We start from the raw sequence: 70,427 nt of genomic DNA, 5'->3' as shown, positions 1-70,427 counted from the left end.
GAATATTCTTAATCATTTTTTTAACTTTCTTTTTTGGTATATGTAGCAATGGCTGAGGCGGTTTCGGTAATTCCAAATCAGTACCGAAAGCTACACACAACTAGATCATGGGACTTTATAGGGTTACCTTTGACTGCTAAGAGAAAACTGAAATCAGAAAGTGACATGATTTTGGCTCTTTTGGATACAGGTTCATCATACCTTGCTCTCCATTTTCATTTTCTTCATACTTCATTGTTCTTGATATTCCACACACACACACGCATATATATATAATGGCACTTCATGATTTAACTATCATTGTATCTCTCCATATTGGTGAGGTAGGGATCACGTACTCCTGAATTTCAAAGCTTCAAGGATGATGGATTTGGTCCTCCACCAGCTAAATGGAAAGGAACTCGTGATCAATATGCTAATTTTTCAGGCTGCAATAAGTAACATACCTATTCTTGTGTACATTGTGTCACTATATTTTGAATTTGTGGACTTAAACATTAGTAGTTCTATGTTCTAATTAAATTTTACGTGTAAGTAATTGAAACTAATTTATTTCAAACTCTTAATATAAGTGGTAAGAGAAAATTAATCATTTAAATGCACTTCAAATTTTGTGACACATCATTTAAATGCGCGATGAGTTGTGATGGGTTCCATGGTAGGAACCCGACGAGTTTAATCACTTGAGGCACGATGAGTCAAAATAATTTTGGAAAATAATTGAGATTTTGTAAACAATTGAGTAGTTGTGTGTATTGCATAATTTATAGGTAGAGTTTGTGTGTTAAAATATTTTCTGGGTTGGACCTGAATCAGGAAGGAGAGACCCTGATGGACTCTTCGGAGTCTAGGCCTTAGGGATAAATACACTCGGGTTGAGTGCTTCTTTAAGCTTGTGTTGATCTCACATGGTTGAAGCATTCTCGCAAAACAGAGTAACCCTGACTGGTCTCCCTATGATTTCACTTAGTGAGAGTGACCTGACTTACTCATTGTGAGGCATGTCCCGTCATGTACGCCTAGGCGCCCGACGAGGTTTTTCATTGAAAAATGATACCACATTGCATGTAGGCTTGAGTCTAGTGTATTTGTTGCATAACACTTGTGTTTGACTTTCATTGAGTTAACAATTACGATTTGATGTTATTTTCTGAAGTGTGTGAACTTGAGTGAGTGTGATTTTGTGAAGTGATGTTGTTTATATAAATTCAGCTTTAAGAATTATATGTTTCACATGCTCTAGTGTTTTATTATATACGAATGTGATAACTCATTCTCGGTGTGTGTTTGTGTTTGGGCTGAATGCCATTTTATTTCAGGTGAGCCAACATATGTTAAGTTCCATGTCGAAGATGGAGAGGTTTAGTCTATGCTAGGGAAATGCTTTTATAAATGTGACATCGAGACATATAATTTTATTTCATATTTATAATTCCAAGAATAATATAGTTATTTCATGTTTTGCGCTTTAGTGTATCTTCTTTTCATTCAGAATGAGCGGTCTTGTTTCGAGTCAGGATGATTTTATTAATATTTGAACAAGTTTTTTTATGATTTCACTATGCGAATGTGAATATTTTACTTCTTTTGAAATGTTTTTATTTAAAATGTGTTTTAAAATTTTCAATTAATTCTACATTCTTATCCTTTTATTATATATGTGTGTGTGGGATAGAGGATGTCACATTATACTCATTGGAAATGATTGAGACTCAACCCTATAACAATTAACAATGTTTAAGGTTGAAAGTGGTTTATTTGCCTTTGAGCACATGTATGTCTCAGTTTTATAGATCCGAATGACCAACTTATGAGTTGATTAAGTCTAACTCAGTGTCATTAAATGGCAGATTTTTTGCCAACAACCATAGGCAATTTGTGAAGGGAGACTTTTGCTATGGCAGAGCCAAAGGCCACAATCGCATATTAATATGGAGGAATTTTGGCGTTCTGCCTTATTCCGCCATTGTTAACACTGGTCTAACCTGATCTTTTGGTATCTTTGAGGTCCAAGAAATCTAAGCACCACATCCACCAATTTGCAACACGACTTATAGTGTGTTTGATTCCACGTTTTGGATGTGATTTTTGCTAACATGATTCCTTCCTATTCTACAGGTTTCCAAAATACACTATAAATTGGTTAGGTTATTGTCCAACAAAGTTGGAAATTCCGGTGGAGAAAGAATACAAATTATAAGATTGGAAGTATTTTTTTAATTCTGAACTTTCTTGTGGTACAAATCACATGTTAGTGAAAAGTAAAAACAAGCACAGCGGACATCATATTATTAAAATTCTACTAATTCAATATTAAAATTTGATCTCTCTAATACACTAGAACCCATAACACTAACCATGTTGTTGTTGATAATTAACTAAGAAACAAACAAACATTTGATATCATACAAAATTTGTTGCTTTTTTGACAATTTGAAATTCTATTATGTGACCGTCTTTTAATGTTTTCTTTTTCAGTCAAAATTGGCATGGTTTAGTTAGCCGCCAACAAAATTTGTTGCTTGTTGATCCCTAATACAGTTACCAGTTTAATGTTCATTATAAATAGGTGGTTACTATTTTCTGCAACATTGATACGATACAGCACATCCTATGCACAAGTGTGTCCAAAGAAAGAGTCAAAAACCTTTGTTTTCTTGAGGGAGTCATCTTCAGTGTTGTTTTCATGAGTGCAATCTTTCTTGGGGAACAGGGGATTGTGAGGCTGGATGTTGGTTCAACTCATTTGTCCTAACTTCTTAGGGGTAAATAATTGCCACAAATTAAGGTTCCGAGGATTGGAAAATCTTAAGAATATGAAAGTAATTTTTCAAACTGATTCAAATCTTAAATGTCTCAAACAAAATTTTTATTAGAAGGATTAATTAAGTGAGTTGTTGCATAATGTAGTAGCTTTATAGATGTTTAAGGGCTTTCGAATTGATTAGAGAGGACTGCCTTGTTAAATCGCATATTTACAAATTGCTAATCACACATTGGTTTTGGATAAGCCTAATTGGTAAATAGTTGGCGTTTTATATGCTTTTACACCTGTATAGTGCAAATACCTTACTACTAACATCTTTTATTTTTCTATCCTTTTTCTTTTCTCACCATATTGATTATTTATCTACTCTTCTCTTTCTTTTTCTTTCTGATTGTCTGCTAAGTGCCAGCAAAAGGTATCCATGTATCATTTTCTGATGTTTTAATTTAAAGCAAATTTTGAGGTTGCCTTAAAAATTAAAAGTACAATCTCGAGATGTTTTCAACTCATTAAATTGCTTTATTTAATTAAAGTAGGTCTTGGTAATTGTTCTCTTTTAAGGTTTAATAGATATTGTCTTTCTTTTTTTAATTGGTATATTAATCCTAGTGTTTAAAATGTTTCTAATTTGGAGTGTTTAAGATTGGATTGGATCAGTTGGATCAGTTTTGAAGAAAAAAAACTCATAAGATCTAATCACTTTGATTTTTTTTTCTTAATTCTCCATGCAGTCAATTTATTCAAAAGTTAATCTGATCCAATTTAAAACGAATTGAATTTGATCAATTTTAGTTTTAATTTTAATTGTATTTTTTAAAAAAATATTGAATAAATTTTAAGATACATAATAAATATAGAGAAATTAGGTTATTCAATCACAACCAATTATATATGATAAGTTTGTTTAATTTTGAGGAATGTTAACAACACACTCTTTAATACATACTTCATTATTGGTTGAAATTTATTCAAAAGTGAAAACTATAAAATAATGAAAGAATGATTAAATAAGATATGTGTCATTATATAAAATAATATATAAATTTTTAAATATATACTATATAAAATATAAATTTAGACAGCTTAATAATTATATTTATGCATATTAACTCATAGAACTCATACATAGTAACAAATTATGTTCAATTAAATATTTTTTATAAATAGATATAAGTTATTATAATTATTTAAGAAATAAAAATATAAACATGAGTGATATTATAAATTTATGAATAAAAGATATACCGACCAAAATTCGAAGTTGACACACATTAGGGTTGGCTTAAGTGGACTCCTGGACTTTGCATGTCGGCTGAGAGTAACCTTAGAAGGACAAGAGGGGGACCTGCAAACTAAAGGACTTTAACACTCAAGTAAGTATATGAGTTAAAAAAAAATAAGTAAGAGTATGAATACATGAGTATGCAGTAAGTGTACATGTGTGTTCAGATGTTTTAAGAGTTTGATGAAACCTGATATTTATAAGAGCGAAATGAAGCTATAGATCTTTATCTGTAAGAATTGTTATAACCTTTATAAATAATTATCAAATAGAAAAAATTATTAATTATTAATTGATTCAATCAACTCATCCTTTTCTATTAATAATGTCATATGTACTTGCCATATGAATGAATAGGAATGTCTTAAATTAGACTCAAAGGAAGGTTTGAGATGTCCCTAGATCACCATATAATGATCACATACATACAGTAAGTGCAGAAGTAACAGCTGGTCTCAAAATATCAAAGTGGAGAGATTCTTAGGGTACTCTGGAAGCACTTACTCTAGATCTATGTTAATGAATATGTACCTTTCTAAAGTGGACCAATATATATATGTACCATAGCTACATTTATAACGTTACAAAGATTATTTAAGGTGATCGTGATACACATTAAATAACACAAACTAAGGAAAATCCCTTACATGGGTTGGTCTTAAAATTCTTCAATCAATGAGTGCAGAACATTTCATAAACACACTACATATACATGGCTTATCCAACACTAAAGTGGTGGTCCCGGAAGAGTCTTTGGGGTTTGCTTAGCTGACACGTACTATAATTCCCTTATTTAGAAATCTAGAACTTTTGTAATCATAGTAAAGAGTAGTAGCATGTGAGCGTGATGATCAAAAATATTGTAACCCACTTAGAAATCTCCTAATAGGATTTCGGACCCACAATCCTTCTGGGTCTGAAAAGATTACAATGACTCCACTAAATTGAACTAAATGGGCGAGGTCATCGTGTCATCAAATGAAGCCCTTGTGGTAGCTTCATACACTGAATAAAGGATGACTTTTAATTTTATGCACACTACTATTAGTATATATGGCTTTAGGCGTGCAAGTGTATGAAGACATGTAGGATTAAAGTAAAATTACTCTTAGTATATGGCTTTAGGTGTGCAAGTATATGAAGACATGTAAGATTAAAATACAAGACAAAATTATCAATATGCCGTTGTTCTGATTAAAATTGAACTTAGTATCCTTAGACTTATTAGAAATTTTTTTATGAATAACCAATATCATAGTGACTCAATACACGATAAAATTTAAATACTTTTCCTTGAGTACTTTTAGTACTATTTTTGCATAATGTTAGAAGCATATTTGACCCAAAACTTCAAGACAATAAGTTGATTATGATACAAAGACATTGAGAGATCTCCACCATTGAACCATGAACAAGTCATATTAGTGAATTTGATACCACATTCAATCTAAAACCTTAAAACATTAAATTTATTGATTATCTTTTACTTATATGTTACTCAACTTATCCATTCTTACTTAATGTGAAACTTGATATTCACACATATATTCCCATACATAGATTTTAAATCACAGAATATCTATCCATTAAAAATGCCATCTGTAGCAAAAGATAAAGAGATGAAAAAGTTATATGAATCTTCCACAGTAATGCAATCTGAGGTGTATCTGGTTAGTCCATATGGTGTAAATTAATAGTTAGAACTTAATTAACCGGTGGAGTTTGTGTCAACATCCTCCCATGGCAAGAACCTGGTGGGGTAGAGTCATTTCCAATTACAGTGCTTATTAATTGACTTGAGTAAAATAAGATGTGCCTTTACTATGTGTTGTAGCTTTTGGCCCACATGAACATTGTTATAACTGTCTCTAAGGATACCTCAATACTCTATAATTAAAAAATGATGTTATAATTATAAATGTGAATTTGGAATTAAAAAGGCTCTCATGAGAGGATAAAAGAATGCTAAAATTAAAATTAGAAACAACTATATATCGGGGTCAGTGATATAACTTGGTACAGAATGGAGAAAGATATTTGTACCATTTTTAATATACAATGACACATGATTGGGCCTGTTACCCATCACAATAAGTATATAATGACTTGTTATCATCTAATATAAAACGTGCAGTCGTAAAGTAGAAGATAAGAATACAAAAAGGTAGAGTCATTGCCATTGCTGAACTTCAATGAGCACACAGAAAATTAATGCCTTTAACTTTTTCAGGCTTAGCTTCTTCATGTTCTTTTTAAAGAGTCAATCTTAGCAGTTATTGGCATCCTTCATCCACCATATTTTTTTTCTCTAGTGTTCTTGTGTTAAATCCAGCATAGGTTTGGACCTCTCTACCTCCATTCTCTATGTCACTTTTTATTCGTAGCCACTAACTAGTCTTGGAGTAAACGATTTTGCTAGGTACCATTTACTTGCATATTAGTATTATTTACAATGTTCCTTGCATAGTATTATTTACTCCGTGAAAATTTGCCTTTTAAGTTATACATGTTTCTAGAATACAAAATAATGTCATAAAGAAATATTAGAGATAGCCAAGAATCATGTCTCTGTTAAAACTAAACAAACAAAATGTATTAAGGAAAAAAAGAGTGCATGCAATTTTGTTTAAATGGTATACTATTTTTATATTTTTAGATCAAATATCATATGAAGTGTTTACTTATTTAATTTTTTGTCCTATTTGTGACTTCTCTGTAGGCATCATGATCTTCAGGACACTCCTATTCCTCCTGGCCTATATGGTGACAAATTCAGTAGCTGTCATGAACAAGCAGACATACATAATACACATGGACAAGACCAAGATCAAAGCCACAGTTCATTCCCAAGACAAGACAAAACCTTGGTTCAAATCAGTCATTGATTTCATCTCTGAAGCTTCATCATCATCAGAAGAAGAAGAGGCCCCTCAGCTTCTTTATGTTTATGAAACCAGCATGTTTGGTTTTGCTGCTCAACTTTCAAATAAACAGCTTGAGTACTTGAACCAAATAGATGGTTTCCTTTCAGCCATACCAGATGAACTATTAACCCTTCACACAACATACAGCCCCCATTTTCTTGGCCTACAGAATGGAAAAGGACTTTGGAGTGCTTCTAACTTGGCCTCAGATGTGATCATCGGAGTCCTTGATACAGGAATATGGCCTGAACACATCAGTTTCCAAGACACAGGTTTGTCCAAAGTACCCTCTCGTTGGAAAGGTGCCTGTGAAGTAGGCACCAACTTCTCTTCCTCATGTTGTAACAAGAAGCTTGTTGGTGCAAGAGTTTTTCTCCAAGGGTATGAAAAATCTGCTGGTAGAATCAATGAAACATTGGACTATCGTTCCGCGAGAGATGCGCAAGGACATGGAACACACACAGCCTCAACTGCAGCTGGTAACATGGTGAGCAATGCAAGCTTTTTTGGCCTGGCAGGCGGTTCAGCCAGTGGAATGAGGTACACCTCAAGAATAGCTGCTTACAAAGTATGCTGGCGATTAGGCTGTGCTAACTCTGACATATTGGCTGCTATCGATCAAGCTGTTGCTGATGGTGTTGATGTGTTGTCACTCTCATTAGGTGGCATTGCAAAACCTTATTACAATGACAGCATCGCCATAGCCTCGTTCGGAGCAACGCAAAAAGGAGTTTTTGTTTCTTGCTCAGCAGGCAATTCAGGCCCCTCTAGTTCAACTGCTGGAAATGTTGCTCCATGGATCATGACTGTTGCTGCTAGCTACACAGACAGAAGCTTTCCAACACAAGTGAAGCTTGGGAATGGAAAGGTTTTCAAAGGGTCATCATTATACAAGGGCAAGAAAACAAGCCAATTGCCTCTAGTTTATAGAAACTCCTCAAGAGCACAAAGGACAGCACAGTATTGCACCAAAGGTTCACTTGATCCAAAGCTTGTGAAAGGAAAAATAGTGGCCTGCGAACGAGGAATAAATAGTAGAACTGGAAAGGGAGAGGAAGTGAAGATGGCAGGTGGGGCAGGAATGATACTACTCAACTCAGAAAACCAAGGAGAAGAGCTTTTTGCTGACCCTCATGTTTTCCCAGCCACATCCTTAGGTTCCTCAGCAAGTAAAACAATCAGAAGCTATATTTTTCACTCAGCAAAAGCACCAACAGCTTCAATTTCCTTCCTGGGGACAACATATGGAGACACTGCACCAGTTATGGCAGCATTTTCTTCTAGAGGACCAAGTTCTGTGGGCCCTGATGTGATCAAGCCAGATGTAACTGCACCTGGTGTGAACATCTTGGCTGCTTGGCCTCCCACAACTAGTCCAAGCATGCTCAAGAGTGACAAAAGAAGTGTACTATTTAACAGTCTCAGGTACCTCAATGTCTTGTCCTCATGTTAGTGGCATAGCTGCACTCATTAAATCTGTGCACAAGGATTGGTCACCTGCGGCTATCAAATCTGCTCTCATGACTACTGCTTCCACATCAAACAACAAAGGTGCTCCGATTTCCGACAACGGTTCAAATAATTCGGCATTTGCTGACCCTTTTGCATTTGGTTCAGGCCATGTTAACCCTGAAAGAGCTTCTGATCCAGGGTTGGTCTATGATATCACCACCAAAGATTACTTAAACTACTTGTGCAGTTTGAAATACACATCCTCTCAGATTGCTATACTGTCAAAAGGTAATTTTAAATGTGCCAAAAAATCAGCTCTTCATGCTGGTGGCTTGAACTACCCTTCATTTGCTGTGCTATTTGACACAAGTACTAGAAATGCTAGTGTGACATACAAGAGGGTAGTCACAAATGTAGGGAACCCCTCAAGTTCTTATGCAGTGAAAGTGGAAGAACCAAAGGGAGTATCTGTCATTGTTGAACCAAGGAATATTAGTTTCAGAAAAATTGGTGACAAATTGAGTTATAAAGTTTCTTTTGTTTCATATGGAAGAACAGCAGTTGCTGGCAGTTCATCATTTGGGTCACTTACTTGGGTATCAGGTAAATATCATGTTAGAAGTCCTATAGCAGTAACATGGCAATAACAGGAAAGGTCTTTGTAACGGTAGTAGCATTTGAGACTTGAGAGAAGCATAAAACTATTTTTTAAGCTCTTAACTAGCAGGGGAACTTTATTTGATGAATGATGATCCATCACACTATTGTTGTAACCTTGTAACCATCTTTAAACTTCATTGAATAAAAGAACGCACTTTGTTGTGCAATTATTACTCATAGTCATAATTAAACAATATCATATAAAACTTGTTTTGCCTAATAAAAAAGATTCTTTATGAGATAAAAATAGGAAGAAAAGGTACTTCATAAAAAAAAGGAAAAAATATTGCCGAATTAAAAACAGTGGTTATCAAATTAGTAAGTATTATATAAGTTTTTTTTTTTTTACAAATAAGTATTATATAAGTTATATAATATGATTATTTTGTTTTTGGTTTCCGAAAAATGACAGAATTTTGTTTTTTTCTCTAATAAAAAAAATTGTTGGTCTCTAATAACTTTGTAAAATATGTATAAAAAACATTCAAATAAGACATTGAAAAATATAAGAAATTACCTTTTTAAAAAAATAAAACAAAAATCATGAGACTAGTGTTTCTTTCTTCTATTTATCCCTCCATTGAAATTAAATAACACAAATAAGAGAAAGTTTACAAATAACAATGATGTATTGAGAATATTAATGACAATGTCGAAAGTTCCCCTTAAATTTTTTTTTATGATTGATTAGAATTTATTAGAAATCATTCATTTTCATAGGTTTTATTTCTCATTTAATATTAAATGGGAAATAAAACCTATCAAAAATGGTAATTTCCAATCAATTTTAACAAATTATAAAAAGTCTTTGAGTGAAAGTATTAAAAAGAATACTATTAGCATTTCTCATTAATATTTATAGAAAGAGTATTTGCTTAAAGTATTTATTAAGGTAATAGTATTATTTGACATTTAAAGAAATATAATAATTGAAAGCACACATTATTCTATTAAGTATATTAAGAGGATCTCTAATTGGTAAAATTTAAATAACTTACTTTTGAGTTCTTTATTTTATGTTAATTGATTTCTACAATGTCACGTCATAATTAAACAACTAATATATAGTTTGCTTTAATGATATAATTTTAAGAAACTCTTAAATTATTTCCTTAAATGATCCTAAAATGGTAAGAAAATATTTTTTTACTCATAAGTAATTGTTACTTATATAAACAACTAAAACTTAATTTTAATTAACTTAATATTATATATAGATCATCTTTAATGATAAAAAAAGTTAAGTAACAGTGTCTAAAAGTAATCAACTCATTAAACAACCAACTTTAAAAATGTTGTTTTATATGTTTATAATTCTATTATATTAAATATCAAAAGAATTAAATACTAATAGAACAGTTACATTAAATACTAATTGATAATATATCGTAAACACACATAAATTATAAAAAAAAATGTTATTATAATTATAATGATTATATTTTTATTTAGATCATACATAATTTTTACTAAAGATAATCCTAACTTTAAACTCGAGAGTTCTGGTTAAGATGAATAAAATTATTTACGATGATTCATTATAAAATGAATATTTGTGATAAATAATTATAAAATTGTGATAATAAATAAAAAATTTCATAATCATAAAAATATTTCCATAAAATCTTACCATATTATAGAAAATGAAAATCAATTTAAGGTTTAAAGATTTAATTGATTAATTTTATCAGAGTTGTTATAATCATCTTAATTACTATAATTAAATATAATAATATATTTTTATGAATTAAAAATTAAAAAATAAACTCAAAAATTTTACACATAAAAACAATGAATATGGTGATTTGCCATAACATCTATCTATTTGATAAAACCTTCTTTTATAATTGATAATTGATTGATTGTATAATAAGATACATTTTAGTCTCAACTAATTAACCTGCCGTGTCCAGTCCTAAACTTGGAATAAAACACGTCTAAGAAGAATCCAATTGAATTTTTTGCCTTGTTGCTTGATAATGGTAAACAAAATTCCATAATTATAAAAATCTTTCCATAAAATTTTACCATATTATAGAAAATGAAAATCAATTTAAGGTTTAACGATTTAATTGATTAATTTTATCAGAATATATGGTTGTTATAATCATCTTAATTACTACACTTAAATATAATAATTGTAACATCTCTAATTGACGATTTCTTATAATTCTTTTTTAGACCTCAACGACAATGATTAAGTTTCACCTGTTTTTAAAATTTTCACCGACATATTTTTTGAAAAAAAATTTAGAAGATTGTTCATCTTATAGTTGTTAAGTCAAACATGTTCAATTATTTAAGTTCTTAAGTGATGTGTTACAAAAAATAAATACATTTATTGGTTGGTATAAGTCGTATCAAAAATTAATTTATTAAGTCACAACTTTACATTCTATGAATCTTTCTCTTTCTAATGTAATTTGTCAAAGTATTACAATAATAATATTTTTATGAATTAAAAATTAAAAAATAAAATCAATAAATTTAGACAGAAAAATAATAAATATGATGATGTCCCATAACATCTATCTATTTAATAAAACCTTCTTTTATAATTGATAATTGATTAATTGTATAATAAGATAATTTTAGTCTCCACTAATTAACCTGTAACCTGTAGTCCAGTCCTAAACTTGCATTGTAATGCATCTCATGCGCTGCAACGCAAATTGCAATGCATCTTCACCTTTTTCGTTGAACCTTCCAAATCATAAACCTTTTCCCTCTCTCACCTCTCACAAAAATCTTCTCTTTCACATAAGTTCCTTCTTTCCGTGTATTGGTATTACCATCATCAATCTCAAAAGTTTTCCATCAAATTTTCACGCGATTAGTTTCAATTCAGCACAATTTTTTTTTCTCTATCTATGTTTCATTCTGCCGTGTGCAATCAATATCCTTTGTGTTAATTCCATCTGGGGTGTGACCCTTTTGCATGAAAGATCAAACCTTGAAGTTCAACTGATAAATAATTCAATTCAATTCTGAGTTGTTATTGTTGTTGTTTTGATCAATGGACAATTATGGTTCTTTACAACATCCATATGGGTATCCAAACCCTCCTCATGATCTATATGCACAACCACCATATCCATATCCATATCCACCAAACCCTCCTTATACTAACAACTTTAACTACTCATACCCCCCACCTCCTCCACCACCACACTCCTCATCTCCTTATTCTAGCCACATAGACTATTCCTCATACCCTCCTCCTCCATCTACCTCATCACATGGCTCCTTTGACTATCCTATGCCTCAACCACCCCACACTTATCTTTACCCTAGTGATAGTTATGACCTTCCTCACTCTTCTTCTGCTTACCCTACTTTGGATGATCGCATGAACAATGTTAGCTTGACACATTCCCCTTGACCTTCCTCCCAAGTGCACCTCCCTTGACATATTCCCCTCCAATTCTATATCCTGATAGGAGAGATGAGTTTTATAGTTATTCTAGCAACTCCTCCTCAAGTTTGGACCAGGAGGATCCTTCTAGAGTTTCAGATAATTCTGATGACTCAGTGCATAGTCAGAGTTTGCAGATTGTGCCGGCTCAGCTCAAAGGGTCTCTGAGAGTTATGCTCCTCCATGGGAATTTAGATATTTGGGTTCATGGAGCCACAAACCTTCCTAACATGGACATGTTCCACAAGACGTTGGAAGACATGTTCGGTAGGTTGCCCGGTAATGTTGTGAGCAACAAAATTGAAGAAACGATGAGCCGGAAGATTACTAGCGATCCTTACGTGACGATTTCTGTGTCGAATGCTGTAATTGGTAGGACTTTTGTGATTAGCAATAGTGAGAATCCTGTGTGGTAGCAACATTTCTATAATGTTCCTGTTGCACATCATGCAGCTGAAGTTCATTTTGTTGTCAAGGACAGTGATGTGGTGGGTTCACAGCTCATTGGCGTTGTGGCAATTCCTGTGGAACAAATATACTCGGGGAAGAAGCTACATGGGACCTACCCTATCCTGAACAGCAATGGTAAGCCTTGTAAGCCAGGTGCTGTTTTGACAGTATCCATTCAGTATATTCCAATGGAGAAACTTACCATGTATCATCAAGGAGTTGACTACATTGGGCACATGTATTTTTCCGTTGAGTAAAGGTGGAACGGTTACTCTATATCAAGATGCTCATGTTCCAAATGGTTGCCTCCCTAATGTTGTGCTTGAAAATGGTATGTATTGTGCTCATGGACAGTGTTGGCTTCATATCTTTGACGCCATAAATGGAGCTCAGGGATTCTGAGGTCTAAATCATCAGAGGAGGGAGTAAGAGTGCTTCTCCTTGTTTGGGACGACCCTACATCAAGAAACATTCTAGGTTACAAAGTGGTTAGTAAATCAATTTTTTTTTTATATTTTATTTTACCTATTAGTATTACTGCATTTCTGTTTTGGGAAGGATTAGTTGTGTGTTTGGTAATTTATTCTTTTTTGGGAAGGATTAGGAATGTGTTGGATTAACTTGAATGTCAATTTGAGCTCTACCCATGGATATCCAAACACACTGTAGGGCTTGAGTGGCAATTGTCTGCACGTGGACATTTTTGCTGTGTGTTGTTATCATAACTATGTCATTCTATTTCTTTTGAAGGATGGTGTGATGGCAACTCGTGATGAGGAAACTAGACGATTTTTCAAGCACTCTTCTATGCAGGTGCTGCTTTGTCCTCGCATTGCTGGAAAACGAAATAGCTGGGTCAAACAACAGGTTTGGTTTGACAATGATTCTACTCATTGAAATATTTTTATTTATTGCCTCTCTTGATTCATTGCATTATAAGAATTTAAAAGATGTTCTCCTTTTCCCAGTTCGGTATACTTTATGATGCACATATTACTACTGATAGGGTGATCCCATTTGGTAGTTTGCCTTCTTTTTTTCTCTCATAAATGTCAGAATTTATGACAAGGTTCAGTTTTAGTAGCTTTTATTATATTTACATGATTACATTGAATCTCTAAATATGTTTTTGCATAGTTCTACAATTTCAGCTCTGGAACAATATATACACATCATCAGAAAACTGTAATTGTGGATGCTGATGCTGGAAATAACAAAAGAAAAATAGTAGCATTTGTTGGCGGACTTGATTTGTGTGATGGGAGATATGATACTCCCCACCTTCCTATGTTTAGGACACTTCAGACACTGCATAAGGATGACTATCACAACCCTACTTTCACGGTAATATATATTACTGTTTGGTTGCATGATCACTATTCAATCATTTGATAAGAAATGAATGAACAAAAGTTAGTGTGTGTAGAATAAAGCCACAAACAACAAAGGTATATAACTTCAATTTTTAGTAGTTCTAGAAGAAACCAAATTACAACAAAGAAATATTTCTGTATTCTTGTACAGGGAAGATTAAAGAGATTATTTTGAAATGCATGCCTTGATCAGTTCAACACACTTTGAACAGTAAAACTAGCATTGCCAGTGATATGTATAACCTATTATGTAAGGTGTTGGTGGCTTGGTGCTACCTAGCTGGCATTTGAATGTGTAAATTTATTTCATATTTGTTGCACAACTAGAATTCTCCTGCTAATTTAGGACAGAGATAATATCCTATTTAGCTTTAGAATGTTGCAACTTAAGTACAATGGAATTATGTAGCTAGGAACCAATAAGTTTCAATTTTAAAACAAAGTTCAAAGCAAGAAGAACAATTTATTCTGATGATGACAGGGTAATACCGGTGGTTGTCCACGGGAGCCATGGCATGACTTGCATTCTAAAATTGATGGTCCAGCAGCTTACGATATTTTGAAAAACTTTGAGGAGCGCTGGTTAAGAGCCGCAAAACCAAAAGGGATTCAAAAGTTGAGGAGTTCATACGATGATGCATTGCTTAAGCTCGACAGAATCCGAGGTACTATTAGTGCATCTAATGCTCCTAGCGTCGGTGATGATAATCCTGAGTCATGGCATGTTCAGGTATTTATTCAATTAGTACTGAATAGATATTTAGAATTTCTAGAAGCAATTTATTTTCTCATTTACAATAGTTAAAGGTAACCATTAAATATACATGCTTTGGGATACAGATATTCCGTTCAATTGATTCAAATTCTGTCAAGGGGTTTCCAAAGGAGCCAAAAAATGCATCTAGCATGGTGAGTGAAAGATTTTTATGTTTCTAAGTTTTCGTACACATGCTAGATTTCAATTCATCATACTTGAACCATCTTAGGTGTGATGATGGGATATTTAAACATTAATGTGTTTTTGCAGAATCTTGTATGTGGGAAGAATGTGCTGATTGACATGAGCATACATACAGCATATGTAAAGGCCATTCGTGTTGCACAACATTACATTTATATAGAGAATCAATATTTCATTGGGTCTTCATATAATTGGAGTCAGCATAAAGACCTTGGTATGGAACTCCTCTTTCTGAACACATGTTGCTTTTTGCTTCAAGAATTCCTTCTTTTAGTGTGCTGAAGATTTTGTAGAACATAAATAGATTATCCCAATATCCCGGTATATCAGCTTTTGTATGGATAAAGCATCCAATGCTAAAATATCTCCTTTCAATGTTAAAATTGCATGTTTTTGCAGGTGCTAATAATTTAATTCCTATGGAAATTGCACTGAAGATTGCTGCAAAGATAAGGGCAAACGAGAGATTTGCAGTGTACATTGTCATTCCAATGTGGCGCCAGAGGGTGTTCCAACTGGTGCTGCCACTCAAAGAATTCTATTTTGGCAGGTATGCTACAACTCACAAGATAAAGGCCAACTTTCTTTCATATTATGCTACTTGAATTCCTGCTAATAAATTGAGATTTTGAATGCCCAGTTGACCTGTTGATTTGTCTACTCATCAGAATATAAGAAATTACTTAAACTTGTGTGAAGCTGGAACAACTTATGAGTGGGTTATAGTTATCTGAATTCTGGCCCCAGAATATACACTAAAAGTATCGTGTCTTCCTCACTTCTCTGACCATTTTAGTCAAAGATGTAATATTGTTTCCAAAAAAATGCAAGTATAATTTTCTATTTTATAGTTTCATACTTCTTACTATGAATTTTATCTTAAAAAAATTCAGCATAAAACAATGCAAATGATGTATGAGACAATTTACAAGGCTTTGGTTGAAGTTGGCCTCGAAGCAGCATTCTCTCCACAAGACTATTTGATCTTTTTCTGTCTTGGCAATAGGGAGGCCATAGATATGTATGAGAATATCACTGTGTCTGGAACTCCTCCGCCAGCAAATAGTCCACAGATATGAATTCTATTCTCTCCATTCCCTTTTCAGTTTCATTTTTCTGCTTGCATAGTGCCATGAAACAGTGTGTTCTTACAAAGTTATAGATATCTGGAACCCATGAATAAAAAAAGAGTTGCTTCCAAATTGCTTGTTATAAACTGTTGTTTTGTTGTGTAAACGGCGAAAAGCAGTTTATATTCTCTATCCAAATGTCTTAATTTTCTTCTTAATTTGTGAAATGTGTGTTTTACAAGTAAAACAAATATTCTAGCAGTCATTATAAGCATCTTAATCGTCTGTTTTGTGGCATGCAATCTCCCTTTATGAATGCAATTGTAAACTTGTGTGCTGGTGCTCTTTATCCAGGCATTTAGTAGAACCAATCCACGTTTCATGATTTATGTTCGTTCAAAAGGCATGATAGTTGATGATGAATATGTCATATTGGGGTCTGCAAACATCAACCAGCGCTCTATCGAAGGAACAAGAGACACCGAGATTGCAATGGGTGCCTACCAACCTCATCATACCTGGGCAAGAAGGCAGTATTATCCTCGTGGGCAGGTAAGCATATTTTAAGTTAGTAGTACTCATGGCTTCTCACGTTTACTTTAAGCCTTTATGACAACAGTTGATTCAAAAATGAATAGTTGAAGTTTAGATAAATTACATGTATAACAAATTAAAATTCCACACTCTGGCTTCTAAAATGCATGTTTCACCTTTAGAGGAGTTAAATCCAAGCAACCAGCCAACCTAGCCTTTATGATCATCAGGCCACAAAACCACCAACTTTGGCTTTATTTTGGTTTCTCTAGTTCTCTCATTCCCTCGAATACCAATACCAATATTCATTTGTCAATGTAACTTTGAAGGAACTAAAGTCTAAAATTTCTTAATTTAATTAGCTTCTGGTTTACTAATATGTTTTTGGTATAGTGAAAGAATATGGGTTGTGAATAGCTACAATAGTGTTTTGCACTGTTATTTTTACATTTTAGTAATATTAATGCATTTCCTTTCCTATACCATGCGGTACTATTCAAGAGTGCTTCTTACAACCACAGAGCCTTGAATGCATGTGTTGGGTTACAAGTGTGAGGTGAAGTCTCACATCGGATAGAAGTGGAAAGGTTGAACACCATATAAGTGAGCAGAAGACCCATAGGTGTACCCCTCGAATCTCCCCAACATTAGAAGGGTTAGAATAATGGGTGAGCTGAACTGGTGTCGAAGTCGATCAAAAGGATAAGGTAAGATCCCTTCCAGGCCATGAAGAGTTCCCGGATGTGGGAGGAAAGATAGTAGGATCATTCATTGCCATTCAGGAGAATCTAACCATTTGATTGTTTCTTTTACATTCACATTGCTGGCCATTAGGATAGGAATAGGATGAATGAATGTAAATTACAAACAATTTTGAAAGGCAATATATATAGTTGAAGAAACACTAAGTCCTGTGTACATTAATAAAAGCTTTTTCATTCTTTTTTCCTTTCTTGTATACATACAAAACCAGTTGCTACTCTGTCAAAAGAAAAAAAAATACAATTGCTACACATTATCACTCACTCCTGGTCTATCAGGCTACATTACGACCGGGAACACCATGTTATGCAAAGTTGTAATTTAAAGAGCTACTAAGTTTGGTATGAAATCAAATCATGATCTGGATTGTGTTCCATTTTCTGATTTCAGCACTTATATGTGGATCTGTTATTTTATTTATCTCTTAACACTTTTTTTTTTCTCTCTGAACAGATGTTTTTACATTATTTAATTCATTTACCTTTTTCTTGATCAATTGCATAATTTCGCAAAACTATAATATGAATTCCACTTAGTTTCTAATAACTAACATCAATGTTTCTGTTTGAAAGGGATAAAGTGAGAGACTTGATTAGAGACACTCAAATGAAAGAGGTAAATTTTCTACCTAAATTTCTTTGATTGATTGATATTTCGCTCCACCTAATAATAAGGAAGCCCTTTTGTTATCTTACCACCAAATTAATAATAACATGTGGCGTGGCGTATTAATGCCTACTTATCCTTATGAATGTGACATTGGCATATATTATTAAGATTTGAGAGCAACTTTATTGCTCAAGCACTTTTTCTTATTGAACATACACATCTTCTCGCAAAATATCATTAAAGAAAGCTAATGACGGGTTCTTAATAAGGACAGATTCCTCATTTAAGGAACCGTTCCTTACATTGAAGAAGGAAGTTGCACTTTTGAGTCTCACTAGTTGTTTATATGTTGAACTTTTATTATCAAAGTAGGAGTTGATATAACACATGCCACCAAAAAAAGGTAAGAGGCAACAACGTTACATTAATGGAAAAAAGGTTGCTAAAATTATATATATACTGTAAGAAAATGATGCTCACAAAAAAGTTACAAAAAATTAAGTTAAGCAACGCATTAATCTTGCATCGTGAAAGATACTCTAAGTCCATCCTCTTGCAATACAATGTTGTCTAACTTTCAATCTTCATTTAGATACAAACATGGTTTTGCTTTGACTTCTCTGACCCCTTCCTACTAATTTACTATCATATGAATTTTTAATTGTGAAAACAAAAATAACTAAAATCCCAGCAGTTCAATCTAATTGGGATTGGAGTGTGTTAACTCTTTGGTCTGTTTGAGGTTCCATTTTGTTTTGTGTCTGGACTTCGTTTAATATTTTATTCAATACTCTATTACCTTTAGAAGGGTGCTACTATTAGTGAAGATTTCATTAAATTCAATTGAGCTGAAAGCTTTGAATGAATTGAATTGAAAACACAATAAAATAAATGCAATTGGGTTGAGAACAGCATTTCAAAGTCAAAAGGTGAAATGAAACTATGAACAAGTTGTAAGAGAAAAGAAAAAAAAAATCCACTGCCCTTTCTTCCATCTCTTTATAGTTTTTTTGGTATGTAAGCATTAGATTTTTTCTATATAAAAAAAAAAAACAGTTAAGCATTTCGTTATTTTGTTACATAGTTAAAATTTTCCTTTATAACATTATTCAAGATAAAGCAAAATATCTTGTTAGCTATTTTTCACTTCACAATTTTTTTCCTTCATGTTGTAGAGTTTAAAGTATTGGACTAAAGGTTATAGAAATATTTTTTTATAAATAAATATTAATTATTAGTTTTTGTTAATAGGAGGGATCAAACCAATCATCTTTATTTTTTTTTTTAATCATCCAACTAAACTTAAATCTTGTATGTTATATAGAAATTAGTACCATTAGCATCCGGATGGACCCAAAGTTCATCCACTAAGTTGGGCCACACTAGCTTCTTTAGATTTATGGTCAGTAAAATGACTGCCAGAAAAACCAAAATAAAAAATGGCCTACAGAAAGACACAGCAAAGTTAACAAGCCAAGCTCCAACTCTAAACTATTGCAACTTTATGAGGAAGATAACTAGACCCGTCTAGTGGCAGCAAATTTTCCAGCATATTCTCTGCTACCACATGGGCCATTTTGTTTAATTTTTTGAGAAACAACCCAATTGCAAGACCAATCTTCAAATGCAAGAGTTCTCATTTGATATTGAATAATTGCCTCTATATTCCTGAAGGATTTGTTGTGACACCTTTAGCGTGTGGCAGAGGTTTGCATTATCTTGAATGTTTAGAAAAATAACTTTCTAAAATTGCAAGGACTGTCTGTGTCAGAAGGGTGGGCATCTCATGCCACAAAAATTTGAGTTAGCTAAATATTTTCCTGTGTGTTCCACTAATAAAAGGATCATTCATGTGGTCTCTTGTCACCACCGTTATTGCACCCTGACAATGTTTGCTATAGAAAGACATCACAGTTGAGCTTATATGCTCAGTGCTTAAGTGGAGATCAACTTTCTGGTCATACTATAGTTATGAGTGAAAGGATACTATGGTGTCTGCATGTGATATGTTAACCACTAGCCTTACATGGTATTCTGAAAATGGTTGGTATAACTATATATGAGTACTTAGACTATACTTATGTATGAATACCTATCAACATTGTATAGGATGGTTGGCAAATAATCATGCCCTTTAACTATGTGATTAAAGGTTCAATCCTCAAATTTGTGTGTATGAAATAAGTTAAGAAAAGTCAACTTCTTAAATGTATATTAGTATCTCAAATACAAATTATTACCTACCCCGTACTCAATAAATCACTTCATGCAAAACATAAATTTGTTGAGGAATTGTTTACTTTGCTACCAAACGAAACAAAATGTTCTTTCACTCTTTTTCATCTTAGGTGTTTTCTTAAAAAAAAAAATACTTTTGTTTACTGAAATTAAAATGTTAATAAAATTTATATTTTGCCATGTGTCCATGTCATATCCATACTGTAGTTTTAAATTTGTTTGTTATACTCCATTCTTGTACATGCATAATGCATTCATGCAATTTAAGTCATTGACCCAACAAACAGAAATTTTGTATTGTTTGCTTTAAGCTCTTCTAGCCAATCAAACGTTTAGGCGCCAAATTCATTTGTGTTCTGGCCCTTTGGTAGCAATTGCAGATCAGAACCGTACTAAAACGGTTCAGTGTAACAACATGTAAGAGTGTGTTCTATTATTCCTAACTCTTTGGTGACAAAATGGTCAACTAGCAAGGACTTTAAAGTTTTAACAACTCTTTAGTTCTTTTTTACAAAGGATAACAATCATAACATCATGACAATGAGAGGGAATTTTCTCATGGTATAATCTAATTCAAGTCAGATTAGTCAAATATTCAATAATATGTGTGGTTATAAACTAATACACACCCACATATATATCGAGAGAGAATTTGGATTAGATTACGTAATTATAACTTAAATCAAATACTACGTCGTTAAATATAGGAAATTATTAACGTATACACTTATTTATTTTAATATGAATGTGTTATCTAATTATAATTTATTAACACAATCACTCTAAAATAAAATATGTGTAGTATAGTTAGTCAATCCCATAAACATTTGTTAACATATTTTAGTATGAGTGTCTTAGAAATTACACCATTAAAATATGTGTGTGTAGATTAACAAATTTCATATAAATCCACCCATAAAGAAAAAAGTGATAAAGCACAACAATGGATTTGACAATGTTGAGCTTTTAGATCAACCTGGTGCATAAAGCTCATACACTGACTAGAATATTTTATATATTTTAAAACCATATAAATATATAGAGTACTATACAATTTTATGTTAATATAATTTTTTGCAAAATATAACTTAAATTATAAGAACATTTAATCTAACAGAAGATTTTGAGATAGAATTATTTTGTAGAAAAAATTAAATAAAACAATTGATGAAATGTATTCTTTATTGGAAGAAGATAAATAAATTATCAATTAAATTAACAATAAATTTTGAAAAATATTATAATTATAGATAAATTTAATGTTAATAACCAAATGGATTAATTTTTTTCATTAACAAATATTAATTATTAATTATTTTTTTTTGTTGGCATTAGGATTTGAAGTCACAATGTTTTCTTTCCTTTTCTCCTTTAATATAAAATCAATCTTATAAATACTAAAATTAACTAACTTTTTAACAAACATAAATTAATCAATTATACGTTACAATTAAGGATGAAAAGAGTATAACAGTGAAATTTGATTCCTATTCCATGACTATAGGAGTTGAGTAAAGATACATGACATCTCAAAATGATAAAAAAAAAAAAAATTATTTTTTTTTTTTTTTTACCTTTAGAATTCTGTTTTGGGTCCACAAGAAACTAGTAGAGGAGAGGAACATGATATGAGGTTGAATGTATTGGACCCTTCTGTCTGCCAGAATAGATTCCTAACACATAATTAACATCCTCAATGAAATGTCAATCATTTCTGTCGAAACTGAAGAGTTGGAGATGATCCAGTCCGTTCATTATCTGCGGCTAACCGAGAGAGAGATGGGGTCCGTCCAGTGGATTGTCTCTCTGAGTTTGCGGGCCCCACCACTTGTTTATTTCCTTTCCTTGTAGGATACTAATTGTATTTTTAACTTTTCAATTTTTCATAACAGAAAATATAGCTTGTGAATAAATATTCGAAAACTATAAAATATTTATTTTATATTATCATTCCATATAATAAGTTAATTTAATTTTAAAATATTATTTTAAAAATTACATTAATAATAACTTATAATTTTAATAAGATAAACATATTATGTTAATATGTAACACCTTACCTTTTAATTTTATTTTCAAAAAAATCAAAATGTGATAAATTTTGTTACTGGCATTTGGACCATTTTAAAAAAAACTGTCATAATAAAGTTCAACTTAACTTATATATTAACTTAATATATATTTTTCATTATAAAAAAATAATTAAAATAAATACTTCAAATACATTAAATTTTATATTTAATTTTTTTACTGAATAACAATATAAAAAAAAACTTTATACTAATAATACGTAAAAATTAAACTAAAAATAAATAAATTGATTAACCTTACTGAGTCGTCATTATTGTTTTGTGTCTTCATATTGGGTTATTTTTCGGAATCTAAGGATTGGGTTGTTAATGGTGGCAGATTAATTTAGTCATTGCATGTCGTGGGGCATGGGTAGAGGATTTTCATTGCTTCACCTCCACGAGAAGAAGACTAGAGTTACCCTAAGGAAAAACTAACGAACAAACTTTGGAGCTTTTCATGAGAAATTCCATGCATGCATGCTAAGTTAAAGTGAGGTTAAGAAAGTAAGACCACAATGATTCTCCCATAATAAGTGGAGAAGGGAAAGACTTATTTCTCTAGGATGGAAATATTGATTTGATATAGTATATCAAATTTATATTCAAATTCAAAGTGATTGAATTTAAATTATAGTATTTAAAAGAAATAAAAAAATATAATATGGTTAATATATAAAATATGTGAAAATTAATTTACTAAAAAAGCAAAATGATCTTAAAAATATTTTTATTTGAGAATGGATAATTAAATTTATGTATAATATGAAAATGAACGTGATGTTAAATTAAATTATTTAGTGCACTATAATATCAACGTTGTATTTACTGCATCTAAATCCATCATGAGTGGTGCTTATTCATGCTTATCACTACTTGATTATTATGCTATTTCCTGTCACTGTGAATGAATTTCTTTTTAAAATAAATACTTGGTGTAAAAGAAATCTACTTTTTGAACTTTTTTGAAAGCACTGCAAAAGACCATCCCTTTCTGTGGGTCTAAAGAAAAAGTGTCGATTAGGAAAGGTTTGATGCATAGTTAATCATCCTTATATAGAAATTAATTATTTTTAGGGTAAAAATGGACAAGAGATATATATGACATCAAGTTAGAATGCTAAGATCGATATGTGTAGAAGAATGAAAATGTTAATAATGTGGAGAATCAGGGGGCGCAATTCCGAGCTTCTTCACCTTATTGTTGTTGTTATTTTTATGCCTGTTGGCTGTTGCTTAGTGCACAAGCCGTCTTTCCCACTCAAATTGATGAAATAAACAAATGACACTAAAGCTGATACTATGGTATATCTGCGTTAAATATTTAGGAAAATAAATGTTCAGAGTTATTTTACTTTACACATGCACTTGATACTATTTTCTGCATGTAGATAATATTTGGGGTCTCCTATTAAAAAAAATTGAAATTATGATCCATTTACTTGTGAAAAAAACAATTTCAATACTCATATGTTAATTTGTTGTTTTCATAGAAATTAAAGGCAACAAGGAATGTATATCTTCAGATCTTACTCATCTGAAATTAAATATTTTTAGTTTAGTTTATTTTTAAAATAATAAAAGATTCTCCCCCATTTCTTAAGAAGATTTTAAGAAAATATACAATTTTTTTAGAAAAATTAAAGGATAATATATATTTTTTGTTCCAGCAGAATATTCTATATTTAGTTTTAGTCCTCTAAAACAAATTTATCCTATTTTTGTCCCTAAAATTTGAAAATACTCCATTTTTAAAGTGGTTGAAAAATTTTAGAATGGCAAAAAAAAAAAAAACATATTTCACCCAAAATTAAATTATTCCAAATAAACACTAAATATATCAAAATATTAGTCTTTTTAAGAAAGAGTTCAATTTTCATATATTGTTATTGTTAAAAAAAATTAATCATCAACTAAAAAAAATCATTTTTATATGAGTTTTAAAGTAATTATTATAAGTGAAAAAAATTACAATACATAATAACATGTAATTGAATAGCAATATAATTTTTTTTAGACTATCAAACTATTCTAGCTAATTAAATTGTTGAAGAAATCGCTATTCTTTTTCTTTGAGAAATTATATTTGCACAATAAAACAGAGAAAAAAAGAAGTATAAAGCATGATTGATATTTCATAATTCTTAGGTGACTGTTATAATTCCTGAGATCGCAAGTGTTATGAGTGGAAGGTCAGTGGTCGGTACTCGACCATCAAGAGATAGATAGAAAAAGTACTTATCAATGACTACTAATAAGGTACATAGTCCCTTAATTAACCTTGAGACCTAACCACAAAGGTAGAAAAAAAAAAACTCAAATTAAAGTTCGATAAGCTAAGGACAGATGAGTTACACAAAGATTTTAAGAAATGATGGTAGTTTGCGGCAATAAGGAATATTATAGGTTCTTCTCTCTATTGTTGATGAAAGAAAAAACCAAATTAATATGTGTACCTCATAAAATGTGAAAACTATATTATTCGTACCTTTGTATGTGTCACTTATTAACTACCTCAAATTAGAAAAACAATTGGGATAAAATTCTCTTTGTTTCTCTGTCTATGCCTAAAAGTAATTGAAGTTAGACTTATCTCCCCACTAGAGAGACAAAGAAAACATCTCTGTTTGTTTTCTCTAATGAGAAAAGAATTCCTAAATCCTAATCCCAAATTAACATGATTTTCCAGCAGATACCACAAGTTTAATTTCAATTTTAAGAGAAGTGTGCCCTTGGGGAGAATATGTTACATATATGTCAACGGTTGAAACATGGGCACACACGCTTACATTTGAACTTAAAAAGATTACAAGTTCAAATATACAGGTAGTAACATCTGGGAAAACCATAACTAGAAAAAACATCACATCCTATCTCACAACTCAAGTTCAATACGACAAAGCTCTTTTAAAGAAAATTTATTCTCAATTTAAATAAACATTGTCAGATCATGGGCAGCTTCAATTCAATTCCCCTCATTACGCATATCATTGTCAAACGCAAAAAATAAAATCTGAAAATTAAATGAAGGAAAAGACGTTACAAAACGTGTTCATTTATTGCGAACGGTGCAACAAAAAGAGCACTCAAAGTAGCCCCCTCCAAGGGCCAAAATACAAACACACATAACATAACAGCACCATCCACAACAAATCTATGCACACTACTACTTAACCATTTTATCATGACCCAATAGCTCTATAAAGTTAAGCAAGAAAAAGTTCCTGTAACTTGACTTTTTTTAAGTCTTTTTTACTTAAAAAAGTTTACTAAACTATATTTATTTTTAAAAACTAAAACATACAAAACTGTAAAAACACGAAAGTAAAAAAAAATAAAAAATACTAAATTATAAGAAAAAATAAATAAATAAGATTTCATGCATCTGCAACCGATACCATTCATTCTCTCTCTTTCTATCTCTATCTTTTATTATGTTAATCTTGCTTCACGTTTTCTTCGGGCCTAGGAAACTAAAACCAATAAAGTGGCGTTCGTGTCCAACAACGTGGGACCCCTGCGAAACCTCCACGTGTCGAAGGGTAAAAGTGGTGTCCCACCTGTCGACGAGCCAAAGGGTGACACGTGTCCTTCTGGACTCTCTCGCGCAGGAGGGATCACTTTGGAAAGGCGGCGAACGGACCTGATTTCTTTACTATTCCGGTGTTATTTCTTGAAAATTACACAATTTTAAATTAAATCATAAAATTAAATATTAATAAAATTAATTATTAATACAAATTAAATGAAATAGCTGAATAAAAGATAACCGAGAAATCTATTTTCTCACGGTGCATAAACGGTCCCGTGGGGTCCACCCATTGCCCTCACACTCCTACCCTTTGGGTCCCGCACTCACCCTCCCATGACCAATTGACCATCCCATTTGGTGGACCCATCCCACCCTCACCAACAAAAAGAAAGAAAAGAAAAAAAGCACACCACCTCACTTGCATAAGTTTCACCTTCCCTAACTCTAATTTTTTTTTTTAAAAAAAAGAACTTTTGGTGCTGTTTATTAATTAGAATTAAAATTTTACGCATGATAAAAGGTTGAGAAAGGTTAAAAAATTCTTTAAAACAATTTTTTAAACATATTTTTTTATCAATTAAAATTATAAGTCTTTGTGAGTCTAATATCATATTTAATTTTCTTAATTTAATAAATTTTAACCGATGAAAATGTTAGAAAAAAGTATTAAGGAGTGTAACTAAAAAGTTTATATTAAAGGATAACAATAACATTATTAAATATATTCAAATTCCAATTCTCACTTATTCCTCTAAATTAAGATAAATGTATCTATATATATAAATGTTCTTTGAATTCATAGACATATTTATCTAAATTGGGGCGTCATTATCACCCCTAAATTTATCACTAAAAAGAAACATACAATAGATTACTTGAATAAAAATTTAATTTCAGTTGAGAAAATAATAGTACCAAAAGTTTTATTCTAATAAAAGCCGATATACATTAATTTTATATTATCATTTAATTATAAACTATCATATCATATATAATAAATATTTTGTTAAATTTTATGAATACTATCTCAAAATTCATAGTTGCCTTAGTTTTAAATTGTGACAGTCAAATTTTTTTTAGAAAAAAAAAATACTAGTACATGAAAATTAAAGTCTAAAATTTATTCTAATTAATTGTCATGGACATTATTATTCTGAGAAATACTAAAGAAAAAACTTCTCTCCGTAGTTCTGATCTTCTGGTGCTGGTTATGTAGTACCCCGCACTGGGTCCCCACCATGCCCTCCACTTTTTTCGTGTTGACCCACACCCACACACACACACACACGTGGTCCCCACCATTTTTTAATCCCGCCGCACGTGCGCACGTGCTCTTCCTCTCTCTCCCGCAGCAACGACGTCGTCGTCGTCGTCGTTCATGGCGGAAACGAAGATACAAACCAGATTCAACGTTCTTCTAATTCTCTCAATGCTTGGAAGACGCGCGCGACATGAACTGCAGCTCCTGCTTGTCGTAAATCTCCAACGAGAAATCTCTCAGCATCTGCCTCGTGGTGGTGGTGGTGGTTGTCGGAGCCATGACGGTGGCTCTCGCCGGGGACTTCGACGACGGCGCAGTGGAGGAAGCGTTAGAGTTAGTGTTGGTGGAAGAGTTTATCGAGGTTGGTTGAAGCTGAACGACGGGTGTGACCATGGAAGAGACAAACTCGGAGATAGGTCTCGCTATGGTGAAAAACTGAGGTTGATGCTGAAACGACGCCGTTTGAGGAACCACAAAAAAAGCTCCTGCAGCCGGAACGACGGCGTTTGAAGGGATGGCCCACACGGGAACCATTCCTTGCGGCAACGGAATTGCTGTATGTTGCGGAATTGCCATCGTTGTCGTCATCGTCGTTGCTGCGTTTTGGTTATTATTATTAATAATAGAGCTTGCGAGCCCGGCCGAGACCGAAACGGCGGCGCCGTTTATGTCCACGTAGGCGCTATTCGCGGGTCGTTTGCGCTTCTTCCTCTCGGGCGGCTCTCCGGGTTCTTGATCGGAAGGTGAGGTGGTCGGAATCTTTAACGTTCCATTGACGGACATCGCGATGGCGGGGACTGTGCCGGTGCCGGTGGCGGCGATGATGGCGGGCTCGGCGTGCTCGAGGAGCCACCGGATGGTTTCGCCGTCGGATTTATGACCGAGCTCTCGGGTCAGCTGGAAGATCCTCGCCGCACACGTGGCGGGCATTCGGATCCTTCTGCCTCGCCCCTCTACTTTGGTGTGGCGGTCTTTGGTGGAGGCCCGCTTTTGTGGTTGGGCCTGTACCTGGGCCTGGGCCAGAGCCTTGGACATGGACATAGACATCCCCGCCGGCACGTGCACCGCCACCGGCATCACACGTATGGCGGACCCCTCCTCCGTCTCGGGCTCCTCTTTAGGCCCCTTGGGCTCTCCCAACCTTAGATCAACATCTCCAGAAGCTTCATCAGCCATAACTCAACAACAACGTAAAAAAAGAAAAACACAACCAACAACAACGTATGAAACAAACTCACAGTTTCAACGTTAAATTGAACAAACACACATTTACATGCACGTTTTTTTGAAAAATAAAAATTTGAAATTTTTGATTCATGGGTCGTTAGGATCTTCGGTAAACCAAAGAAGCACCAAGTGTTTAAGGATGTAAAAGATAAAAGTTGGTGTTTGAGTTGGGTTATGAGAGTGGGAGTGTGAGTGTATAATAATTATGTAACTATATATATAGGGAGAATGAGAGGGGGTGGTTTTGTAGGGGGGGGGGCCCTTACCGTCCATGACTTTTTACATGGAAAGAAATCTACGGTGATCGTTGATGGAGCCCATGGAGAGGACTAGGACTATTGCACGTGATGGGGCCCATGCGGTAGGGGGGGGAGTTTTGGTCAATTGAGTCACTTAATTTGGCAACTGCAGAAAACGTTAAGATGGAAAAGAAGAAAAAGAAAGAAAGGGAAAAGATAGAAAAAAATGGTATGGAAGAATGGAAGTGAACTTGATAAGATTCTTGCATGATGAATCGATGATGGCGTGAACTATTTGGGGATAAGGAAAATGATTCTTCTTTTAAGGGTAAAATGTATTTTAGTCGTTTATCTTGTTTTATGTTTTCAATTTGGTGGAGTAAGTTTAAGAAGATTTTATTTTCTTGTTTAAAAATGTCATTGCTAGATTATACTATTAGTCTTTCCATCAGTTTTTTTTTATTAATAATATTAATTTTGATTGACATAATAATTACACATTTGATGTTACATCTTACATATAAAGTTTGTTTAATGTTATCAAGTTGATCAATTAGCGTGTTTAAAAACACATTAGATCAACGTTGTAGCAACAAAATCACTTCAAAATAGAAAAAAACGTAGCAAAAGTTATATTTTGTCTCTAATGTGATTTTATTTTAAACATGCACTAAGTTAATGTGGTAAACTTATAAAAGGATCGTCTTGATCTTACAAAAATACTTTAAAAGTTGAAGATGAAACCTTTTTTGTGTGATAAAGGAAAAAAAATTTAAATTATTTTGGGTAAATTAAAAAAAAAAGGCATTTTAGCCCCCTTTATAAATGTTTATATTTGGATAAATTATTTTGGAAAATTATAAATGTTCACCCACCTTAGGTTGGAGAAATAGAAAGACAAAAAATAAAGATATAGAAAGAAAATGATAAATATAATGAAATTGATGAGGAATAAAAGATAAAGTTACTGCATATCAATAATAATTACTCAATAATTTTCATGAGACCTCATACATAATGAATGAATCTGGTATACATAGCTTTTATATTACGAAGACGGGAGTTAAAATCGTAACGCTACTTGAGAGATAATTGATCCCAGGCAAGTTGGAATTGTTTTGAATAAACAATATTTGCATGCAAACGATAGTTTTGTTTGTAGAAGCTAGCAAGACCAATTTAAAATTTCTTTGGACTAGACACCTTACACGTACCCAACATCTTAAAAAGAAGACATATTGCCCATACCCACTAGTTTTAAGGCATGGTTGCATTTAATTAATCATACATATCTAATGGCCAAACAATAGGAGAGATTTATGTTAAAACACGAAATATGTACCACATACTTAGCCGAAATATGATTATATGAATAAAACTGATGATATTTCTTGGTGAAAGAAGAAAAAATAATAAATGAAAAGTGAACAAAAATGATTACTCAAGTGAGAGAGAATTCAAATTTAAATTTGATCTCCCTATAATAAATCCTTGAGAATGAAACAAAAAAATTTAAATGTTAATAAACATTAATTTAATATTAATTTTATAATCAGTTCAACAGTTCAAAACTTATGGAACATCTTAAATATCACTTATAGTCTAAGATTCTAATCATGTTTATAATCAAATAAGAAGTGATCGAGGGGAGTTTCCTTTGTTATAGAGAGGATTAAGATGAGCAAGAAAGGAGCAATGACATCATGAAACAACGAGCTTTCACTTTTGGACTGAGAAAAGTTTCTGTCAAACAAATTATATATATTCAGTGAAAGAAAACAAAGAGCACAAAGAAAAAAGAAAAGAAAAGGGAAGTGAAATTAATAATAATAATAATGAAAGACAGCGTGCAATGACGAAGACTTGAAATCGAAAGTCAATAGCATGAGCGTGTGCTACGTGCATGTGTGTTTTGTATCATAGGACGTGTGAAATAGTGAATGGTTCAGGAGAGAGGGTGGGTTTTCTCCGGAATGTTTCAAGGACTTTCATATATATATATATATATATATATATATATATATATATATATATATATATATATATATATATATATATATATATATTCTACAAAACTCAAGTCAATATACTTTTAGAAATTCAACTATTCAAGTTGAGTGTATTTGTGGGGTTTAACTTTTTAATATTTTCTCTTTTCTCTTTTCGTTTAGATAATATTTTAGGTCTTAGTTATAATATAGAATTGTTTTCGTTTAGGCGTTATTTTTCTTATTTCATTTTAGCTTTTGTCCCTATTTGCTTACTCGTTAAAAAAAATGCAAGGGATTGGTGTACTGTGATATAAAAATCCACTTCACGTTAGTTAGAATAATCTACTTAAATGTGAAACTCATGTTCAATTTTTATTGTACTTAAAATTTTCTTGCATCAATAAAAATTATATATTATAAATAAAATTAATCTCTAATCTAGTAAAGTGAGAAGTATTTGTGATCTCTCTCACACTAAAAATAAGTGTTATTAGCATATGTAATATGGGTTGGTTTTGTGGTGAGAATATGATAGAATGAAAAAAGATACGAAAGTAAAATAAAATAGGAGTAACGAAAGTTATAATTCCCTTTAAATAAAAAGAAGTTATAATTCTATTTCATATTTGATGCACACAAGATTACAAATCAGTTAAAATTATAGTAGCAACTGAAATACAGCATTCCCTAAAAAAAACTGAAATACAACTTAAGTTATCTTTTCTTATATTTGGTAACTTACTGGATATAAATTATGTGCAAATGATAATATTTTTTCTTAAAAATGTAGCTTTCAAATTTTACAAATTACAAAAAATTATATTTTTACCTAAATTGTACGTAATTCTTTATATTTTATATCTACTTTTCTTAAAATTATAAAAATATATAAGATTTTTAAAATTTGTATTATTGTTCAAATATATTTTAATAATTATTGTTACAATTTTATATTTTAATTAATAATAAATTTTAAATTTAAAGGTCAAAATGCCAAATTATTATAAATATATATAAGATATAACATTTTTTAAGTCCTTCAATCCAAACTTAAAAATTGGGTCCTAAACATAACATTACTTTCATATTAAAATGTTTCAAAAAGGAGATATAAGATTAAGTGAGTTGATCATGAATGATAAAAAAGAAAAAAAGAGGATAAAAGTTGCAGTGGATTTGATCTCTTCTAATAACATTCTAATAATAAACTAATATTTCTCAATAATAATAAAAATACTAAAATGCTTCAAGAATTTGAAACCTTACACTATTTTTTTATACCTAATTTTAAATTTTTTTAAAAAATATTGATCCAGTACACCAGTCCACCCCAACCCACTGTGAGCTCGTTTTTGGCATGCTAAAACATGGGGATCCCCTAACAGGTTGATGGGTTGAATATCCTAGTGCAACTAGCCTAATAAAGTGGTTTTAAATAATTGACTTGTTGAGCCAAGCCTTTTTGGTCACCCACATGTACAATCATACATACATGGATGTCATGATTAAAGTTAGTTGTCATATGAACATTTAAAAAAAATTATATTTTAATATTTTTAATTTTGATTATTTAAATATGTTCTAATAGTTTGTATTCGTAGTTTATTTTTCACAATCAAAATAATTTTAGTTTGATACACTCCTTATGTTTGTAAATTCTTTTTATAACCACAGCAATTGAAAAGCCTAATATATTCCCATAAACTTTAATATTTTAAACCAATTGTAAGATTAGTTTTCAATTCGAAACTTAATCACATAAAATTCTTCATCCCTCACTAAAAATATATTGTATGAGAATCATATATTTTATCTGAGCTTACACTTATTAACTTATGTATATGGTTGGGATATGATATACATGTTGTAATCCTTAGTTCTGGAACCTTTTTATATAATACAAGACTTATTTGACGATTAAAAAAAATAACTTATGCTATGCGCATGGCTTACGTATGATTTAAAGAAAATTGAAGCATTAGCTATTTAAAATTAAACAAGTTTAAATAGTAAAAGAAGAAACCTTGTTAAGAAAATTCTGTACTTAAAGGGAATATAGATCTCACTCCAAACCCAATTATCAATTCCGGCTAGAGTAATGCTACTATTCGAAAAACAAAATCATAAATTTGATAGTATTTATTTAGTGATAGTTAGGATGAAATAAAGTGATAAGGACTACTCACTCACTTAAGAATCAATAAGCATGCCATGTCATTATGATGAAAAGCCAAACAAATAAATTCTAACTCTTGATTCATTTTCAGGACAATACAACTCTTACAAGTCATAAGTGATTTTTTTTTTCTTTTTTTTTTTCTCTTCAAAATCCAATTCTTATGCGACTTTCTAATGTTTATCATTTGACAGAATAATTTTCAATATTCTTGAAAATATATAAATATTCATACAGGAAACCAAGGTTAACCATCTGCTTCCTTTTCTCTTCTTTTGGTATAGAAGGCTAGTTTAACGACAGGATTATTATGATAATCAGCAGTATTGTAGTAGTATTACCAATTTTGAGGAGAAAAATGTTATCCTCTTTAAACTCTACAAGCTCACAGTAACATTAATAAATAATCCAATAATAAAACCAGCAGCATAAATCTAACACTATTTTAATGAACACAAAACAAAACTATATTTTGTAGCAAACAAGTAAAAAGCAGAATTCCCAAAATTAACTGAGACGATCCAGAGATATTGATATAGCGTTCACCTCTCATTCTCATAGCTATTATGTCACACAGTAGCTGGCAATTAAGAAGCCTCACAGTATCCTAAATTCCTAATTCAATCCAATACCAAAAACAAGATAAAGTAAGATAGTACAAAACTCTGTCATCGATCCATCACTTGCATAGTTAAGAAAATATAAAAACAAACATACTTATAAGGTAAATGATTGAGTTGGTAGATGAACTTAAAAGTTTGAAGTATAAGTCAACAATAAGGTCTAATAGGATTGGTAGATGACTGAATTCTTTAATTCTTTAATCATGTGTATAAAAAAAAAATTGTTACTTTGATAATATGCTTCGACCTAATTTCTCACTGTGAGACACCTTAAAAAAAAAAGGAAAATAATACATGCTTATTAAACTTGTAAAATCATACAACTAATTTTTTAGTCATAGTTTGTCTCACTATCCACGTACCCATGATGTAGAAAGTGATGGGTGGGTCCATATTTCTCCATGCACCTTTTGGGGGCCAGGAAGGGGTTGAAGAAGAGAGGGGTGCATTGGGGCCTCAAGAGTGTGTGGTGGTGGCGCCAACAAGCACCGGTGCGCACGCTGAGATGCTAGCCTGGCCCATGGGCCCACACACAGGCCCACTTTATCTTCCAAATCACTCTGACTCCTCTCTCTCTCTCTCTATGGCTCTGGGTGCGCACTGCCCTCCCGTGGGTCCCACTCTTCCATCAATCCAACGGTCCCTCTTGCTCCCTCACCCCCCAAGTGGGCCCCACCACCCCCAAAGATATAGGGCCATGGGCTTGCTGTGCAGGTTTGGTTGGGACTTGGGTGCCTCTGCCCCCTCACTTCACTTTCTTTGAAAGTGGACCACAATGGGAGGAAAAAAAAAAAATAGTGGTGGCCCCTAAGTGGGTCCCACAATTATCACACTCCCCATCTCCCACCCTTATTGGGACCCTCTATTGGCAAATTGGGTATTGACCAAGACCCATTTTCTCAAGTGGTCCCTACTTGTTTTTTCTATAATTTTATAAATTTTTATTTATTAAGTTACTACTACCTCTTCTCTACTGGCTTCTGGATGGGGGACCTTTGGAGGGAGGTGGGTCCCTATTTCCTGCAACTTATGGTGTAGGGCACTCCTTCTTCTCACAGTCTCACTTCTCTCACACAAAGTGTTTCTTTTTTCCTTTTTTAATTTTGCTCTTGATTTGTTTATTCTTTATTATCCTACCAACTTTTGCCTACTCCTAATGACGTAATTGTTTCGTTTAGGTTTTTTTTTTTTTTTTTTTATGTCTTTATTTTTAGGTTGAATGTAGATGGTGTTTATTATTGTGAATGGTGGGAAGAACTATTCCATTGGATGAGAATGGGGTTTGCTTATTTCTATGGGATAGGAGGGGCCCCCTTCTAAGCTTGATCCACGATGCTTGTTGGTGAGTGGTGAGAGATAAATGGGCATGACAGCAAGAAATGAGTAATTTTAGCATTAATATAATCCTGGTAAAAACAACTTTTATGCATTAGGGTTATATTTTATTTGCGCCAAGACATTAATTCTTTTCCAAATAACCCAAAGTATTTGGGCAAGAGAGTATGTGCTCGATTTTCAAGGCATATCATTCTTTTTAGACATAATACTCACATATGGTACATAATATTATTTTTTAAACTATTGTGTTAGAGGACACTCATGATGTCTGATTTAAAATAAAAATAAAATCTTTTTTAATATATATATATATATATATATATAAGATAGTTTTATATTTTACATTAAAGTAATTTTTTACACTTATCATCACACATGTTTAAAAAATTCATTTATCTTGTAGTATGAGTATGTTGGATAAAATTAGTTTAGTCGAAAAGTTAAGTAAATGTTTGAAAGATAATTGAAAAGCTAACAAGTGGTTGAAAATTAACTAAAAGTTAAAAAATTATCTCATTCAATCACAAGTGTTTGATATAAAAAAATTAACCGGAATGTCTTGAAAAACACACATATATATTAAAAAAATCTTAATAGAATTGTTTTAATATTAACTTAAATTTTTATCTTAAAAAAACATAAATTTTTAATTGATTATGTTTAATAAACATTTACTTATGTAACCAAAAAATACATACTTATGCTAAGATTAGGTAGCACAGAAAATTTTCCTTCTTTCATTTTTTCATCCAACTTTGCCAAGTTGAATTCTGTTTTGTCTGCTTTTATTTAATCTTCTTAAATAGTGGTACATTGTTTTAAACCCAGATGAATGATGAATGAATTATTATTAAATTCCACGCCTTCATCTAGCAACTATAAAATACTACAAGATTTGACTCATCTAAATTGATAATGAGAAAAGGAAAATAGTTAAAGTTGTTAATTGAAAAATCTGTTCCTGAGATAGTGATAGTATGTGTTATACTTGTGTGTGTGTGTGTGAGTGAAGTTATTAAAAAAACATCTCTTTAATTTTTTTAATCAATATTTTTTTTAATAAACTTTTAATCAATAATCATGACCATATATTTTCTTCTTTAAAGTGTGGACCTTAGTTTAGAAAATTAAATTCGTGACATGGATACATTAATACCTTATATTTAAAGATGACTTAAATGCATAATTAAAAATGTATGTTACTATCTTTGACATGATTGGTATAATAATTGAATTAGGATGATATTTGGTCCTAGATTTAATGAATATCCACCCAAATTACTCATAATAAGATAGATTTTTACCTATTAAATGAGCATGGGCGTAATTTGCGATTACATATTTATCATATTTTATAATAAATATATGAATGATCTTCTAATATCTTCAAAAAAAAAAAAGATCTTCGAATATATTTTTTTAAAATTACTTAAATGATAACACTTTCAATTAATACTTTTCAATTACTGTTTTTTGGTAGTTGATTTTAGCATTAAAATAGTGTTTTTTGTTACCAACAATGGTTCCATATTTTTTTGGTTACCATATGTTTACATGTATAGATATTACTTGAAATAAGCATGAAATTTTGGTATGAGAGAAATTTCTCATGTCCAAGTTTGGGAATTATGATCCTAGAAATCATAAATTCCGAGAATAACATTCTTTAGAATAAATAAAATTGGTTTGGTTGATCATAATATTCTTGAAAAATATTTATATAAATTTATTAGGAGTTAAAGAATTATGTGATATTTTTATAAATTATTTATAACATTAAATAATTTAATAAAAGTAATGTGATATTTTTATTGCAATTTTAAAAAATATTTATCTAAAAAAAGTTAGATTTTAATGTTAGCTATGAGAGAGTTTTTATCAAAAACTAACTAAAAAACTTTTCAAAATGTATTGTGTGGGAGAGGACCTGAGTTGGTAATTGAACTACACTCATTATTGGATTATAATAGTGGGCATGGGCATATGAATCATGATCAGTGGACTAGTTATGTATCCTCTTTGGTTTGAATCATGTAGAGGTTTAGGTCATTTAATTGTAGATTTATGCGGGTTCGTTAGCATGACTCACAAAAACAAATTTGTTTTGTGAAATTACTGTTCGACTTATTTGCCCACATAAAAAATACTTATTTTTTAAAATTTTCTTAACAATTGAAAGTTTTAACAAGAAATTCATTTTGGGCTAACCTAAAATTAGTTGGTCCAACCCACACCAGTCAAATACAATGCAGCACAAAATAAAATGTAAGCATATGCTGACTGGTCCATTTTAATCATAGGCCAATGTGAACTATTCCGTTTAATCACAGGGTTAAGCAAACTGATATAATTCAAGCTTAGTTAATGAAGACAACTACTGTAAGAAAAAATATAGTAGCAGTGATTGTAGTGATAGTAATGACAATCAAAAAAATGATAAGAAAAATAGCAAAAATGGGAAGAATAGTTTATACTGTGAGAAGGTTTGGAATTATAATTTTAAACAGTAAATATTTTTTTATGGAAAAAACAGTAAATGTTAAGAAATGGGAAATGTTACTTTAAAATTATATAAGAATTTTATGAAATTAATCTTTAAAAGTTAAAATCTTCATTTAAATTCTCAAAAACAATTTTTAAACCTTATTATTATATTATAATAATTTCGAGTTTTGAAACGAGATTGGGATTTCAGTCCCAAACTATATGAAAGTATAAGATATGTAAGTATTATAAACTATATGAAAGTATTATTACTGCAAACCTTGTTCCAATATGAAAGTATTATATATAGTTTTCTTACCAAACTATACTATTACAGAGACATTGAGTAGTTTACAGTAACATTGGACTATAACATATGTAGTTTTCTTACCAAACTACTAGTTCATATACCTTCTTTTGTGATAAAAAAAATAGAGCATAATTCAATATACATTTGATCACACATGGATGCTGATGGAAGATAGGCTTAAGAGTTATAACTGTTAACAAGTTTGAATATAATATAATTTTCTGAGTTCAATAATCACATTCTAACTTGCCAATTGATGCTCAGAACTACAAGTGTAATTCTCACCCACCTCTATTTTGTGAATAGAAGTAGAACAAAACCTCCCAAAGAAATATTCCAATTTATATTGAGTTGTTGATCGTGTAGCCATCCTTGCAAACAATTTGTACCACACATGGGTTGCAGCTTAACACCTATGTTGGGAATTGTCAAGCAAAAGAAATGTTCAAGCTTGCATGGTTTGTTATTTTTCAATCATAATAGTAGCAGGTTTGATATCTCTTCATCATTTGAAAAATTTGTAACAGGAGATAGTGTGGCAGAAGAGTAAGGATATCTATCTTCCCAAAGTCTTGGAGGGCAATTAGGCCTTTGTTCTGGATTTTATGTCATGATCCTGACATGTAAGTGTATCGTGTTTGAGCTCCAATTATAAGCTCAACAAGCTTTGCTGTAACATACATTGGAAAAACAGATCAGATGCTTAAAGTAGTCTATCAAGCTGAAATGATGATGACAAGAAAGTAAGGCACTAAAAGGGAAACAAAGCAAACAAATAAGTATGAAGCTCACCTGTGAGAAATCCCATGACAGGTATAGGTTCCAAAACTTTCTCAGTGCTTTCAAGTCTTTGCCTAAAACATTTTAAAAAAATTTAGAATAATTTTTTCTCCAACTTAGAAGGAGCACGTTGCAAAAAATGAAGCATTAAAAATGTTAAAGAAATGGAAAAAATGAGAACACAATTTAAATCATTGCTACCTAGTATACTTGCTGAAAAATGGATCTCTCATTAGGTAGAGAACAAATAGCAACTTTCGACGTTTAACCTGAAGCAAAACTAATTAAGCATTAACTTTTCAGTGGGTAGAACATTACTAGAAAATAAGACAGTTCAGAATGCAGTATTAATGGCCAAGATTTAATGCAGAAGACCATTAAGACCCGTGCATCTTATGTGGTATGGTTTTCTGTCTAAAAGAAACACAAACCTCATCCTTTTCTGGGGCAGACAGATGAAACATTCGCTCCTTCCCACCAGCCACAGGCGATGTCATCAGTGAAAGAATACTGTTTCCTATGCAATCGATAGCCAGTGAAAGAAACCAAGGGGTCCATGACCGAATACCATATTTTCGAATAAATAAAACATAAATAAGTGGTCTACTAATAAATAGAACTTCTCCAATCAAAAACAGAGCCCCGCGAAGACCCCTTTCGGACAATATGGTGAGAAGTGTTGGTCTATCTACACTTGAAGCTGTAGGAATGCAGGGGGAAACAAATATTAGTTGAATATCTCATGCATTATAATGGTTTACACTTGCTAACTAATGCTAAAAATATCTATAGAACAGGTTACTTGTAGGCTCCATAGTTGCTTGTTGGTGTTCAACCCTGCGTAACCACACTGAATCTGATCCCTTCACTTTTTCTCCAAATCTAACTAGAGCAGATAGTGCTCTTCCTTCCAGATTCATTGGGTTTGCACCAAGATTGTTTTTCATATAACCAGGCCTATGATGCACATCGGGCTTTAAGCCTATATGATGTTGCGAGGTAAAACTATCTGAATGCTCCTCATCATTAGGAGTTTCCCCTCCTTGTAGCAGCATCTTATATCCACTCTTCCGAAACAAAGATAACCGAACCAGTACCCTGATTTAGAGTGACTCAAGATAATGAGATAAACAGATAAATGACTACAGATATAAATAATGACAGACTGAGGATATTACGAAGAGCCTTATGCTAAATTACATTATTCTGCTTACTTGGTTGCTTCAGTAACAGCAAGGAAATTCCATTTCTTATCATCACCATAGTATTGCTGTGCCACAACTTCAACTAATGTTTCCAAATCCTTTAATGCAGATAAGCATAATGGATAAGGAAACGAATAAGGCTTGACAGAGCCTGTAATATTTTGCTTAGGAGCTGTATCAATTATATGTTCATTGAGAGCTGTGATGATTCCCAGAATGGTTGTTACTGCATGAAATCATAGATCTTCTCAGCAAGGCACAAATTTCTATATCATAAGCCAAATATAGTAGGAGAAAAATAATTAAAGAAATAGCGAGGGCAATTAAAAGTTGTTAAATTTTAAAGAAAATATAGGTAAACTAGAAGAATGTTAACATGACTTTTGAAATTTGCAACAGGTAAACTAGGTTAGGGATACACATGGCTTTGCAAAGTAAATTTATTTTAATTAGCTAGTTAGTATTTTCAAGATCAACATGAACAAGTAATTGGACATCAAAGCTTCTACTCTGGCCGAAAATAACAATGAAACTCAAAAGATGTAGCCCAAAGTTATAAGAAATTCACAATACCTGCTTCAGGTCCAATCTCTGATTCAGAAAACCGTTCAGGAAGAAGCCATGTCAATCCCTGTCCACATTTTCAACCCCTCAATAAGATAACTATTCACAAACACTCTACAACAAAATATGCTTCAACACAATGCCTCCATAGACTTGAACAACCAGAAAACAACAATCATAGCAAAACAGGCTGTTTAATTTATTTTCTAACATCACTTTCACTAAATATATTTTTACTAACAGCCACAAAAATTCCAAATTTTTAGATTTTACAAATGAAACAACGAAATCATGATCATGAGTGAAAAAAGTAAAACAAAATAGCACCTAATGCAACAACTATAGCCAACTTATAAACCCACGAAATTCTTATCAGAATCACCATTTTCCCCAGAATTTTGTGTGCTGTTATAAATGTCACAATTAGTAAGTAGTAGCAAACAACACAAAGACCTGACCTAATTCAAAAATTCCCTTTGGCTAAAAATTTCAACAATGGAATGATTACATTAAATTTAACAAAAAACAATATTGTCAAATTGATAATCCAAAATGGAACCTTACATTGGCCAAAGACTCCATGGAGTGCACAAACTCTTTGTTCTGCCTCACCCATCTCTTATAAGCCTCCATAGCTTCAGAAACTCAACGAATTTTCCAAAAGCACGAAACCCAACCAAAATCTGAAGGTATTGGAAGCGACCCAGTTGGCCAACATGTAATCTTTCGACACAAATTGCCTAAAATAAGGATGGGTTCAAATTTTCAAACAGAAAAAAAAAAAAATCAATCAGAAAAGAGAAAACGAGGAATCGATGGGATACGATAACGTGGGTATTTTGGGGAATTCAATGATTTTGATCTTAACCGTTGATCTGTACACATTCTTTCTTGTAAACCGTTGGATGAGAGTATTTTACTCTTAAGAAAATGGACGGTTGAGATTTGGTGATGAGCATTGATGGTGCGGTTAAGTTTGTGCTATATATATGTTGGTTTCTGTGGTTGCGTAAGAATAAAAAGTGACGGCTTTTGAAGTTTGATTCTGAAGAGGGAAGAGGTTGTGCTGCTTCTCTCTTCCTCTCTCCTCTTTAGCTTGTTTCTCTCTCTGGGGTTTTGGGGGTTCTGTGGAAACGTTGTGAAACATGCAGCTGACACTTGAATTCGGGTAGTTCTATGCTGTATCTGTTAAAAGTCACTGCTTGTTATGTTTCTTCGTAAAGTTTAATTTTTATTTTTCATAAAAAAACAACTTTTTTAAATGGCGAGATTGATAAATGTGATGGTTTTCTCCGAGATTGATAAAACTGTAATTTTTTTATAATTTTTGGTGATTGGTCTTTTTGACTATCTGAGAATGTGAATATTAATATTGGGTGAAATTTTAGCACTTCAAATGTTACTAATGTTTGTTAATCCTATTTACTTGATCTCTCATGTGATCTGATTTCCTTTTATTCCTTGGCATTGTTCTTTGATTGTGTTGATTATATGGTGCGGTATTTGGATTACATATATTCATGTATAACTGGTTAATTTGCATAGGGGTATGCTCAGAAAGATTTTGTTATGTATAAAAGGAATTTTATGGAGGATATTTCTGATCAAACAAACAACTGGAGCCTTAATGATAGAGCTATGTTTTAGGTGGGGGTAAATTTTTTCCGTTTTGATGTAACAAAGGGAGCCTAATAGAAGTGATCATTCTGCGTATGTTTTGGAAACATTTATGGTTTCCGACATTTTTTTTATGGTTTCCGACATAATATGGAAAGCAAGTTCTAATAAGTAAGAGTTCCTTCTGAAAAGTCACAATCTTGAAAGATATAAGCAAAGATGATTCCGGATATTGAATTGATGTTCCTCATTCAGTTTACCAATTTTTTGTTAATAAAGCTACAAGGAAACATTTTTTGTTCAGGTTTCTAGTTATTCTGTATAACCTTAGGCATCGCTACAGTGATTCCTTTAGGCCATAAGAGGTCTAATACCGTGAGAGATTAAGTAAAGCTGTTTTGACTGGTAGTGTTTGGTTACTTTCATCTTGGGTGTATTTGAGATGAAAATTTTAGAAATTGGTGTGGGTTGCACATCTATACACTACTTTAATTCAAATCTTTCATCTCTTGTCACTTTAACACCCCTTTCATTCCTTTAAACCAAACATACCCTAAAAGTAAAGAAATTGATAGTGCTAAATCGGCAGAGGGAAAGGTCAGGAAAGATTCTCCCTCTTTTGTTAATGTTTAACTATTTTTAGGATTGATTTTTGAGATTTGGAGATTTCTTGTTTCTCATTTGATGCAAATACCATGTTGAAGACCCTAGGAGACTTTTGCTGTTCAACTCATGTATATTTTTAGAAGCTTATATACATTACAAGCCTGGTCTTTAGGGCTAAATATTTTTTTGTGTACTGACTGTCTGCCATTCACCACGATTTATAGTCGTTAGATTAATCTATATTGTTCAAGCTTATAGTAGCCTTGCTTCATCAGATTTTGCACTCTAGAGGTCGCGATGAATGGTGATGCAGGTGAGGTGCTGATGTTGGTGGCCTAGAGAGAGTTGGAATTGCATTTACTTTAGCAGGTGGAGAAGATCATAGGTTACAAATTCTGAAGCAAGAAGCTTCTAGAAGAAGTCCTTACTCCTTCATCGATGAACTCATAAGAAAAGCCCTCAAATGAAAGAGGAGTGAAGGCTTCTTCTAGAAGCCACTTGTTTTGGAATTTGTATCGTATTATATTCTCCACTTGTTCAATGAAATTCAATTCCAACTCTCTCTCCTTTGCACTATCTGCGAAGGAGAGTTGGGATTGCATTTTCTTGAGCATGTAGAGAAGATCACATACTACAAATTCCGAAGCAAGAGGCTTGTAGAAGAAGTCCTCACTCATTCCTCCTTCATTGATGAACTCAAGGAACTTGCAAGAAACACCCTCCCTCGATGAAGGAGGACTGAAGGCTTCTTCTAGAAGCTACTTGTCTTGGAATTTGTATTGTATTATATTCTCAACTTGCTCAATGAAATTCAATTTCAAGTCTCCTTTGCTGGCAGTGACAGAGAGTTGGAATTGCATTTTCTTGACCATGTGGAGAAGATCATAGGCTATAAATTCAAAACAAGAGGCTTCTAGAAGAAGTCCTCACTTACTCCACCTTCATCGACGAACTCAAGGTACTCATGAGAAACGCCTTTGATGAAGGAGGAGTGAATGGTTCTTCTAGAAGTCACTTGTTCCAGATTTCGTATCCTATTATATTCTCCACTTTCTCGACCAAATGCAATTCCACTTGCTCTCCTGTGCACCTCCAGCACTCGTTTGTTGTGGCCTCCATTGTTTCCTTTGCCACAATGCCCCTTCCCCCTAGGGACTGAGTAGAATGCTTCATCGACACCATCACCCAAGAGGATTATTCCGGGGCATGGTGGATTGGTTAAGGTGCCCAAGGTCCTTGTTGACATCATTGAGTCCATTGCTGACACTTTTTACATCGATGTCAATTTCATCCTTTAAAAACTATGGGTGGGTGATGGTGGCATTTGTGGCAGTGGTGGTTAGTGATGAAGAGACAATGGAGGAACAGCTGGAGATTGGTCGAAGAAGAAGGTGAGATCTGCGGAGGGCAAGTCTATAATAAGCCTGTAATAGATTAATCTAACGATTGTAAATTGTGATGCATGGTGAATCTCCTATGATGGTGGTCCACCTTACAATCTGTCATAATATGTATTTGAGGTTAGACTCTTAGTTTTTGTCTTATTTGTTAAAATGGTTGAGACATACAGAGGGGGATTGGAACTTCTTTGTGATTCCAAGAAGATTCATAATGTCAATATTGAGCAACACAATGGAGAAGACAAGGTACTATATAACTCAAATATTATTGAACAATAATAAGGAACATGCTTAACATTCTTATAAAGTTGTCTTCATTCTTTCTGAGTTAATCATGAAAGATTTGCTTGCTTGGGTACGAACCAACTTGATTAAGGAGAGGCCTGAAATGTTCATGAAAGGAAATACTGTGTAAGTTTTATAATCTGAATACATTTGGATTAAGCATTGATAATAGGAAGGAAGATCTTCTAAAGCTAGCTTGTTTATGAAGAGAGCAAGGGTATGTTTACCATTGATTTAATCTGAAGTGTATTGTAATCTTAACCAGGTAAATGGTTTAATGTGAATATGCTGTTGCTCACTTTAGAGGAGTCTTTTCCTGTGTAGTAATTAGTTAGGTTCCTCATTAGCACATAGAACAGGCATTTAATTGGACAGGAGGAGAAATTGAGGACAAAGAAATATTTTTGCTTAAGCTAATTTAAGATTACCTATGATATTATGGTGCTAATTAATATTTTGGTTGCATGCGATTTGTTGTGGAGGAGACCTGGAGTTCTTGTCCTTGTGAATGATTGTGATTGGGAGCTAAATGGTCAGCTCAACACATCACTGGAAGACAAAGATGTGGTGGTTTTTATATCAACCCTGCAGGGTGGTTAGGGCATAGTAGTGTTACCATTGCTTTTATGAAGTCATAGTGAACTATGATAATTAAACAATGTGGCTATCAAATGAATGAATCTAGTTAATAGCCTAGTATGCAAGGTGCTCTTCACAGTCTTTAATTCTACCGAAATCAAATTTGGTTATTAAAATTTACGGATTTTGGCAAGGATGTGATACTTGTCTAACAAAGTAACATTTACTTGTTTGATCCAACGGAACTTGGATGATGATGTATGTATCTTTGGTTATGGCGTTGTATACCACTGTAAGGTCTGATCCACGATTTGCTTCACTAATGAGTTAAGAATCTTTGACCTTTGCTCAAATTATTAGCTCCAAGAAAATTAGGATGATGAATATCTTAACGGTATAATTTGGTTTAAGGATTTTTTTTACTCGTAATTGTAAAAGTATTATTATAATGTTTTCAACTTGTTTCTTGCTTTTCATGAAATGGTGTAACTAGCAATAAAAGTGAAAGAAAATGTATTTCGTTAAACTGAACGGTTGCAATTCTTTTACGATAAAATAATATATGCCTTAAAACTTAACAGGATAAGGTTACAAGGTCATCCGATCATAAACTATTTTTTTTTTTAGATCATAAACTGTTATGAACGGCAAAATTGCTATTTTTTAAGATTACTATCTTTAAAATTATACTAAAAATGAGTTTTTATTAGTTGAAAATATATAATATAAAAAAATTAAACTCAATTCAGTAACCCAACTTTCACAAAGTTTGGAATCGGTTACATTTTTTTTTTACATTCAAATTCATTTTGAATGTGTGGATCTAAGATATTGTATTTTAAGCTCCTCCAATAACTGTGTTTATACTTTATACTCAATACACCTAACTTAAGTACTTTCATGATTTCATCCCTTCCAGAAACTGTTTATTTATCAGTTTTTTTTTTCAATTTTAAAGATTTCAACTTTCCAACCTCAATAGGTGAAATGAATACTTAAATTATGCAATACGTTTTTTGTCAGCTATACAATGCTTTACACTGAATAAAATATTTGAATTTTGAAAAAGATATGCAAGGTATTGTCTGTAAAAAATTTCCGATATTTTTACCTACCATGACTTTTAAAATTGTTATAACAGTAAATTTATTATACATAATTTGTAGTTAGATGACTTTTTTTTAAAAATAAAATTGAACATAGCTTAGTCGGTAATAAATTAGTTGTTTTAATAACCATAATAGATAGATTCGTTAATTTAAAAGAAAAATATATATTTGATTAAAATCATGTCATTAACTGTTACAGAGAATATGTTTATGGGTGAACTTTTTTTTTTATCCAAATGCCTTAAATAGCTTAAAAAGTGATAATTACTTTGACATAATTATGTTAAACTAACTTTTCAACAAGGGCTTGATGTTGTTGGAGAATGAGTTTAGAGTTTATATATGAGTCAACTCACATAAGATAAGTTGTTAACTCGTTAGCAGGTCCAAGTGTCGAATCCAGAGAAACTTTGTATTTATATTGATGTAAACTCAATGTATAAGTAAGAGATAAAGAAATAAAATAATAGATAAAGAAAGATAAGAGATAAGATAAAGATGTGAAAAAAAGATAAAAGATATAAAGATAAAATATTTAAATTAAAAGATGATAAAAAAAATAGAAGATAAAGAAAGGTAAGATAAGAAAAATAAAAGATAAGATGAAGATAAAGAAAGATAAATTTAAGATATGATAATGTTGGGACCTAACTTGTCTTATTTGCCTAAGATGTATTATTGTATATTTTTGTGAATTTTTCCTACTCACATCTATTAATCTCAACCCTATGTATTCTCTTTCACAAATCCCTTTGTAAAGATGAAATCATAAAAAATATAAAGATGTATGCAGAAACACAACAAAGTTACTCTATCCCTAGCAATGCAATGTTGAGATGTCATTTTCTAATTCTTTAGACATTACTATTTTCCAATGAATAACCCCTAAAACTAATGTATGTAAGACCTTCCTTGTATTTCTATTAAGGATTACCGTCTCCCGAGAGACTAATCCCTAAAGATGATACAAGAATGAATGATATATGAAATTAAAATAAGAAAGGATAATAGGAAAGAAAACACCTAATTGCATAGATAGATATGAAACATTACAATACATTTGTTGGTTTTTTAGGCCTGTCAGGTCCTAACTAAAGGGGATTTAGCTTCTCATTGTCATGAGAAGCTTTACACTGTATGTGATTGATGTGAATGGAAGAAGATGATGGATGACTAGTAACAAAAAAAGGAGGAATGACTAAAGAGAGGGTTTCCCTCAAGGGATAGACCTTGTGTCACGCTGACTTCACACTGGCTTTCGCGCTAAGCACACCTTTGGGCTTCTTCGTGGACCTTTTTTGCGTTAAGCGTGTGTTGCGTGCTGAGCGAGAATGCGCGCTGAGCCTATCTTGCGCGCTAAGCGGACTTTCCAATTCTTTCAATTTTTCTTCAAGGCTTTTTCTTTCCGTTTTTGCATCAATTTTTCCTCTAAAACACTTGAAACCTTCTTCTTTTGAATTTTGCTAATAAAAAATAGCAAAGATGTTAATTTCTTCATTATTTCATTAAAAACAATAATAAAGTAAAAAAATTACACCCCCTTATTAATCTAAATTGACTATCAAATTAGCTTATATTTCACCGTTATCATAAGTAAACTCATAAATTCATAAGAATTAACGAGTTAACTCGAGAGTTTGATAATCATACTTTTTAATCTACCACTTCCTACACAAGATTGATTTTGGTTTTAATTCATCTAGCCTGTCTTATCATCTACATAAACATCATATTTAGTTTGCTTTAATAACTAGTAAAGTAAAAATGTTAATTGATACATGACAAATTTATTATACTATTGTTTTTCTTTTAATTTATATAAAATGAATTTGAAAGATAATAGAACACTCTTATTATGCAACTTGGATTTCAAAATGGATAGAATTAGAATTATTGTTAATTGTAAAAAGCCAAAATTAAAAGATTTATTTTCGTTCTCAAGTAGATTTTACACTTGTATGTTGTGTGGATTTATTTTTATATTTGTATCTAATTTTTAGAATGTGTACATGAATAAAATTAAGATTTTTTTTAATTAGATCAAAATTTAGGATAATTTATCTAGAAATTTTTATTTTTGATTATTATTTTAGTTTTAAATAAACATCAATAAAAAAATATATTTTGTTTGAATATAATAATAATAGTTTAAACTACTATGTTAAATTTAAAAATTAAAAATAATATATAGTATCGTGAAATAATAATAATAATAATAATAATAATAATAATAATAATAATAATGTAAAGCATACATTAATCAATTCTTCTTATAAATTTAAGGTAATTTATTTAAAAATTACAAGTTATCATTAATATATTATTTGTTTTTTAGTATATTTGATACTAATTTAATATCATCAAGACTCATAAGTTGTATTTCAATTACTATTTTTTAAATACTACCATGGACCTTTTCCATGACATCAATGTGCATCATTTCAATGTGAAATTTTAACATTCACCCAGAAAGAAGATGATATATTTATTTATACGCAAAGAGCTAGCAACCGAGACCATATCCACAAGTATGGCAAAAGTGCTTAGAAACTTAGGTCTTTTAAATATGACAAGAGTTAGATCCCTCACTTGTAAATAGAAGAATTGCCCTTAATTGTGTTAAAGCCCCCCTTGGTTACAGAATCAAGACATAGGCGAGATGTTGTAGACCAAACTCAAGTGCGCTAATAACATACTAGAGTTTTTTTCATGGAAAATCGAACATTTTAACATGTCATCTTTACTTGAAAAGTTTAAAACAAAAAAGGAAGAATGTTGATAAGAAATTATCCAACTCATAATATGAAAAGAATATTCGTGAAACAAATTAGGCTAACCTCAGCAATATTTTTTGGGGGTTACATAAGAAAGCTCGCTGTGCCAATAATTAAATAAAAAACATATAGGGAATGACTTGTGTTGGCAGCCCAACAAAGAAAAAAGATGCTTTATCAAATTTAAGCTAAAAAATAATGTGAACCAAAAAGGAATACAATGACATATTATTCATGAATGGAGGCCATCAAACCTAGTTGCCCCTTTTGAGTCTCTCCAGTTCTTCTTCAGCCTCATGTAACTGGCGCTGTAGTGCTGATACTTTACGCTCTAACCGTTCAACCGGGTCTCCTTTACCACATAAGCCTTGATATGGTGATGTAAAATGTCTTGAAAATGCTTTCAGAGCTTCAATCCCAGTAACCTATCAATTTATACTAGATAATTTAAAGGCTAATAATACAAACAAGCAGGGACTAACGGATGAAAGAAAAGCAACTACTCACACGGTTTCAGTGGTTTTACAAATAACCACAAGGGTTTTTACCACCACCGCAATGCAAACATGAAATTTTGTAATTATATATGTAGTAAACATGTATGCATCTGCTGAATATGGAGAATACAACTAACCTCCTCTGGGAGCAATGGCAGCTTGGTAATGTTAAAGTCATCATACAACATGTAAAACTGGTCCAGATATTTCTGTTGCATTTTCATCCTTGCTTTAAGTAACTTGGATTCAACATCTACAAGGATGAATGGATTAGAAGACAATAATATGATACAGAAAGAAATAAAAATAATAAAAAAAATATTTAAGATATCAAAGGACATGACAAGCATGTTAGTTACCTTCATCATCAAAGATAACTTGATTGATGATGATATTGTGAGTGTCAATTTCAAACTTTGTAAGCTCCTGAACCAATCTTTCTGTTTCATACAGAGAAAGGAATTCAGGAATGCACACACAGACAAAGGTTGTCATGTCCTGTAAATAAAGAAATACAACAATTTAGTTATTGAAAGGGGATTGGTAACTAGTACAATAGAAAATAAAATAAAGCGCATAAATATACAGGAATAAAATTCAAAGACAGCACAATAAATAATACATACATCTTAATTGATCGTACTAAATTATCAAATAAAGGGAACATAAACAATAACAACAAATGAGTAGGACAAATCTAGAATTCAAGTTAAAAAACAACAAACATGAGAGTATTATAAGAATAACTGAGGAAAGTAATAAAGGGAACATAAACAATAACAACAAATGAGTAGGACAAATCTAGAATTCAAGTTAAAAAACAACAAACATGAGAGTATTATAAGAATAACTGAGGAAAGTAAGCCCATTCTTTTGATCAAAATTATACGGAGATATTGCTTTTATGCAGGAAAGGACCTTCTTAGCCATTGAAATTGATCAAATCCAAACCCTAGTAGAAAAATGCTTTAACTGACCTTAATTTTTTAAGGTCCTCTTACATATATTTATTTTTCAAAGGTTAATACCATCTAACAACTGAAAAAAAACAGTTGTTGAGAAAATATACCTAAATATTGTAATTTGAAAATAAACAAGTTAATTTTTAGAATTTTTTGTTTCAAATTTTAGGATATTATTTAGATAAAGATATGTATATTATTCTTGTCATTTAGATTATGTATGTTATCACTTTGATTTTAAGATTAGGATAATGTTAGTATTTGAATTATGTTACACTTATGAATAAAAGTTTATTAAGCTCCTCTACATAAAATATCTTCTTTTCCAAAAAAAAAATCTACAAAAAAACCAACAACAGTTTTAGTGTGAATAAATATAATACTCCCTCAAGACCTAATGAAGGACACTTTAGGAAAAAAGATTGTTTTTTTAAATGTCATTAGAAGAATTAAATGACATTAACCAACTTTCTTGATCCCCGTGTAAATTAGTTAAATTTGATTATATTTAGGTCCAGGGGGAGTATGTCATTACAAGTATAAAATCCATGTCATCTAGGGTTTTAAATTAATAATATGTCAAAACAAGATATGTGCAACTAGCTATATGTTCAACATTTTTAGATCCTAACCTTGATAGTTTCTAAGAACTACAAGGTCAAATTCTTTCATGAATATACAAATTACAGTCTAGGGTTGTAAAAATAATAAATAAAAACTACAGATCATTGATCTAGAAGAATATAGGCCACAATTTAGTGAAGGAAAAACAAGAAATCATCATTTTTAAAACAATAACAAACAGAAATTAAATGTAATTCTTACCGGATCTTTGAATTGCTTATTAACTTGTTCAATTACATCCTTCATGCCTTCAAGCCTCCCAAGGATTTGATCATCCCCAAAATCGTCACCCATGCCAAACATGCGAGTCATCTGTGGTTAAAGTTCAAAATGGCTTCCAATTACACAATAGATATTGAAACAAAACGCATCATCTCATGAATAATCAAAGAAGTTTGTTCCAAGTTAGGTACACAAATAGTTATGTTACAAGAATAATATTTAACTATTATTTTAGCCTATACAGTGCACAGGATACATATTTATTTTTATATAATTAAAATTAGTAATAAATATTTTTTAAAATATATAAATTGTATTTTAGATTTACAATGAACTATTTAAATTGAAAAAAATGGTTAAAAAAATAAAGTATGCTGATGAAGATAAAAGGAGGTTAGTTTGAGATAGTCGAGAGAAATTATTTTACTAGTAGAAGTGTGTGAAATACATCCAAATGAGAGGAGAGAGAATATTGAGAATATCTAATTGAAAGAGTGAGGAGAGTGAGAGTCCCACTCTCATGTATTATAACATAATGTATAATATATGAGTAGATCGGTGGATGTTATACAAAAGGAACAAAACAATTGATTTTTCATGCAGAAACTATTTAAACTATTAAATGCATACATTGGTAACCACAACTACAAGAGTTCATTTCCATTTTTCAACATTGAATGAGATGGGTAGTGGTAATATACAAATTACTTCCAGAGGCATCAAATGACAATCATTTAATTGAATATGAAGAATGCAACTATCACACAAGACTGATCAGTAGTTTTTGACAACATCAAATAGGTCTCCAGTGATTCAATTCTAAAACAATGGACAACAAACATCCACACTTCCCATCTCGAATCAAAGCACAAAAAAAGACAAAAATAGTTTGTTAGAGTGGGATCACTACACATACAGGACCAGAATACATCTCTTTTGTATGGAATGAGACATCTGGGAGGAAAATCAAGGAATGGAAAGCAGTGATGGAAGTTGAAACCGAAACAGTAGGACCTCCAAATGAAATGAGGATTTGTTTCTATAAGCCTAGTTAACTTTAAACTATCTTATGATGCAAAAAATTTCATTCCTAAGTTCATACCTGATTAAACAAACCACCAAATTTATTTTTCAAAGACATCACTTTTGCAAGGCCCTTTTCTAAAACCGATGGGAATTGCAATAGTCTGAGTGTATGGCCAGTGGGAGCAGTATCAAAGACAATAACAGAATAATCCATTGTCTGCACCAATCTGCAAAATTTTTATAGATCAAAGCACACAGTTAATAAAAGATAAAACTAAGTTGAAAAGTGACATTTCAATGAAAAATGAAGAAATGGGAGCACCACATACTTGGTTAACAGATTTCTTAATGAGCCAACCATGGTTAAGCATGTTTTGCAAATCAATAAATAAATAAAAAATAAAAAAATCCACATAGCTTAGTTGATACAAATTACACTTCCAACTTTAGATTTTGAGATTACCACCCGTTTTAAAAAGCAAATAGGCTCACCCTTTTCTTGTATACAAATCAACAGTCACGCTAAGAAGTTTTTATATTTGCTTTGACCTTAGACCAATAATCAAGTATGAACTATGAAGGTAACATACACGTGATGGGAGTGATGCCATCTCATGAAGAATATGCCTACAGAATACTGTAGTTTTAACTTATGAATCTGTAAGAACTCAGCACTTGCTATTGCTAGACAGAATTTTAGAAGGATTTTTCAGAAACCAACAGTAAAACCTCAACAATGTCTAAACTCTAAAGGCTCCCGGTACCAGGCTATCTCTGAAAACATATCTCCACAAATTTACACAGACAACAAAATTGAAAATAAATCTTTCCTTTTGCTTACCCACCTCATGTGACATAAGGATCCTGAAGAAACAGCGTAAGAACTACGACCTAAATCAGGACATTCACTATATCACTGGCAGAGGTGACAACCAAATAGGTCACCACGAGGACAGGTACCTAAAGAAAAGCAAGTTTCTTGCAACAAATTAGAAACATACACAAACACAAATTGTGCAGTTCACATGAAAAATATACAACTAAACACAACAATCTTTCCCCTTTTATCCAAGTCCCTATTTTCAGGATTCAGATCTCAAAATCTGTTTCCCCAAGGGTTTTCTGAAATCATGATAATATGTTCATACCTTCACGTATCATACACTCTATCAACACTTATAATTTCCCTCTACCTCTCCCTTCTTATCACATCATATTTACACCTTTCTCTCTTCTTTCCCTTTATCTTTCTAGGCGGTAATTAGGGTAGTGGCGTCCATTGATAATTTTTCTTTTCAAAAAACTCTCTTAACAATTCTGATTGATTAATTAAATACAATAATCACCGATCCATAATCAACCATCATTCCTCTTTGCTCACCTCAAACCCAAACCAATCCACTGATCTGGTCACAAACATTAATAATTACACACACCCAAAACAAGTTAAGCAAGATTGAATTGTCACAGTTATAGCTTCCACGTTTCTAAAGCAAAATTGACACTTTTTTCCCCTTTATAACAGGCTTCCAAGCATGCACTACATACAATCACCAGTCCATATAAACCAACCATCCGTCATTCCCCTTTCTCTCTCGCACACCTCAAACATAAATTGACCAGCTTACTAATCTTTTTTTTTTGGTGAATAAAAGTTTCGGGGGAGTTGAGTTCTAGGGGCTCACCAGGGTAAAACTCAAGGCTCAAAGAATACTTACAGATTACTCACCAACTGGACCAACCTTTGTTGGTTTCAGCTTACTAATCTTATCACAAACATTACACAGGAATCAAAAACAAGTTGAGCAAGATTGAATTGTTAGTTGTCACAGTATTATTCTTACTTCAACATCTCAGCAAAGCTCATGGCCTCGTCAATCCCGGGAATCGCGCCGGCAAGCTCAGAGAACAAGGTGTCCATCCCATCAGCGCCGCCCATGTCTTCATGCTCAACAGTAGGATCCACCTCCTACAATAAGACATCACAACATGCAATAACAACAACAAGACATCAAAACAATTGAATGGAAAAACAAAGCAAAGCAATCCTTAAAAGTGAGGGTTTTTTAAAATTTTTTTATAGGCAAATGTTAGTTGTTAGTTTTCTTGTTAGCGGAAGGATTCGAATCGAACCGGGCACCCTAAAAAAAGTTGGAAAGTGGAAGAGTAGTACCATGGCGTAGAGATTGGAGAAGCCATTGACGAGGGTGGGGGTTTTGGTGAAACGCTGCTGGAAGGCGTCGCTGAGGTTGTGGGCGGGGTCGGTGGAGATGATGAGGACGGAGGAGCGAACGGTGGCGAGGAGAATGGATAGGATTGAACTGCATGTCGTTTTGCCGACGCCGCCTTTGCCACCAACGAAGACCCACTTCAGAGTCTCCTGTTCCAGAACGTTCTGCACCGTTCCCTCCACTTGATCTCCCATTATTCCCCCTTCTCTCTCTGATTAATCAATGAATTAATCACAAAACCTAATTGCGCGGATTCAGATACACAGCACAGCACAACACAACACAATCACCACGCAAAAACCCTTTATTAATTCACCGAAAAGAAAAGAAGACTTTGCAGAACCACGATGAGATGAGTGACGCTGGTTTCTTCCTTCTTCTTCTTTTGCTGTGGATGTGTTTCTCCTAGGATTTCAATTTTCAATAACCTGCGAATTTGGGTTTTGATTTTATTTGATGTTTTCTCAGGAATCCAAATCTTGATCTCATCAATTACTCAAATAAATATACTGTTTTTGTTCCTCGTTTATTTGTTATCAAATCAGTTAACTTTCCTTTTTCATTTTAAAATAAATAAATTGTGAGCAATTTAGTGTCCAGACAAAAAATGTATGAGTCAAATTATTATTTAAGTTTCATTATTATTATCACTATTTATTATGATAATGAAGAGTATATTAAAAGATGTGTTGGAAATATCAATAATTTTTTATATTTAAAAATTAAATTAAATTAGAATTACTACTATTTACATTACTACTCCTTCTCCTTGGTTCAAATTAGGTACTCAAATCTTAAGATAAAATGATAACAAATCTAAAAATACGAAAAATGATATGAAAAAGATTTAGAAAAACACTTATTCCTTATAATTTATCCTCTTTTATCTTTATTTTAAATCTCAGTATTTTTTTAAATGATAATAGTTAAAATAATCTCATATTACATTTTGTTTTTTTATAAAAATCATGATATTCCTTGAACAAAAGTCGATGACTAATCTCCATAATGTTAACAATCATTTAATGGATTAATATTTTATATTTATTTCATAATATTTGTTGGAATGATGAAACTAGTGATCATATTTTGAGGACAAAGTTATATACCAATCATGTTACATTAAGTTGATAACCTTATATACTCCATATATTCCTATATAAGACTTAATTATCTAAATCATTAAAATTAACAAAAGTAATTAATTTAATTGATAATAATAAATTTATTTTAAATTTATAATATTTTTTTCAAAACTATCGTTTTCATTAGTATTTCTTTTTTTCTACTTGTTTGCCAAGTCATTATCTTTCTTCTTTTAACGAAGGAGTCTAAAAATAATTACTACAAGGAGTATTATAGAATTTATAAAAAAAATATAATTTTAAATTTGGATCTTATAAATAGAAACTAGGAGAGTCAAATTTATATAATTCATTATAAGTCTAAAATATAATTTATATATTCAAATATAATTTGTGTATGATATTTATAATTAAACTAAATTATAATTTTAGTCCTTCTTTAAATCTTGATTTGTAATTTTTGTTCTCTTATATTTTTTCACTTTAGTCTTGACAATTTAGAAAATTCACAATTTTTGTGTAATTATCAATTTTGCATATGTTATATTTTTTTATTTTGGTCTAGTTGAATCCCAACATATTTATTTAAGATGTAATCAATAAAAAAATTTAATTAATTAAAATATATAATAAAATAAATGTATGCAAAATTAAGAATTTGATCAAAATTTTAAGTTTTTTAAAATATCAAGCCTAAAATTGCAAAAAAGGAGGATAAAATAATAGATTAAGAAATAATGAGTGACTAAAATTATAATTTAGTGTTATAATTATGATATTAATTGTATATTGAAAATATTTTTTATAAATTTTAATTATATAAAATAAATATTTTATCTTGTACACGTACAATGTTCAACTTAAAATATTAGCTAATTTAAAAGTTAGAGTTTGATTTTTAATTGGTTGATTATGAAAAAAAATTACATTGATAATATATGAAAATTAATTTTTAAATTTTAATTTATTTTTTTATGAAAAAAAATATTTATCAAGATTGAGTAGAAGAAAACACGTTCGCCCTTTTCAAATATTTTTCTTGAATTGCAAAAAATTTAGAAATTGAATAAAGATAAAATGGAGTTTGAAGTTTTAATTTAAGTACTAACGAAACCGTTTGTGTTTTTTGGGGTCGATGTTTAGAAACTAGAGCAATACTACATCCTTCTATTCTATCCTCTTAAATTTCCCGTTATGGTAAATATTAAATAAAAAATAAATATATTTAATGTTTTGGCAGTATAAAATACATTTAAAACTTACTAGCTATGAAAGATAATAGGATGATTTGTTGAAACTTGTAGTAAGAGGATTTAGAGTTATTCAAGAAACTATATCAACATTTTAGGTGTTATTAAATTTATTAAATAATATTTTTTTATATGTAGGAACTAAAAACAGGAATTACCAACAACTCAACCAACTAGATCCCTTACATAATTTTATTAACTAATATAACAATACATTGTAATATATTTTTTTATTTTAATTGAAATTAAATTTATTAAGTTTTGCAATTAATTATAATTAAGAGTAAAAATAAGAAACATCGCTAGACAGAGGCCTATGGTCACACCTATGTTAGGCTCGACCAAGCTAGCTAGGTTTTAAAAAAATAATTTTAAATCCAGACAATAAAAAACAAACTTGTTATGAAGCTGAGATACTAATTAAAAACATAAGTTAAGCCTTCTATTTATAATTATACTTAGTCACTAAAATTTCCTAAATTTCAAGTCTCCCCCATATGAACATTTTTTTTCTTCAAATTTTGTTTCACAAAGTTTTTAAAGTTATTCATATTCTTAATTTTGATTTTCTAAACCAATAAAGTTATCATTCCTTCCGAATATACACTTAATTTTGATGTGGGTTGGACATGACCCTAAATAAAATATGCCTAAATTAACCTCAAAATGTAACACAATATATCTTAGTATAAATAGTGAAGGAAACCTTAAGATTATATTTGATAAAACTGGCTTATAAGTTATAAGCTAAGGGCGGGATATTATCTAATTTAACTGAAAGTATTTGGTAAGATTAGTTGATAAATTAACTAATAAATATCAAATGATGTAAATAATATATTCAATTGTGTGTAGGGTTTAGTTAACAAAAAGGATATTTTTGCTTTGATGAATTGAATCGATAAAATAAAAAACATGCAAGGACACAAATTAGAGAAAAAAAATAATTTAGTAAATAATTGTAAAATTTATATGATCCAAAATAATTTCTAACTTTTAAGGATGGTGTAGTGATGATAATTGATGAGTTTATTGTCGTGTACATGTAGGAATGTAAAATTAAATATTAGGATTTTTTTAGATGGCAAACAAAAAATATAAAATAGTTTTTAAATTGAATAAAAATGATAAATTGAATTTCAAATAAAATAATAAGAATAAAATTAAGAAGATGAAAAAACTAATAACTTGTAAGATAGTTTATTTTTCATAAGCTACTTTAAATAGTTTATCAAAATAAATTACTTAAAATAATTTAAAAAATAAGTTACTCAAATAAGTTTGTATAGTAAATAAACTTATTTAGATCAAAAGAATTTATAAGTTAATCAAAAGAGTTTATAAGTTCTAAAAGACAATACCAAACATAGCCCACCAAGCATAGGGTGCAAGCTAAGTTTCTCAAGGAAAAATGTCATCAATATATAACGTCGAAAATGGAAATAAACCCATCGTCACCCATTATAAAACTCGTGTGTATATAAGACGTTTTCTATCTTCTGAAACCCAATCAATCCTTGTATATATCTAGATATATGAACCAAATTTCCAACATAAAGTTTATTGTTAACTCATTGACAAGTATATCAAATTGTTACAAGTAATAAAGTAAAACGGAAGTTCGAGTGTCGAGTCCACATAGACTTTGTTTATACTTAGATTGGTGCAAACCTAATTTTCAAGCAAAAGATAAAGAATTGAAAGTGGAAAGTTAAAGGGAAAAGTAGAAGATAAATTCAAAATTTAAATGTGTTAGGACCTAACATATCTAATGACCTTTGATGCAATGTTAAGGTGTTTCAGTGTATTTTTTTTTTTTTTTGCTTCCTACTTCTTTTATAGGTCTAAGGTAGCTTAAAATTCACGTGACCTCATACTAAGTGAACCTTCTCGGCTTAGCGAGTATGACAATGTGATCACGCGCTGAGCACGGCAGCATATGGGCTTAGTGAGTATGGCGACAATCACGCACTTAGTCTAAGGTAGCTTAAAATTCACACGATCTCGCGTTACGTGGACCTTCTCGGCTTAACGAGTATGACGGACAATCATGCGAGGAAACATGCTAAGCTTGAGCTGATCCCTGAGCGAGGAGACACGCTAGTCTGTTTTGCACGTTAAACTAGTTGTCCCAAACTTCAACTTTTTCTTTACGTTTTTGTATCAATTTTCCTCCAAAACACTTATTCTTCTTTTGAATCTTATTGGTCAAAAATTAACATAATATTAAATTTCTCATTATTTCATTAAAAAAAACATTAAAATAAACAAATTATAATTAATTTTAGTCAAAATTGACTATCAATTAAACCTAAATTTTTCTGTTATCACTTGTATTTTTGGTTTATTTTGTTTATTTGATACTTCTATAACCTTGATGTGGGTTGAACATTCCCTATAAGATATAATTGCCAGGAAGGAAAGAATATGTGAAAAATAAAGTGGATGGAAACAAGGAGGGATCGAGTAGTTTGTCATGCCTGTACGCTAATATTTGGTTTTAATTGGCCATCTTTGATTGGTTGATAAAAAAAGAAGAAGACGGAAACAAGGAAGATGAATGAAAATAAAAGAGAAACAGATAAAAATAAAGAGAATAATAATATGTGAATATGAGAAATTATTTTTTATCCAGAACTCTACATCAGTCATGCCGCCGCCCACTGATTGATCAAAATCAATATGACTCACGTAATGATTCTGGATCAAGAAATAACATTCCTAAATCTCTCAATCATATTCCTCTTTTACTAAAGTTCAAAATAGGTCATTAAAATTGGCCTAAAATATAACATCAAAAATCAAAATATAACCATAAGGCAGTCAATTATCTTCATGTAAAGAGGGATATGGATAACTTAACCTGCTAAAAGGGAAGGTTAACGTGGCAAGATAACTCATGTTTCGCAGGAAAATTTAGTGTCCCCGGTATGTATCAACGAAAGCGGAAATAAACACATGCATGAACCCATATAAAACTCGGGCGTATTCAATGGAGGTTTCCATCTTTTGAACCCAAACTAGTGAAAAATACTAAGAGTATGTTTGGATGGAAGAAATAAAAATTTTGAGAAATTTTAAATTATAAAAAATTTAAATATTTTAATTGAAATTCTTTTATTTTCAAAATTTTATGTTTGAATAAAAAAAGTTAAAATTATGAGGGTGAAAAAAAATGAATGAAAGAAAAAAAAAATAGGATTGATGTGTTAGTTATACGTGTTCTTTTATACTCAGACTCGATCGGTGTTCCACCACAATCTCATAGGGTATTTCTTGAAGAAAACTGTAGAAGAATTTCAATTTCTCACCTTTTAAAAAGAAATTGAAATTTGAGATTTTTAGTGGTTTAAAATTCTGTTTTAAAATTCTAAAATTTTAAATTCTTTAAAAAAAATATCCAAACAATAAATTTTAAATTACAAAATTTAAATTCTCTTGATAAATTACTTTCTTCAATTAAAATTCTATTTTCAAACATGTTCTAAAAGTATTTTGAGCCACATGCATGAATAAAACCAAAACAAATATTGTTTTTAACGAAAAGAAACTGCACAAAGTCATAATGAAACTTCTCGTGATTTCTGTCAAATAGACGAGTTTGTTTTTTTACTTTATGAGCGGTGATAATTATTTATAAACACTCCCTCAAAGTCATAAACATTTCTCATTTCTTTTATATTTTTTTATCACATTATATCACCAATCATTTATTCCTATTTCTCTCGAGGATCATTTTTCTTTCTTTATTTAACTACCATATAACCAATAAAACACTTAAAACACGTGTATTCGTGGGGACTTTTACTGTTCTTTCTCGTACTAATTAAATCTAACATATACATCCTTGTATCAAGGTATATTAACCAATTTTTCAACATCATATCAAGCTTGTATTTCTGTTTTTTTTATATATATAAATCTTTCTCTTATACTTGTTTCTTTGTAACAAAAACATTAATTAATTAGCAACACATTTAATACATTCTTTATTTGGTTTTTTTAACAGCTTTATTTGAAACTTGTTAAGACTCATAACATGCATGGTGCGAGTTTCACTTCTTTTTTAAGTAATTAAGTATACCACTCTTTTTTTTTTTTGTAATTCATAGTAAATTTCAGCAAATAACAAAAAATTCTATTAAAAAGAATATATAGTTAAAATTTGTGTAGTAATTCTCTCAACTCTCAAGGTCAAGGGATTCATACGTAGACCAAATATATTTATCAAGATAGACTCAACGGCCAAGATCCATAACTTCCTCAGTCCTCAGCCACAAAACATATAAGCTTAGTTTTATTGCATATAAAACAAAATAAAGACTTGCAAGAGAAAATTCGTAAATAGACGAGTATATTCAAAACTTCCATGGCCATATATATGAAAATTGTTTCTTGACAATGAAAGTTTGGAAGTTTGTTCTTCAAGCTTTTCATCAACCGCAATATTTACCAATTTTGTCAACATTAGACCATCATTTAACCATTCACACTTTACCGTTCCAAGTTTCATCGCTAGTGAGACAAATCAAGAACATCTAGCCGCTAACGAAATCGTAACGTTAATTGATATATATAGTAGTATAAATCTACCGAAAGATTCATAACGTTATTATTTTTTTTCTTCTGAATTTTATAACGTTACAAAGATTAGCAGCCTCTCTCGATAAAACTTATTTGATACCAATATCATGGTTAATAAAAAATATTTTTTTTCTAAAGTATATTAAGTATATGCTAATTACTTCTAGACCAACAGTTATGAAATTAAAAAAGAACAAAACTTAATTATTATACTTTTTTTGGTATAGATCAAAATGATCCCCAGGCCTCAAGAAGGCAATTCCAGATAGACTATAGCATATAAACCATATAATTTTTCTACACAATTTATTTATACAAAAAGGGAAAAAAATTGTTATTATAGACATGGTTCCAATTTAATGTTGATTTTGAGAAGATATAAACAAGAATCAAGTTTATGTGTTGATTTTGAGAAGATGTATACAAGAGTCAAGAAAGGAACAAAGTTAAAAAAAGGTTATGACAAGAAAGGATATATTAATATTCCTCTTACATGGATATGCAAATCGATTTTTCCTTATATAAAAAACCCTTAATTTCTAGGTAGAAGTAAGGGTGTAACCTCGATAACAAGGCCAGGGAAGACATCATCAGGGTCATGGATATGAGGGTTGTTCTCAACTATAAAAGGGTCACCACACTTGTCACTGATTGTGTGAAGCGTCTCACCTTCTCCAACAACATAGATTTCCTCGCACGGCCGTGACAAGAGTTGGTTGTTGGCATGACTTGGAAGCATCATGATGGAGCTTCCTTTGAACATGCTAAGGAGCACGAGTGCCACGAGAACAAAGGCACAGTACCATGAAGCTGCATCAGCTATGGCCTTTGAAGAAGTTAGGGTTAGTCCCTTTCTAGGGTAATTTGAAGCCATCATCATTTTGAGAGAGAGAGAAAAAGATGGTATGGGAGAGAAGAGAGAGCTTGTAAATGGAAGTTATTACAAAAAAAAGAAAGGTGGGGGCGTGAGGGGTGATTGACAGGGTCAGTTTTGGCGGTTATATTAGAAGAAGGGATGCTGGCAGAATAAAAGGAGCAAAGTGATGTTACGTGAATCATTTTCTCTCTTTTGGGCCATAAACTAGTACTTTTTCTTATAATATTCCGTTTTGTCTTAGAAATTTCTTTTGGGTTTTCACTTTTCAAAGTCATTGGAATTATTATTTTTTATTGATAAAACCATTGGAATTATATATCGTAGGTGTCCCCAAATTCGCTCATGACGTGTAGGGAAATCTAGTATCTACGGAACATCTAAAAATGGCCGAGGAATCATGCACTATGAGTAGACATGGTAAAGAAAATTCGTACCCGTGGATACTCGCCCGAATTCGTTTTAACTTTGATGGGTAATATCCGAGTTGACCGAGTATGGGTTCGAGTTCGAGTTTTTCCCGATAACCAAAAGTCGGATACGGGTACGGCTATGAGATTACTAGACCTGTCTCGATCCTGAACCCAAACCTGCCCCGCCACTTAAAATCTTTAGAATTTTGCATAATTTAATCAAAAGACACATAATTTTTATTACTAGTTAATTTTATTTTAAAATTTTTACATAATTTAATATTATTTTCTTAACTATTTATGTAGGCACACGTGTTATAATAAATTTATTGATATATAAGTAGTTAAAAATAAATGTTTAACAATCAATTTATTTTTTTTTAAAATCAAATTTTTAATATTTTTTTTATAATTTTTTTTCCTAAATGGTGTGTGGAACGGGGTTGGGATACCCGATACCCGACGGGTACGGGGATAGGACAATAAATTCAAACCCGTCGGATATCGGGCACGGATATGGGGATATGTTGAGGAGTCGGGGTAAGGGATTGAGGAGACAATACCCCTACCCGACCTGCCCCATTGCCATATCTAGCTATGAGAGCCTATATATTACCAATTGACCACATATAATATTCATATAGATGTTAAAAGAAAATTGACGAATAATATATTAAACATTAATTAGTAGGTAAGTGTTATAAATTTTTTATACTTCCAAAAAACATCAATTTGATACACTTATAAAATAGTGAGATAAATGAACGTTGTAAATCACTTGCACGGCGGCTTGAGAGTCATAAGTTTTGTGAATATTTGGCTTAATTTATTTTGAAGAAATAATCCTTTATTTTTTATTTTTGAAAATTATTTTAAGAAATAAAAATATATATATATATATATACATATATATATATATATATATATATATATATATATATATATATATATATATTGTTTGTCATTCAATTACAAACCTGAACATAAATTTGTTGATTTTGATTAAATACCTTAGAAGTAATATGAATATAGTAATTTATGAATAATTCATAGTGCAAAGCACTTAATGCATAGAAATTAAATTCCAAAAATTAATTACAAGATTTAAAGAATAAATAAACAAAATTTTAAAAGTGATGTTTTTTAAATATGAGCTTTCATTTATTGGCAGTTGTAGTGAGTAGTTGGTCAATGACTGAGGGATCATACATGTAGAATGATAGGATTAAAAAAAAAAATAGCCCAAAAGCAAATATATAGGATTAAAAAAACAAAATATCGCAATGATATGCATGTTGAAAATTCAGCCGAGACAGGCTTAATTTGGATTGGCTGGTGTTGGTTCATGGCTTAATGATTACTTAAACCTTGGTCATGCATGTTCAGTGAAAAAAACTTGAAAGTTAGGAAGTTTATCTAGATCGGAGGTGTTATACACATATTTCCGAACATGAAACTAGAAACAATGCTAACCCATGGTAAAATCAGACACACACTTGCTCATTAATTGTTAACAATATTAATATAACAAAGAGAGATACTTGATCAAAGGAAAATGGTCCCAAAGGGCCAACAAAAATACAGACCCCAATCAAATAAAGAGGAAAATCGATCATATGCAGTAGTATATTTTTCCAATTCTATCTCCATACAAACGAGACTCAATGAAATCAGGAGGAGATTCAAAGACTCTAATGCTCTGGTCTTTAGACAAGGATAACCCATGTTTAACAAGACCATCTGCTACCGAATTAGCTACCCAATTAGTTTCCCAGTATACATGGTTCCAACAAATCCGGTCAACCATCCGAGTCATGTGCTGGATAGAAGATCGAAGAAAAGCACCCTTGTCAGCATTAATGATCTGGATGGCTTCTAGAGAATCACTCTCCACAATTAAATTTTTATACCCCTTGCCACTGCTGTTTGCATTCCAATCTTGATGGCACATAATTCAGCCTCTAACGCGCGGAAGAACACTCGATCAAGGCATCGGAAAAGCCAAGAATAAATTCACCCTTCCAATCCCTCAGAACTCCTCCTGCAGCTCTTTATTTCCATGAACAGTGAAGGCCCAAAAACATAGCATGCCAACAAAAGTTGCCTCCACATCTGACCATGAATGTAAACTCCGGCACTTGTCACCCGAATCTGCAGTTACCATTCATCCAATCGGTATGCAAGAACATGAAAAGATATCTGTTGCATCCCCTAGTTTGCCAATAAGCATAAGTTGATGATGTTGTCCCATCCCCTCCAATTTCTTGAGTCATTATTGTTATCTTTACATCCATGGTTTATTCGAATGAATGACAGAAACACGAATTCTATCTTTATAAGAATTTTAAAGACTCCTTGGTAAATGTACAAGAAGCCAGTAGTAGAAGACGTGTCCAGAACAAAACAAACTTGATTGATGAATGAAAACACAGGAGATGCACCTAGGTTAGAACTACTTTTGAAGGGTAATCGCACACAAAATCTTGAACCTTTTCCCAGAATGATAAAAAATTTTAAAATTTTATGTTGTACTTGGACTTGGAAAGTCAAAACTTTAAGGAACTTAAATTCGTAGCATTTGAATTGTTTTTATTTTAATTTTCTTTATTTTTTAAATGTTTTTTTTGTATAAATTCATTTAAATTTTATTAAATTTAAATTTTTTACTTGGATGGGGCTATTTAATTTTCTTTATACCCAAAATTTCAATTTTTTATGTTAGATAGATAAAATTTTAATACTAAATTTTATAGAAAACAAACACTATCTAATTTTGAAATATTAATTAAAAAATAATTTTATAAGTTGTTTTTTTTTTCTCCACTTCTAATGAAAAAACTTGTTTTTATAATTTATCCACCAACCTTTTTAATAATTTTAATATATCTATTTCTTTCAAAAATTTAATTTATAAATCATTTGTTTTTCTCCTAAAAGTTTAGTTATATTTTACTTTTTTTTTCAGTTGATAATTTTATTTCTTTATAAAATAATTTTTAAAAAAACTATTATATTTTGATGATCAACAAAAAAAAAAAACCATCTTAGGAGTAGTAAATTATTCAAGGTTCTTTATAAAATTTGTTCCCTTGTACCTAAGATTAAGTTATAAGTAAAATTTGGTACATAAATTTGAATTAAAGTCAAAAATTATTTAAAGTCGTTTCAACTCATGATGAAATCTGAATTTTTATCTAATATATATAAAATAAAAAGTGTAAAAAATTATTTAAAATTATTTTGAACTCAGAATCAATTCTTAAAGGTGAAATTAATCACGCAAATGATAGATCAAACTTATCAAAATTTAAAAAGATTTAAATATATTTTTCGTTGATGATAAATAATTGAATTTTATTTTTGATTCCTATTAATTTTTGTTGTTGTTGGTTCATGATAAAATATTTTTTTTATCTTTTCTTTAAATTTAAAAATGTGATTTCTGACCATTTTCAAAACTCCTAATATTTATTTCATAATTATACTTTTTTATGATTTTAAACCTGCTAGAATCAATTAAAATATAAAAAGATGAAATAATTAACATTTTATTCGGGTTTAATTTTGTGAACCTACAAGAAATATATATAGAATATAGAAGAATAATAAAATTTAAATTATTCTATCAAAATATAACTGATCCAACCAATCCGAGAAAAGGTAACACAAAAAGCTAACACTCAACTTTGAATGACATTTGAATCCATCTTGTTCTAAGAGAATAAGCTGTGTTGCATAGTAGAAGAACAAAACAAAACAGAAATTATTATATAGAAACCAACCTTTCCAACAAGTGTGAGTGTTATATGGAATTCATTTCAAAACCACTCATAATAGATATATTACACATATCCATATCTTGAATATAATCTCCACATTTTATTATCGAAAAGAATAAAAAAACTTACTAAGGGTAAGAAAAATGTGACTAAGTAGGTAGTTAGGCAAGCAAGGAGCATGTGACAAGTACCTTTTAGTAAACATGATCATCCACGAAAGTGATATCTTGTACATTTTCCATAAATCATGGTATGTATGTGAGAAAGTGGATCATTTATGACATCAAATGGGATACATACTCGGAAGGAGGTCTTGAGTGTAATTTTGATAACAATTAAAATCTATTTTGCATTTGAAATATACAATAATATTAAATTAAAAAAATATTAATTTGTGTATCTAGATGCGCGTTTTTGAAGTAACAAAGTTTTTGTTCAATATAGCGAAGACAAGATTTAAAATAATTTGATATTTTTTTATCTTTCTACAAATAATCAAAAGATCTTTTTCTTTTGTGGCTAGCAACTTCCATGATATTTATAAGTATAATATTTTAATTAGTATTAAGTATATTTTATAAGAAAAATGATTATTTTAATATAATTAAATTTATTATAACAAATAAATATTTGTAAGTATATAAGTTATATTTTAAATTTATAATAAAAAATTTAAATTGTAATATAATTTTTTATTTATTCAAAACATTTAAATCGATTCTTAATTGTTTATTATAATATAGTTAGGGATGGGTAAGCCGGCTGGCATGCCCCGCGTAGGGCCCGTTCGCATAAACCCGCATTGGCAGCGGACCGGGCCAGTCTGCCCCGCTTCTTACACGGATCAAATAAATTGTCCGCCCCGCCCCGTGGACTCCGTGAGTCAAACGGGGCGGTCCGCGGGCCTGGTTTTAAAAGAATTTAAATTTTTATAAAAATACAATACAATCAAATTAAGTTTAATATAGATGTAAATAAAATCTCAATAATTAGTCAATTACATCAATAAAATAAATAATGTCTTAATAAAAGAAAATCCAAACAATAAATCTAAAATATGAAATTTAAACATCTTCAAAAACAAATGATTCCATATTTGAAGTAGCTTGAGTTTTCTCCATCTCCACATCTAAGCATCTAAGAGTACAACAAAATCAACCCCAACAATAGGATACAAACAAAATTCTAGAGAGAGAAGAGATGTACTTTGCGTGGTGGAGAAAAATCGTGAGAAGAAAAAGTATTTTTAATCTGCTACAATGATAAATGCTAGAGCTATCTTTTATAATAAAAATATATTGAAATATCTTTAAAAATATTTATTTAACAATTATTTTTAGCTCAAATGATAAAAATTGATATTTTTATTATTTATGTCTTGCAGATATGGATAGATTAAAAGAAAAAAAATCAAAAAAATATCAAAAAGTAAGATTTTTAGCCTGTTATCACTTATCTTTTTATCTTAATCTTTTTTTTTTTTATCTTTATCATCTTTTAATTTAAGTCTTTTATTTTTATCTTTTAAATTTTTATCTTATCTAATATATTTCTTTATCTATTATTTAAAAAAAAGTTTAAAGTGAAAAAGAAAAAATCAATTGGGTCAGGATCACACAAATCAACCCTAATGCGAGTTGCGGGCAACTCACGGACGCCACGGATCGCATAGTCAGCAGGTTAAACAGGACGGGCCAAAAATATGACATAACCATGGACCGTTTAAAAAATTAATCCGTAACCCACGCGGACGGTGGGTCTCGCGGGCCACTCTATGGACCTAAACTCGTTTATCCACCTTTAATTATAGTTATTGTAATTGAAATCTATTGGCTATTATTTTTTTTCCTAAATTCTGTTAAAATTTATTTTTATTTTTTAATTCAAAAGAAACACATTTATATTAATTAATTATTACAAATCCTTGAATAAATGTGAAGTTCCAAACATATATATAGCTAGAATAAAAAAGCAAGTCAGCCATTCATATTATCAAAGAAGGTCCCCAATGATCAGACCTCAAATCAAGTTTAACAAAGAAAGAAAAAAACTTCAAAATAACGAGGTTTATCTAGACCGGAGGTGTTATACACATATTTCCGAACATAAACAAGAAACAATTTCCCGTGGTACAATCAGACACACACTTGCTCAATTGTTGTATTACACAATGCTTTTTTTTTTTTTTTTAACAATATTAATATAACAAAGAGAGATACTTGATCAAAGGAAAATGGTCCTAGATGGCCAACAAAAATACAGACCCCAATCAAATAAAGAGGAAAATCGATCATCTACAGTATATTTTTCCAATTCTATCTCCATACAAACAAACGAGACTCAATGAAATCAGGAGGAGATTCAAAGACTCTAATGCTCTGATCTTTAGACAAGGATAACCCATGTTTAGCAAGACCATCTGCTACCGAATTAGTTTCCCTGATTCCATCAAATCTTGTCAACCATCCCAATCATGTGTTGGATAGAAGACCGAAGAAAAACACCCTTGTCAGCGTTAATGATTTGAATAGCTTTCAGAGAATCACTCTCCACAATTAAATTTTTATATCTTAAATTTTTACTGGATGGCCCATAATTCAGCCTCTAATGCGGAAGAACACTCGATCAAGGCAGCCTCGGAAAAGACAAGAATAAATTCACCCTTCCAATCCCTCAGAACTCCTCCTGCAGCTCCTTTATTTTCATAAACAGTGAAGGCCCCATCACAATTGAGTCTAAAGAATCCTCTCGGAGGTTGTGTCCACCAAACAAATCTGGTAGGTCTTGGGTTGTCCTCCCGTGGAAGTATTTGCATGTTAGCAAAAGTGAATGAACGGTAACAAACTCATTACATCCAAGGCCAATCCAACAAAAGGCCTAAATCAAAAATTAAGAGGGATTTTTTGTTTTGTTGTTGACTTTAAAGAAAAAAGTAATGTTGATGGGCCTAAAACCTCTGGATTTGTTTTGCTCTTCAGCATTTGGTGATTGCAAAAAAAAAAAAAAGGAAAAACATACCAAGAAAACATGAAGACTCCTTGATAGATGCACAAGCCAGTGCAAGCCGTGTGCAAAAGGAAATTTTTGAGTGATGAAAACACAAGAGATGCACGGTTTCGACTAGGGTCGTTGCATTGTACCTTTTGACAGAATGATATGAAATCTTAAGATTTTACCTTGTTTTTGGACTCAGAAGGTCAAAATTTTAAAGAACTTAAAATGTCTAAAATTTGACTTTTTTTATTGGGAGCTTTTGGCGGAATGATTGGGTTTGGACTTTTTTTTTGGATAAATTGATTCAAATTTTATTAAATTTAAATTTTTTACTTGGATAGGCCAATTTAATTTTCTTTATACGCAAAATGACAATTTTTTTTATTTTAAATAAATAAAATTTTAATATTAAACTTTATAGAAAACAAACATTATCTAATTTTGAAATATTAATTAAAAAATAATTTTATAAGTGGCTTATTTTCTCTACTTCTAATGAAAAAACTTGTTTTTATAATTTTTCCGCCAACCATAGCTGAAATAACAAACCTAGTCAACTATTTCATTATATTAAAAATATCCCCAATCAAAAAGCTCAAATATCTATTATAGTTAACAAATGAAAAAGTAACTAGGTTTTGAAATTCACCTAAACTGAAGCCTATTATACACATATTATATTTCTGGAAGTCAAGCATTAGAAAAAAGGATTATTTTGCGGTATAACTTCACATACCAGAAACTGCAATTATTCGGATGCAGCACACAAACAAAAAATGCAATTTATTTATTTATCTGCATGATTGACTAGAGTTGCAGACAGAAATAGTACGGTTGGAGCCCAAATTTCCAATGAAAATTCCAAAAGCATGATTGATCTCCAAGCCACTCACCTTGTTATGAGAAAACAGATGAAACAGATGTTAACAAACAAAAGCAAAACAACTTTAACCGTGGTTTCCACAAACAGAAAGAAACAATAAACTCATCATTTTTCCTCTTCTCCAAAAAACATAAAAGACCACGGCTTATTACAATGGTTTTACAGATTCAAACCACCAAATGATATTGAAGAAAATTAACTCAGTGCAAGTACATATACCTTATATGGTACCTCACATATGCCATTAACTAAATAATTTCATTCTTTATTGGAAACTCTTTATGTACCTAGTTTATCTAGGAATTTAGTTTCATTATCTAAACTTGATGTTACTGGA

At 31.3% G+C, this 70,427-nt stretch overlaps 4 protein-coding genes and 2 pseudogenes across 5 annotated transcripts; 3 read left to right on the top strand and 3 right to left on the bottom strand.

Moving 5' to 3' along the window:
* The first annotated feature begins 6,275 nt into the window (after positions 1 to 6,275).
* On the top strand, positions 6,276 to 9,258 carry LOC114405817 (annotated as a pseudogene).
* A 2,494-nt stretch (positions 9,259 to 11,752) lies between these two features.
* Positions 11,753 to 17,710, top strand: LOC114405815 (annotated as a pseudogene).
* A 9,481-nt stretch (positions 17,711 to 27,191) lies between these two features.
* LOC114405814 (transcription factor TCP9-like) lies at positions 27,192 to 28,770 on the bottom strand. Its single transcript, XM_028368312.1, has one exon. It carries the CDS (start codon positions 28,533 to 28,535, stop codon positions 27,525 to 27,527), a length of 1,011 nt encoding a protein of 336 aa, XP_028224113.1. The 5' UTR covers positions 28,536 to 28,770; the 3' UTR covers positions 27,192 to 27,524.
* A 9,029-nt stretch (positions 28,771 to 37,799) lies between these two features.
* On the bottom strand, positions 37,800 to 41,080 carry LOC114405812 (peroxisome biogenesis protein 16-like). Its single transcript, XM_028368310.1, has 8 exons — positions 40,861 to 41,080; positions 40,306 to 40,363; positions 39,742 to 39,958; positions 39,330 to 39,625; positions 38,959 to 39,227; positions 38,729 to 38,796; positions 38,540 to 38,601; positions 37,800 to 38,417 (listed from the first exon to the last, which is right to left on the bottom strand). The coding sequence occupies exons 1-8, from the start codon at positions 40,927 to 40,929 to the stop codon at positions 38,356 to 38,358; spliced, it is 1,101 nt and encodes a 366-aa protein (XP_028224111.1). The 5' UTR covers positions 40,930 to 41,080; the 3' UTR covers positions 37,800 to 38,355.
* Positions 41,081 to 41,245: 165 nt separating this feature from the next.
* On the top strand, positions 41,246 to 45,106 carry LOC114405813 (ubiquitin-related modifier 1 homolog 2-like). The gene is made up of 4 exons (XM_028368311.1): positions 41,246 to 41,464; positions 44,090 to 44,165; positions 44,248 to 44,330; positions 44,687 to 45,106. The coding sequence occupies exons 1-4, from the start codon at positions 41,442 to 41,444 to the stop codon at positions 44,802 to 44,804; spliced, it is 300 nt and encodes a 99-aa protein (XP_028224112.1). The 5' UTR covers positions 41,246 to 41,441; the 3' UTR covers positions 44,805 to 45,106.
* Positions 45,107 to 48,667: 3,561 nt separating this feature from the next.
* Positions 48,668 to 54,732, bottom strand: LOC114405811 (ATPase ARSA2-like). 2 transcript variants are annotated; one of them, XM_028368308.1, is made up of 7 exons: positions 54,171 to 54,732; positions 53,842 to 53,966; positions 52,074 to 52,224; positions 50,951 to 51,061; positions 49,523 to 49,661; positions 49,301 to 49,416; positions 48,668 to 49,091 (listed from the first exon to the last, which is right to left on the bottom strand). In XM_028368308.1, exons 1-7 carry the CDS (start codon positions 54,420 to 54,422, stop codon positions 48,921 to 48,923), a joined length of 1,065 nt encoding a protein of 354 aa, XP_028224109.1. In that variant the 5' UTR covers positions 54,423 to 54,732; the 3' UTR covers positions 48,668 to 48,920. The 2 variants fall into 2 exon arrangements, with proteins under 2 accessions (XP_028224109.1, XP_028224110.1); XM_028368309.1 differs by lacking the exons at positions 53,842 to 53,966; positions 54,171 to 54,732 and adding an exon at positions 52,843 to 52,980.
* Between the last annotated feature and the right edge of the window lie 15,695 nt (positions 54,733 to 70,427).

Source organism: Glycine soja, chromosome 3 (assembly GCF_004193775.1).
Source record: "Glycine soja cultivar W05 chromosome 3, ASM419377v2, whole genome shotgun sequence".
NCBI classification, from domain to species: domain Eukaryota; kingdom Viridiplantae; phylum Streptophyta; class Magnoliopsida; order Fabales; family Fabaceae; genus Glycine; species Glycine soja.
Note: the sequence above shows the minus strand (reverse complement) of the source record. Positions and strands in the feature narration are given on the sequence as shown.

Excerpts from the sequence above, each read along its gene's own strand:
- LOC114405814 (XM_028368312.1), bottom strand. The coding sequence starts at position 28,535 with ATGGCTGATGAAGCTTCTGGAGATGTTGATCTAAGGTTGGGAGAGCCC.
- LOC114405813 (XM_028368311.1), top strand. The coding sequence starts at position 41,442 with ATGCAGCTGACACTTGAATTCGG. Across the intron at positions 44,166-44,247 it reads AACACAATGGAGAAGACAAG|TTAATCATGAAAGATTTGCT; the intron begins GTACTATATAAC and ends ATTCTTTCTGAG. Across the intron at positions 44,331-44,686 it reads TTCATGAAAGGAAATACTGT|GAGACCTGGAGTTCTTGTCC; the intron begins GTAAGTTTTATA and ends TTTGTTGTGGAG.
- LOC114405812 (XM_028368310.1), bottom strand. The coding sequence starts at position 40,929 with ATGGAGGCTTATAAGAGATGGGTGAGGCAGAACAAAGAGTTTGTGCAC. Across the intron at positions 39,959-40,305 it reads AGAGATTGGACCTGAAGCAG|TAACAACCATTCTGGGAATC; the intron begins GTATTGTGAATT and ends GATTTCATGCAG. Across the intron at positions 38,418-38,539 it reads TGTCATGGGATTTCTCACAG|CAAAGCTTGTTGAGCTTATA; the intron begins GTGAGCTTCATA and ends TGTATGTTACAG.
- LOC114405811 (XM_028368308.1), bottom strand. The coding sequence starts at position 54,422 with ATGGGAGATCAAGTGGAGGGAACGGTGCAGAACGTTCTGGAACAGGAG. Across the intron at positions 52,225-53,841 it reads AGCTTTGCTGAGATGTTGAA|ATTGGTGCAGACAATGGATT; the intron begins GTAAGAATAATA and ends AAAATTTTGCAG. Across the intron at positions 51,062-52,073 it reads TTGGTGGTTTGTTTAATCAG|ATGACTCGCATGTTTGGCAT; the intron begins GTATGAACTTAG and ends CTTTAACCACAG.